At 33.1% G+C, this 72,089-nt stretch overlaps 2 protein-coding genes and 1 pseudogene across 2 annotated transcripts; 2 read left to right on the top strand and 1 right to left on the bottom strand.

Annotated features, from left to right (window-relative positions):
• Positions 1-36,302: 36,302 nt before the first annotated feature.
• On the top strand, positions 36,303-37,171 carry LOC124896805 (annotated as a pseudogene).
• A 4,050-nt stretch (positions 37,172-41,221) lies between these two features.
• LOC107858887 (oxalate--CoA ligase) lies at positions 41,222-45,182 on the top strand. Its single transcript, NM_001324757.1, is given in 4 exon segments — positions 41,222-41,451; positions 41,732-42,779; positions 44,150-44,253; positions 44,683-45,182. Coding segments are annotated over 4 exon segments (1,572 nt in total). The 5' UTR covers positions 41,222-41,250; the 3' UTR covers positions 44,902-45,182.
• Positions 45,183-45,922: 740 nt separating this feature from the next.
• Positions 45,923-49,810, bottom strand: LOC107858888 (tubulin beta-1 chain). The gene is made up of 3 exons (XM_016703692.2): positions 49,070-49,810; positions 48,073-48,342; positions 45,923-46,999 (listed from the first exon to the last, which is right to left on the bottom strand). Exons 1-3 carry the CDS (start codon positions 49,461-49,463, stop codon positions 46,320-46,322), a joined length of 1,344 nt encoding a protein of 447 aa, XP_016559178.1. The 5' UTR covers positions 49,464-49,810; the 3' UTR covers positions 45,923-46,319.
• Positions 49,811-72,089: the final 22,279 nt, after the last annotated feature.

Below are 72,089 nucleotides of genomic sequence, written 5' to 3'. Positions count from 1 at the left end.
CCCCTATCCCTGGGTTCACTCGGTGCTGAATCTTACTCCCAACTGAATGACACTGGAATACTAACTGGTACATGCACCGTTAACTGATAACTAATAAGCCCAGGTCATGGTATTCTGAAAATAACAGTATATACAGATTCTGAGGTAATTATTAACGTATAAACTAATATTGGGATGGAAACTGGATCAAGCTAACTTAATCGGACTCACAACTAACCATATTACTGACTGGATGATATTTCCTATGGTATAACTAAAATCATTCTGTAGATACTGGAAACTGGGTAAACAACTAAATTTCGGGCATTCATAATCCCTAGGACTCGATAACAAAAACAATAAGACATACTAAAGTTTTGGGACATAATAAGTAGTCAATATTCAAAATCCAATCATTAGGGCATTTCATCAAACACTTGGGAAACATGAACTTGAACATGGGAATGTCTTAAACATGGGGGCATAGCATAATTACATAACTAAGATCATGAATTGGGGGATTTACATAAAATTCACTTGGAATAGGACATGTGCCTTTCATCAACACATGTAAGTATCATAGCTTGAACATAAGGATGTCTTAAATATGAGAGAACAATAGAGTTACATCGCAAAATTTATATCTTGGGGATTCATCTTGACACTATTTGAACATGATATGGAAATTTCATCAAACATATGAAAAGCATGAATTTAAAACACGAGAATATTGCTAAACATTATGAAATTAGGATCTATCATAGAATTTACTAGAATAAAGCATGGGAAACCAAAATTCATTGCATGAGGAATTCAAAATCTTGCATGGAATCATACATGGGATGAATTGAATTAAAACACCATGAAAACATGCAATTCAATCTTTCTTGAACATACAAAATACCATAATAATAGCAAATTCAATCTTTAATTAAAAGAAAAGGGTTTTTGGTCTCCATGGGTGAAAGGGGACTAATGGATGAACTCCCACATACCTTAAAATATTAAATCTTGAAGAAGATATAAAATCTTAAAAGCTTTCTTGAATTGAGAATCTTGAAATCTTGATTTTTCTTGAAGAGGATTTGATGGAGTTCTTGGTGTTCTTGAGGGGGCAAGGGTTTTCTTTGGAGAGAAAAGGATGAAAAATGATGTAACTAATGCTTTGAGAACTTTAATTATCTGTTATGGACGAGTTAGGGTGGAGGAAAAGACCTTTTTACCCTTAAAATGAAAAAACAGAAACTGAAAAATAGGTGCGGGAAATGGAGCATGTGTCGCGGGCTAATCGCCTCAGCTTACTTCCCTTCACAAAAATAGTTGTGACTTTTTGCTCGGGTATCAAATTTAGAAAAAAGTAGTATCGTTGAAAAGCTGATTCAATTATCTACAATTTGATGGGTCTTGAGCTGAAAAATTTCACGTATATCAAAAGTTATACACGTTTAAAGTAGACCCTTGTAGAATTGAATAACAAATTTTGGATGAATCAAAGGCTCTAAGCTCAATGTGGATCTAAATGATTTCTATGAATATTTTTAACCTCATGAGCATTTCACACACTAGTATAATGATCATGAAACTTATATTCACATGGAAATCACTTGGATTTTAACTTATATACATAGGAACAACGGTTCAAAGACTAGCCCAAAAATACGGGGTATGATACCATAGCATGTAGATATCAGTAATTTAGTTATCAGTTTTTGGTATCTCAGTTTGTAGATTATATTCAGAATATATTTTATGCTTGGGCACGCATCTTCAGTGTTTACAGATTTCACATATCTTCAGTATTTACAGATTTCACGCATCCTGAGTATTTACAAATTTCACGCATTCTCAGTAATTAAAGATTTCACGCATTTTTAGTACTTACAAATTTCATGCATTCTATTTAGTATTTCATGTTATTTAGTTAGTTAATTACTATTCATGCACATAAAACCATGCATATCAGCCTAGCTCATTTAGCATACCGGTACATTCAAAGTACTGATCGCATACTCTTTTCTTGTGTTATGATGTATCATATAATGGGTTCGAATGCTCAGTTCTCGGATCACGGATAGACTTTCCAGATTATCAGCCGTAGCAGTGGTGAGTCCTCATATTTTGAGGATAAACTATATTTACTTTCATATTTTCAGTTCAGTAGTTAGTTGGAGTTAGTTGGGGTTTGTCCCATCAACTCATATTCAATAAGTTTTAGAGGCTTTCAGACACTTCAGATAGTCAGTCAGTTTATCTTTATTTCATCAATTTTAGATAGTTGTTTTTTTGAGATTCATGATTCAAAAATGCTTTATTATTTAAAACCTTATGGCTTATCAGTTGTTCTTCTACATATGTTATTATATTATTTAGTGCTCATAGTAGGTACCAGCTCATGGGTTAGCTTGTGGTCCCTTGAGACTGTTAGCATTGTGTGGCACCCAGGGTGTACAATCGGGACGTTACAAACTTGGTATCAAAGCCTAAGGTCTTAAAGTTTCCTAGGAAGTTTAAAAAATGTGTTAAGTAGAGTCTTGTGCATGGCTGTGAAGCATGCCACATTTATGGGCAAGAGACTATGGGACATTTTAGAAAAAGTTCTGTTCTTTCAGTGTTCATGTCGTGCAACTGAGCATAATGCTCATGTTAAACTAATGCTCATGTTAAACTCTCTGTCTAATCTATTCTCCCTTCTGTTTATAAAATATGCCTCCCAGAAATACAAATGAAAGAAGAAACGTAAATCAGCCAGCACATCCGCCCGTTCAAGAAGATCCCCTGAATGAGTATGTTTCTCATGCAGAGTTCAGAGTTGTATTAATTACTCTATCTCACTCTGTAGAGGCTCAAAATGCTCAGCCAGCCGCTGTTTTGGCCAATCCAGTGGCCATACTACTGCAGCTAGGATTCGGGACTTTACCCAAATGAATCCTCCTCTATTTTCATGATCCAAATCTAAAGAGGGTCCGCAAGAATTCTTAGACATCATGAAGAAGGTAATTGACATTATGGGGGAAACTTTTAGTGAAAGTGCTGAATTGGCTGCTTACCAATTACAGGATGTGGCTCAGACATGGTTTAAGCAGTGAAATTTAGATAGAGGCACAGATACAGGGCCTATAGAATGGGAAGAGTTTTCTGCAGCCTTTTTAGATAGGTTATTTCCATTGGAGTTGAAAGAAGCCAAGGTTTTAGAGTTTATTAACTTGAGGAAGGGGAACATGAGTATGAAGGAGTATTCCCTCAAGTTTACTCAGTTAGCTAGGTATGCTCCTCATGTGGTAGCTGATAGCAGGTCTAAGATGAGTAAGTTCGTGTCTGGTGTATCTGACAATGTGGTCAAGGAGTGTAGGACTGCAATGTTGATTAAGAATATGGACTTATCTAGGCTTATGGTCCATGTACAACAGATTGAGGAGCAAAAAACTAAGGAGAGTAAGAACAAAAGGGCTAGAATGGGTAGTATTACTTTCAATCAGCCAAGGTCAGAAGGTGGTAACCATCCTCAGTTCCATCAGAAATCTTCAGCCCCATCTCTATTTTCAGTCAGTGCTCCCATGCCCAAATTCAGAAATGACAATCGGGATAGGGCGCCGGGCTCTAAGTCCCTAGGCAGTGTAAATAGTGGTCGTATGAATCCTCTTTGTTAGAAATATGGTTGAAACCATCAGGGTATTTGTAGAGCCGGTAGTGATATTTGTTTTGGGTGTACAAACCAGGCCACAGAGTCAGGGATTGCCCAAAGAGTGGTCAACAGGGTCAGTCCAGTCGTCCCCCAGTTCCAGTCGGTCGCCCAACTCAGTAGGGTGTCGCTTCCAATACTACCAGCGGTCAGCATCCAAACAGATTGTATGCCCTTCAGTTCTGACAAGATCAGAAAAATTCTCTTGTTGTGGTCACTGGTATGTTGCAAGTCTTTCATTGGCATATTTATGCTTTATTAGACCCTGGAGCTTCTCTTTCTTTTATAACCCCGTATATAGCTGTCAACTTCGGAGTCAGTCCCAAAATCTTAGCAAAGCCTTTTTCAGTATCTACCCTAGTAGGTGTTTCTATTATAGCCAGGCAGGTATACAGGAACTGTCCGGTCATAATATCTCAGAAAATCACTTCAGTAGACCTTGTGGAGATAGAGATGATAGATTTTGAAGTCATTCGCGATGTGGAATGGCTCCACTCATGTTATGCTTCAGTAGAACTTAGGGGTCAGCTTGTTTCGTACCTTAGAGCAAGAAATATGATATCTAAGGTATGTATTTATCATCTTGTCTGAGTCAAAGACTCTAATTCTGAGACTCCAAACCTTGAGTCAGTTTCAGTAGTGAGGGAATTACCAGATGTGTTCCCTAAAGACCTTTCCGGAGTTCCTCCTAAAAGGGAAATTAACCTCGAAATAGATCTTCTTCCAGATACTCAGCCTATCTCTATTCCGTAATACAGAATGGCTCCAACCTAACTCAAAGAGTTGAAAGAACGATTGAAGGATCTCCTAGATAAGGGATTCATCAGGCCCAACATCTCCCCGTGGGGTGCACCAGTTCTATTCGTGTGTAAGAAAGATGGTTCTCTTAAAATGTGTATTGACTACCGTCAGTTGAACAAAGTCACAATCAAAACAAATATCCACTTCCCAAAATTGAAGACTTGTTCGACTAACTTCAGGGTGTTAGTTACTTTTCTAAGATAGACCTTAGATCCGGCTATTATCAGCTAAGAGTCAGAGAATGTGACATTCCAAAAATAGCTTTCAGAACCTGATTAGTCACTTCGAGTTTCTAGTCATGTCCTTTGGTCTCACGAATGCCCCAGCAACCTTTATGGACTTGATGAACAGGGTGATCAAACAGTACTTGGACATATTCGTCATAGTATTTATTGATGACCTTCTTGTCTACTCCCGTAATTAAAATGATCATACAGACCACCTCAGAATAGTATTGTAGACTCTTAAATCCCATCAGTTGTTCGCTAAATTTAGTAAATACGAATTTTGGCTAAGATCAGTAGCTTTTCTTGGCCATATTATTTCAGATGATGGCATTAGAGTCGATCCTTAAAAGACCGAGGTAGTGAGAAACTAGCCTAGACCCATCTCTCCATCAGATATCAGGAGTTTCTTGGGTTTGGCTAGATATTACTGGCGGTTTTTTGAAGGGTTTTTGTCTATTGCATCCCCCATGTCCAGATTGATTCAGAAGAAAGTTAAGTTTCAGTGGTCAGATTCTTGTGAGAAGAGTTTTCAGGAGTTGAAGACAACTTACCACAGCCTCAGTTTTGACATTGCCAGATAGTTTAGATGGGTTTGTTGTGTATTGTGATGCTTCCAGAGTTGGTTTGGGATGTGTTTTGATGTAGAAGGGTAAAGTTGTAGCCTATACCTCTAGACAGCTTAAGCCCCATGAAAATAATTACCCTACCCATGATCTTGAGTTAGCAGTTGTTGTGTTTGCCTTAAAATTTTGAGGCATTCTCTGTATGGGATGCATATTGATGTGTTCACAGATCACAAGAGCTTGCAGTATGTGTGCTCGCAGAAGGATTTGAATTTGTATTAGAGGAGATGGTTTGAGTTGCTGAAAGATTATGATATGAGTGTTTTATACCATCTGGGCATGGCTAATGTAGTGGCAGATGCCCTAAATAAATTGTCTATGGGTAGTGTTGCTCATGTTGAGGGTGATAAGAAGAAGTTAGTTAAAGAAATTCATCAGCTTGCCAGGTTAGGTGTTTATTTGGTTGATTCAGCTAAGGGTAGCGTTTGGGTTCAGAATAGTTTGGAATCTTCTTTGGTTGCCGAAGTGAAAGAAAAGCAGGATAGGGATCCTAACCTGGTGAAACTAAAAGAGATCAGAAAGTAGAGGTCTTTTCCCAAGGGGAAGAAGGTGTGTTGCGTTGCCAGGGTAGACTATGTGTGTCGTGTGTTGATGAGTTGAGATAGTGAATTCTTGCAAAAGCACATGGTGTGCATTACTCAATTCATCTAGGGGCCATGAAGATGTACCGTGATCTGTGGGAAATCTATTAGTCTAGTGGGATGATGAGGGATATTGCAGAGTTTATGGCTAAGTGCTCCACTTATCAGTAGTTTAAGATTGAGCATCAGAAGCCTAGTGGGTCTATGCAGGAGTTCAGTATTCCCACTTGGAAGTGGAAGGTAGTGAATATGGATTTTGTTATAGGTTTGCCTCGTACTCGTCAGTAGTATGATTCGATTTGGGTCATTGTAGACAGGATGACCAAATCAGCCCATTTTTTGCCAGTTCATACTTTTTATTCAGCCGAGGACAATACCAAGCTCTATATTAGAGAGTTGGTTAAATTGCACGGTGTTCCATTGTCTATCATCTTATATAGGGGTACTCAGTTCACCTCTCACTTTTGAAAAGCTTTTCAGAAGGGTCTTGGTACCCAAGTTCACCTCAGTAAAGCCTTTTACCCTCAAACAGATGGTCAGGTAGATAGGACCATTCAGACCCTTGAGGATAAGTTGAGAGCGTGTGTCATTGACTTTAAGGTCAGTTTGAATGACCATTTGTCTTTGATTGAATTCGCGTATAATAACAGCTATCATTCCAGTATTCAGATGGCTCCGTTTGAGGCTCTATGTGGAAGGAGATATAAATCTCCGATTGGTTAGTTTGAAGTAGGAGAAACCGCTTTGATAGGGCCTGACTTAGTGTTTAATGCTTTAGAGAAAGTACAATTGATTAAAGAGAGGCTTAAGGCAGCCCAGATCCAACAGAAATCTTATACAGTGTGAGGAGAAAAGATCTTGAGTTTGAGATTAGTGATTTTGTATATTTGAAAATCTATACAATGAAGGGAGTGAAGAGGTTTGGTAAGAAGGGGAAGCTTAGTCCCTGATATGTTGAACCTTTCAGAATTATGAGCCGTTCGAAAAGGTGGCTTATGAGCTTGAGTTACCTACAGACTTAGCATCAGTGCACCCAGTATTCCATATCTCTTTGTTGAAAAAGTGCATAGGTGACCCAGCAATTGTAGTCCCCGTAGAGAGTGTAGATATTTAGAACAACCTTTCTTACAAAGAAATTTCAATCGAAATCCTTGATCAACAAATTTGTAAACTAAGGAACAAAGAAGTTCCCCTAGTATAAGTTCATTGGCAAAAACAGTCCGTTAAGGGAGCCACTTGGGAAGAAGAAGCAGTTATACGAACCAAGTACCCTCATCTTTTCTCCGCAAACTCAGACTAAGCTTAAGGTAACAATCTTTATAGAATTTTGCATTCCCGTGCTCAATTTCAGTTGCATATCATTCTCATGTTAGTCAGGCATTCACAGAACCAGCTCAGTCATGTGCCATGTTTCAGACTCAGCCATGTAGTCATGTTTTCATCATGTATATCCAGCATGTAATCGCAGTTCCTCAGTGTTTTTAGCTTAACCAGTCTCATTCGAGGACGGTTGTTCCCAAGGGGAAGAAATTATAATACCCAAAAATCAAAGACAATTTTAGCGCCATGTTTTAAATCTCATGCATAGTAAATTATGGTTCTTTGATCATTTTATGAGTTAGTTTGATGTATCTAAGGTCTCAAATAACTCCCTGTTGTTAGAAGAATCAAAATATTCCTTACCGATTGAATTTTCAATAAAAATATTGCTTTAGTCAACTTCAAATGAGTATATTTTTCTCTACTCAGAATTTTCCACCTCAAGACCCACCAAATGATAGAAAATTGAATTATATTTCCAACGATACCAATTTTTCCCAAATTCGATACTCGTGTGAGAAGTTATGGTACTTTTAGTGCAGAATAGTAGTCCAACGCGATAAGGCCGCATCACGGTGATGGCCAAATTCACGTTTGTCATTTTCCAGTGTGTCATCATGATAACCACCATGTTGTGCCAATGTGCTATTTCGTGTTCGTTCTTTTCCAGTGAATCATCGCGATAGCGCCGCGTCGTGCCAAGGGACAAATTCGCATTTATTGGGGTATTGTGATGGAGTCGCGTCGCGCCAAGTCCAGTTTGGGATGGTCCCTTTTCCAGTGGCTCCATGCAATTGCACTGCATCGGGCCGGGTGTTAAAATCAGGATTTTGAGTTCAGTTCTGCATTTTTAATTCCCAAGGGCATTTAAGTCCTTTTTCCTCACCCTATTTAGTCCAAATACGGGATTTGAGTCCTAAAGAGCACTAATTGTTCATTATTTTCACAATTTACTTAAATTAAAGTAGCCCTCTTTCAAGAACAAACCCTAGCCTTCAAAATTCAAGATCAAATCTCAAGAATTCACTGTCAATTCTCACAAATTCATCAACCCAGGTATGTTAAGTGTTCATCCATGGGTTCCTTTCACCCATGAAGTCCAAGAATCCAAGTTCTAATTCAAAGTTGTGATCTTTACAAGTTATTATGATTTTAAATTGTGAGTTTAACCATGAATTCCCATGAATTGTAATTCTTTACCATGTTTACATGAAATTGTTGTTGTTATTAAACCCCATGTGTTTTAATGTTGATATTCACCAATTTAAACCATAATTAGTAGTCATGATGATAAAACTATGCTATTTCTATAAGCTTTAAACTATTCTCATGCTTAGCTTAAACTATACATATCAAGTGTTTGAGGGAATGCCTACAAGAATGAATTTTGAATGGTGTTTTCATATTATTTCCCCCAAGTTTTAAGTACTATATTACTATGATTGCTATCGAGTCCTGGGGGTAATGAATACCCAAAAATACAGTTGTTCACTTAGTCTCAGTATCTTCATAATAATTTCAGAATATGCTATGAGCATTATCAGTTTAGTTAGTTATGATAATCAGTTAATTTTAGAACAATTCAGTATTTCGAGTCAGTTCAGTTGGGAGTAGGATTTAGCACCGAGCGAACCTAGAAATGGGGGCTCACCTGCCAGTTAAAGGTGCAACCTTAGTAGCAGTCCCTGCGTTGCAAATCTACGTAGCCAGTGTAGATTGAGATGTTAACCTGCCAGTTGAGGGTTGATCTTATACGGGTACCTTCCAGTTGAGGGTAACCCTTAGTCCTTCGGGTTAGCACTTTAGTGGATCCACACAGCCAAAGTTAGTACCCATGGCAAGGTACTGACACCCTTTCAACTAAGGTCATAGGTTGGACCCCAAATTGCTCGTTTGGGGCATGTCGGTTAGATGATAGCTCCCACAGTATCAATCCAATAATCATCTCAGTAAATCAATTACAGTTGCTTGACCATAGCAAACAGATATCAGTAATTCAGTTATCAGATTTTGGTATCTCAATTTATAGATTATATTCAGAATATGTTTTATGCTTGGTCACGCATCTTCAGTGTTTACATATTTCACGTATCTATAGGGTTTATAGAATTCATACATCCTCAGTGTTACAGTTTTCATGTATTTTTAGTATTTACAGATTTCACACATCTTCAATACTTACAGATTTCATGCATTTATTCAGTATTTCATGCCATTTATTCATTTAGTAACTATTTATGCACATGAAACCATGCATATCAGCCTAGCTCATTTAGCATACCAGTACATTCAAAGTACTGATCGCATACTCTTTTCTTGTGTTATGATGTATCATATAATAGGTTCGAATGCTCAGTTCTAGGATCGCGGATAGACTTTCCAGATTATCAGCCGTAGCAGTGGTGAGTCCTCATATTTTGAGGACAGACTATATTTACTTTTATGTTTTCAGTTCAGTAGTTAGTTGGATTTAGTTGGGGTCTGTACCATCAACTCATATTCAATCAGTTTTAGAGGCCTTCGGACACTTCAGACAGTCAGTCAGCTTATCTTTATTTTATCAATTTCAGACAGTTGTTTTTTTTTTCAGATTCATGATTCAAAAATGCTTTATTATTTAAAACCATATGGCTTATCAGTTGTTCTTCTGCATATGTTATTATATTATTCAGTGCTCACAGCAGGTACCAGCTCATGGGTTAGCTTGTGGCCCCTCGGGACTGTAAGCATCGTATGGCCCCCAGGGTGTACTCTCGGGGCATTACACCTTTTTTGGTTCACTTGAAGGATGATAGCTTTATGCATTTAATTGGATTATTACCTCCTTGTTCAACAATGGAGTTGTAATGTCCAATTAGGTAGAAGGTTAGAGGTCGAGAGACCATGATCGTACGATAAACCCTACAAATCAACAACCAAGATAAGTAATCTAACAAATAAAGTTCAATAGCTTAGTATGATTATTCGTAGAGCCTTAACCCTGGATTCCTATCCATTGATTGTACTAGCACTTTACTTTACTGCATAGTTTACTTTAATTTCAATTTACAATTCTATAACTCTTTTGGTTACTTTTGCATCAATTTAATCTCAATAGTTGAACTAGAATTGAATAGTTGTTTAACACAAGTCTCTGAGGGAATGATATTCGGCTTTATTTAAGGCCACTGTATTACTTGGTGAGATCACGTACACTTGCGTGTGTGCTTGGGCACAACAAATTTTTGGAGTTGTTGCCGGGGACTTGTAAATAGACAACTATCTTATTTTTAATTTTTCTATATTGAGTTTTACATAGCTTAATTTGTTTTAATTTTTTTTTTAGCTTCTTTTTTTATCACACTTCTTGACATGGCAGCCTGGATAGATGATTTTTTAGGGATGATGATTTTTGTCATTTTTGTGGAGGATCACACCAAAAAGCTTTTTGTTCAGATTTTGATACAAGCGTTTGAAGAAAACCTGCTTGTTTCCGAGCTATGCAGCAGGTCACAAGCTGGTGTGTGGTTTGTGGAAATATGTATCACTCTACAGATATGTGTGGTATGACAGTAACTAAAACACAATGCAATATATAAAATTTGTTTGTCATCATTGTAAATGTATGATTTCTTAAATCAATCGTGGGTGCAGTCCATAAATTATAGAGAATGACTTCTATAATATTTGTCATCGACCTCTATAAATTAGGACAATATCTAAATCGGTAACACAATGCAATCAACTGTATTATCTAATAAGACAATGGAATAACTGAACACAATTTTATCAGTAAATAAAAACAAACTTGTTTGTCATCATTGAGTTGCTTTATCCATAAAAATCAAATCATTAAAAACAATAAATCATTAAGAAAATTATTTGTTTCAAGCCGCCAAACTATATGTTATCAACTGTTTGTCTAACGCCACAATCAATATTGAGTTCCTTAACAATACCCATTAATCTACTACATTTTCCTCATCTTTTTTTCTCCTCTTCTTCTACTTCTTCCTTCTCATTTTCTTTATCTTCTGATGATGATGATGATTTCTTCTCTGCTTCTATATTTTTATCCTCCTGTTCAGACACTTCTTCTTCATTAACTGTCTTCTCTTTTTTCTGAACTTCTTCTGATTTCTTTTCACCATCTTCTTCTCTTTTCTCCTCATTTGTTGTTTCTTCTTCAGCTGTCATCTCCTCATCTTTTTTGTCTTCTTCTTTTTTCTTATCTTGTTCATATGTTGCCTTCTCCTCGTCTGCTTCTTCTTCTTTCTTCTTTTCTTTCACTTTTTCATTTGCTGCTGCAAGGTCAGTTACGGGTGCAAGTTCTTCGAGGTATACTTGATGTCGGCTACAAGGGGGACTGTCAACGTGCGCTTCATTGTTTTGAAAGGATTACCAAAACTATTCAAAAAATTAAATAGAAAGAAAAAAAAACAAATTAGTTTACCTTGATCTTGTTGCTTCTTCTTGTTCTTTTTGATTCTCCCCATTCTCTCATCGCTAACAAAAAAAATAATATCCATAATAGTTTTCTCAAGCAAAGCAACACGCTCACGCAGGTCTTCATTATTAGAAGTATCTAGTGCAGTTTTGATTCCACTTGAACCAGCATGATCACAAGCACGTGCTAGACTTAGGACATAATTGTGACCACCCAAATCTTCGTCTTTTTTCGCAACCTCCACTGATGAAGTGAAGACAGTTACTCTTTTTAACTGCGTCTTTAAGACACCGATGGACGTGTCCTTAACTTCATTCGTGTATGGCTTAAATATTTTCATGTAGGTCTGCTCCATCTTATGGACAGTAAGGATAAGGTACGGGTGCACAATCTATAAAAAAATATAAGCTACACGACATTCACTAATTTAATAATATTATTATCATATTATAATAAGTAAAATTTTATCTTTGTGTTGTTTCCTTTGTACTTAAATTGGTTGCGTTGTCGCTCTTCGACATGTGCCATCTAAGTAGATCGGAAATGGCCAAAGGAGAATCTAACAACTTTCTGGTGTACCTTTCAAGATGAGGAAAACATTCATATCCAAACCTGCAATCAATAGAAGCATAAATAAATCTACAGACTCTATGTATTACTACATAAATAGGTAAGAGCCTATAATAAATCGATAAGATGGTAGATAAAAAGTACCAAAAATGCCCCAAAAAAGTCGTATAAAGCGTACGACACATTATTCTTCTTGACAAACACTCCTTTCTGCTTGCTCAAATTAATCTTCTTTTTCAAATAGCTCAATGTCAGCCTAAATGACTTTTTTCCCCGTTGATAACTCTCGAAGAAATCTAAATCAGCCGTCATCTTGATGTGGTCTGAATCCACCTTCTTTGACGGTTCCTTTGCCAGCAGCATCGAGTGCATGAATCAAACTAAAGCGCACTTTAACTTTTGCTTCTTGGTCAACCTTTTACCTTTGATCAGGCTAATCAGCCTTGTAGCAGTAATGCTCTTGTTCTTCGTCGCCTTAAAATGAAAACTTTCACCATTTTGAAAGACTTTGTTCGTTTTTTATTTGCGGGGATATGCTGAACAATTCAGCATCATAATTAGAGAAAATTCCTTTAAGCCGAAACAAGTTGACTTATCAACCAGACGGAATCGAATTTCATGTAATTTTTTATTATTTTTAGTACGTCGCAACAACATATAATGGACCATCTGTCCATTGAATTTAAATAATTCGACAAATGTATCAAGTGTTCAAAATAGGTCTTCTTAAAATCAACACAGAGCTTTTGTTCAACTAGAATCTTTCTAAACTCCCGATAAACCACCATTCTTGCTCTTAAGGAAATCTTTGCTGGAAAAGAACCTAACTCATCCATTCAAGTAGTTAGGTCGTACAACGCAATGGAGATATCTCTTGCACAAATTGGCAAAGATAGGGGCATCCTCCTCCCCGTCTCTACTATCCCTCCTATTCTCATCTTCACCACTATCACTTTCACTTTCTTCTTCGCTTTCTCCTTCACTGTCCTCAACATCGTCACTCCCACATGCATTACTTTCCTCAAATTCCTCAATCTCGGCAATGATTTTTTATTCACTTTCCGACTCAGGTTCTTCAATTATAACTTTTTTCTTCTTCGGAGTTTTGGAAACTTCTTCGTCGTTTCGCTTCCTCCTGCTAGAAGTAGTGGAAGCAGGCCCTTTAACTGCTTTATGAACTTTAACCATTTATGATCTATAAGTAAAAAAAAAGTTGTAATGGTCGATCTATCGACTACTGATCTATTAAAAAAATGAAAAAGTACAACAAAAATAAATCTGTAGTGGTCAATCTATCAGCCACTGATCTATTTAAAAAATGAAAAAATACCTCAGATCAAACATGCAAATCAAGTATCAACTTCTCCAGATATTAGCAGTGCAATTTACAACAACAAAAACACCATTAAAATGGTTCTAATTCAGTTAAAAGATTCAAAATCAATAGACAATATAATACAAAAATTTTAAAAATTTCGAGTCATTATTCAAAGCAAAACACAATTAAATATGTGAAATCAAGAATATTGACTAAAACTCTCAGATTTCGACTAATTCAATGAAGAACAGTGCAATTTTTGTCAAAATCAAAGAATGAATACTCAAAAATGAAATTAAAAAAAAATACTAAAATAGATCTAAAACTGGTCGGAGAAGAAGATTAAACTTACATGAGCAAGAGAAGATGAAAAATATCTACTTTAGGAGGGACAATGGAGCAAACTGTTTCAATTCTCTACAGCTACGAAGAAAAATTGGGAAGAAGAATATTTGAGGAGAGAGAAGTTGTTGAATTTATTAAATGAATTTAAAAAAGATTTGAATATTTAATAAATATAAAAAAGGATCATGTTGTATTTTTACAAATTATATTTTATCTCCAAATTTTAAGAATGTTGAAGAGCCCATAACCCCACAATATTATCCTATTTTTTATTTTTTTCAAATTCTAATCCTAAAAAATAAATGAAAAAGAAATTTAGCTGGTATGACCTACATTAAATTTTAAAAAGCCTTAGCATTCCAAATCTTCTCTCAATACTAGCTCATGTGGCTATAGATTGCTGGCATTTCTCAGACATGTCTCCAACCATATTGCCGTGAAAAACAAATCAACCAATGATTCTCAAAGATTATTTAAGTATTTATTTACTTTTTGCAAATACTACCATTTGGGAACCGAGTTATCATGATTAGCTAGTTTATCTCTGTGCACTGAACTTCTTTATTTTGTTTGTCTTTAATTTAAGTTGTATTTCATTAGCCAGAATATATAAAAATCATGACCATATATTAATGTTGAGAAAGGTCTTGATTATGGGTTATTAAACTTGGTTTCTAAGCATCGTACTTCATGATAATCAGTAAAACTTCGTGCGAAAAAAAATGACCTAAATTATGGCTAGCATTAGTTTAAGATATTTTCATGAAGTGGTAACTAAAAGAGCTTCTAAACGAAAGCTACAAAGAAAACAATAAAGTAATTGAAGTTGCAATTATCTCTACTTTTTAAGGCTAATCTTCTCAATTAACCATTTTTGAGGTCACAGTTTGTATTTTATCCCCAGTTTCAAAAAATTCTGTACAACTAATTCATTTTTTTCTACAACTTCAATCCATTTGCTTGAAGCTCATAATGATCACTTGTGTGACCTTTTTAAATGCTACTCCTAAGATTCGTTTAATATTAGGTTATTTTAGATGGAACCTTTTGCCTTCACTTGATTTAATATTCTTTTGATTGATCACATCGCCGATTCTTATTCTCTACTTTGAGGAAACATGTTCAATATGTTTGGCTTCAATAAAGAGGTCAAAAAGAAAGAAATCCCTATGTGCGATGTCCCACCTTTCCCTTTACTGGGGGCAGGGGAGGGGTGTCTTGTTTGTTTTTCTTTTTTTCTTTATAAAGAAAATAGTGATTCGAATTTTTAACTTATCAATTGATGGTGAGGTGCTTAGTTATTTGAGCAAACCTCACTTGTTGGGGATGGTGTAGAGTCAAGCATAGGAATTGGCCACAAAATAATGCATTAATGACTTGGAAGTTCAAATAACTTTAAGATTTGACATAAGGAAGAAGAAATTAAAAGAAGAGCATACGTAGAGAAAGGGTGGTTACTTAGCTGGAAAACTCACCTTCATTGGCATATTTTACGGAATTATCATTTATAACTTTTCTATTCAATTTACGCCTATTGTATTTGATTTTATCAATAGTCTGTATTCATATAAAATATAAATATAGTATTATTTAACTGTTGTATTCGATTCACATCCACTTGTATTCACTTTTGCTCAGTGATTTGTATTCATAAAAAACATAAATACACTATATACTTAGTCTAGTCAAAAATACTACCATTTTTTTCTTTTTTATTTTTAAAATATTTTTTCTTTTTCGTGTTTTTCCTCGTTTTTCTTCTTTTTTCTATTTTTTCCTTTTTTTATTTTTTTTATTTTTTTTAATTCTCTCTTCTATCTCTACCTTCTATTTTGCTTTCTTCTTTTCTTTTTTGTACTTATTTTCTTTATTTATTTTTTTCTATTTTCTATTTTTTTATTTTTGAAAAATATAACTACTCGAGCACAAGTTATGGATGATAACGTAAATACTAAATTATTTATCGTATTTATGTCACATCCTCATTTATATTTTTGTATTCATTGATATAATTGTATTTGTATTTATTTTTTAAAGTTCGCGCTTGTATTTGTATTTTGTAGTTCCCATTTATATTTGTATTTTATAATTCGCACTCGTATTTGTATTTGTTAATTCGCACCATCATTTATATTTTATATAATTCCCACTTGTATTTTAAATAACTGTTTTTATTTATATTTTATAATTGATTGTATATTATATTGGATTATATTTGTATTGTGTTTGTATATTGAGATTATATTTGTATTTGTATTTGATTTTCGTCGATGCTTTTTTATTTTTAAAGAATTATTTTGTATTTGTATTTGTATTTGTAAGTTGATTGCATATTGTATTTAGCCGTGATTATATACAGTTTATCATTTGCATTTGTATACAAACAAGTAAATGCATTAATTGTATTTTCTTGATTCTAAAATATATAAATATGTAATGCATCATTTGATACAAATATACCATTTTGTATTTGTATGTCAAAATTATCATTCATATTTGTAAATAAATAAATATCACTTGATGCAAATACAATTACAAACAAATGAAATAAATGATTTTACAAATACAAATACAATATGTATTTCTATATATTGAATCGTATTTATTTATAACAATAAATACAACTCGTATCAATAAATATAAAAGAGTATTCGTAGAAAGAAAATCAATTGTTCATTTTCAATAATTAAAAAATACAAATGATAGTTCACACTTGTATCTATATGTTATAGTTCGCATTTGTATTTGTATGTTATAATTCGCACCTGTATTTGTATGTTAGAGTTCGCCTTTCTATTTTATAATTCACACTTGTATTTGTGTTTACTAGTTCGCACAAATGAAAAGAAGGAGAAAAAAGAAAAGGAAAAAAAGAAAGGGGAGGAGAAAAAACGAGAGAAGAGGAAGGGAAAAAAATATATATAAAAAAAAGAGGTAATAGAAAATAGAAAAAAAAAAAAAAAGAAGGAGAAAAAAAAAAAAAAATGAAAAAGAAAAAAAAAAGGAAAAGGAAAAACTGGAAAAGGAAAAAGAAGGAGAGTAATAGAAAAAAAAGAAAATACATGTGAGAGGCTATAAATTGTAATTAGGGATAATTAATAGGTAAGAGGAGACTATAAATTATAATTAACTGAAACTTAAGCTAAATAGGATAATTAAGAGTCAATACTTGCTATGTTATATAGCTATCCCATTTTATAACAGGGTATAAAATATAGTGTGTCACTCATTAGAATATTTTGTTTTAAAATGATCTTCAATTTTTGCATCTTAGTTCTTTAATTTTTGCGTCATCGTCATTTTAAGCAACAACAAAAAAGTAGCCCTTTACGTTGATAAAAGAAATTGGCAAGGCAAAATTCGCAAGGCATGCCGATAGAGGCGTATTCTTATAAAATTTTGTATAAATAACATAAATACCGACCCTTTTGGAAGTAATTATACTTTCTTCCATTTTTAAAATTACTTTACTCTCTCTCCCTATTAATACACATAACATAGCCGACATATACATAACATTCTGTGTATATATTGGGATTTTTGTAATATGTTTAGGGAGTTGGAATTTTTTGTAATATTAGAAATATAAGTTGTGTATTTGTGAAATTTTTATTAAAATTTATGCCTTTGCAAAATAGAAATTACATAATTTATGCCGGACAAGTTTTCAGCATACTAAACTTTTGCCATGTGGTTAGATCATAGTTAAGGATAGGAAAAAGCTTAAATATGTCATCGGACTTTGCGAAAAGTCTCATTTATAGCATTCGATTAAAGTTTGGCTCGTTCATGCTATTATCGTTACAAAAAAGGTTTATTCATGCCATTTTTTTTAACAGCCTAGTTTTGGTGATTTTTGGCAAAATTATTTTGTACACGTGGTCAACAATGATTCGTCCACGTCATTAATTAAATTAGCCAAAAAAATTGAAGAAAAAAGGCTCAAATATACCGTTGAATTGTCAGAAATGGTTTATTTATGTCATCAATTAAAAATTCGGCTCATTCCTGTCATCGTCGTTATAAAGTCAGCTCATCCATACGATTACTTTTTAACGGTGGATTAACAAAAATAGCTTTGCCACGCTGTATTTTATTAGAGGTACACATTATTAATTAAAATAAATCAATATTAATTTCAAAATACCTTAGACCCTTTAAAAAGAACTTATTTATTTAACATAACCCGGCGCACACCCATTAAAGTATTTTTTCTAAAACAATTTTGATCAGAAAAAATAGTGATTAGTGTATCCTTTGGTTGTTTCTTGTGGATTCTAAATTATTATAAATGTTACGCTCAACAGATGCCTCAAAAGTTCTATCCTATAGTAACTTTTCTTTTATCCTACAGTAATTGATTAGTTGTAATTTCAATGACACCAATATATACTTCGAAGTTGCAAGAAAAGAAGTCAATGAACGATTAGGGCAAGCAAGAAAAAGAATGAGGCGCACAAATAGAACTTATCCATTCTCCCATCACGAATTAGGGGAGCATATATTGTTGAAAAATCATTTTCAAATAACGGCTTAAAAGAAGTTCGCTATCCCAATTATTCTGCCATTTATATGGGATAACTTATTCCACCACTATTATATAAATGGTGGGACAAATAATATCGATACTAATTATTGAAATTAATATATATTTATTTTAATTAATAACATGGACTTCTAATAAAAGGCCACGTGACAAAACTATTTTTGAAAATCTGCCGCTAAAAAGTAATCACATGGATGAGCTGATTTTACTACGGCGATTGCACAAATGAATCGAACTTTTAATTGATGGCATAAATGAGTCATTTCTGATAGTTCAATGACATATTTGAGTCTTTTCTCTTATTTTAATTAATGACATGGAATTCTAGTAAAAGATCACGTGGCAAAGCTGTTTTTGAAAATTCACTGTTATTGATGACATGAATGAACTAAATTTTTAATTAATAGCATAAATAAGTCATTTCTGACAGTTTAATGGCATATTTGAACTGTTTTCCAGGATATATTGACCCATAAATGAGGAGTAAAATTTAAAAATCACGCAGAAATAGTGGCTATTCGTGCGAAAATTAGTGTTTGACCTTAAAAGGGGACATAACTTGAACCTGCTTGCTTCCAACCTGGTATATTTTGGGGTCAAACTATTTTATTTTATTTTCAAAACAGGGGGCTTGACAATAATCGGCCCTTATTTGTCGGAAACAAGTTCAGATTGTGCTCATTAATGGAAAAGTGTTATTGGTATTGTGACCACTAAAAACCGAGAGGAGCACAAAGTCATATTGTATTATATAGTTCGCAGTCTTTTTCAATTTGGACCAAACTGTTCAGTATTTGAAGATCATTAGAAATTAATAGGAGTATATATAAGATAGAAAATTCAAAGTTTTCTTGCTTTAAGAAAGTTCAAAGTACTAGCATGAAATATTGGGGCACGGAAAGATATTTGATCTTTAAGGACTGTTAAATAGGCTTCAAATTAAATAGTTTAGTTTCCCGTAACAAACACTATCGGTAGGTTTAAATTCTAGAAGAGAAAGAAATATGGATAAATTACACAAAATTACAAGACTTTATTATTTAAAATTCCATACTTTTTAAACAATGGAAAGTCTTTCATATTTATTTCTAGATTTTTTAATTCTTCTTAAAATCACCTTTAGTTGATTTAGAATTCTTAAACTAATGAAAAATGTTGTCATTAATTTTGATGACTTTTAATAAGAAAATATTTTACTATAAATATTTAGTTAATTTTCACCAGTTAAATATTAGGAAAATAGTGAAAAGACGATTTTGTCTAAAACAAAGACTTTTAATGAAGGACAAAAAGTTCAAACAATATTTCTACGGACCTTCACATTTTTAATATATTATAGATTATAGATATAGATATAATTTAAGGGAATGTGCAGTTACACGTTTATTTCATACTATATAAAATTTATACATGTTTAAGACATGTTATAAAAAGTAGTCCAATGATACTTATTCACCTTGAAAAAACAATAGATAACTTATCATTATCCAATATATGTTACAAAAAATTGAATTTATTTTAATTAATGGGTAATATATAAAATTATCTCTATTATTTATTATTTCTTAAAAAATGTGTCAAGTCAATAATGGATAATGTCTTTCTAAATAAATCTGTATAGATTAATGTATTATATATATAGTTTACATTTATATTTAAAAAAATATAAAAAAGCGTGATTTTAATTACAAACACAATCACGTCTGCCAATATTATAACTTAATTTTTAGTTATTTAATTCCAAAAATATAAAATAATGAAATATGTAAAACATAACTATCTAAGACACTGTAGCATGTGTCATCCAATGTAATGGTATAAATTCCGTCTCTAAATTTAAAAATTAAAAACTAACAACATCACAAGAATATTATTGTATATTATATCAAATATATATTAATGTATATTATATCAAATATTTAATAACAGGAACATGCAATCATTTTTTTCCATTGAAAAATTTCATAATTAAATATTTATATTGTTTAGGACATGCACATTTTTATATTTCATATTTTATTTTGATTTATTTATTTTATATAACTATATGTATATATTAAATTTTGAATTCTCTTAATGAAATTCTTGACTTGGCTGAAGACCTCTAGTATCTAGTTTACGACAAGAAATCCTACCTATTTCACCACATCACTTGATAGATGAGTCTATCATTTTTTTGCTCACCTCTTGACGGGATAAAAGCTAAAGGCATGGACAACAATTATATGGTGGAAATATTCTTTTATGATCATTTAGCCCTTTCTTAAATTTCTTATGTGTAAAAATAAAATCATCTTATAAAGGGAACTATATTGCTTAAACTTTCCAAAATTGATGTTATACTCATGTTAAATCCTCCAAAAATATATTAATCTTGAAAGATCCAACATATGCCTATTAATATTTTTAAAGTATCCGAGCACCGTAGAAAAGGACACAAGCAAGCTAGAACGATTTTGGAGATTGAAAAGAGGATTAAGAAAATAAGTCGATATAAAATAACCTCTTGTTGAGCATTTATTAATGAAATAGGGATTGTAGTTGTTTTGAAGCCAATTTTTGTGGTGAATCTAATTCAATGTAGCCAAAAATAAAAATAAAAAAATGCACATTCATTTAGTTACATCCTTTGCCAGAAAAAAAAAGGAAACTTCATACCTATTGATATGAAGGTGAAATCAGCAACCTTCTATGGTAAAATCTCCACTTATCTTTAGTAGTACAAGCACGGGAATGCAAAAATATGTTTATTGCGGTTTAATATTAAAGCTTAAATATGATTCTTTGTTAATTTTCTTCAGAAAATAGATCGAGTTGATGAAGTACGCCCATAAATACACTGCAACCTAAATCAAAATTACACCAGTAAAAAAAAAAAATACTTTTCGATAAATCTAAACCACATTCATATTAAAAAAAAAAATACCAAATTAAATAATCTTAACAAATCCTAAATCCTCTGCCTAAAAGTTGAAATCGAAATAAATACATGAATAAAATTACAAAATATACTAAGCATAGATATTGAAATAGAGAAGGAAAACAAATTAACCAATCTAAAAAAACCCTAAACCATCTGTCTACTACACGTATATATTGAAAGGAACAGGGAAGAAAAATACGATGCTCTAGCCTACTAAAAATCTGACAAGAGTTTTACACCTAAACAAATTCTATATTTAATGACTTCTACGTGTAAAATTAGTATTCTACAATTAAAATAAAGTCTATATTTAATGACTTCTACGTGTAAAATTAGTATTCGACAATTAAAATCACTTTATTTGAGAAATAGATATATTCTGCAATTAATTATTATTCACTAATTTACTATTAATTAATTACGTTTGACTGCAATTATATTGAGATTTTTAATGGGTATTTAAAAAAAAAAGAAAAGTTTTTTTGGGTTTCTGAATATTCTATTTGGGGTTGTCCTCTTTTGATTAGGAATGATAAGGTTTCTTTAGATGGTGAAAAATAGCTCCTATTTTTGTGAGGAAAGGTTTTACTTTTTGTACTATAATAAATATTTTATATTATTAAAATAATAGGGGATAGGTGAAAATACAATTTTGTATAAAGTAGAGACTTTTAATGATTAAGATTCTTTTTATATATTTTAGGATTCCTTAATTTAATAAAATGATTGAAGAAAAAAAGGTAAAAAGACGATTTTGTTTAAAGGGAAGACTTTTAATGAAGAATAAAAAGAGCAATATATAGGCTTGACATATGCGTTCCAACCTCATGGATCCAATTTTTTTTTACCCTTTTCACGTTTTTTTGTTTTGTTTTTTTGCAAATGTGAGATTTTCTCTCTAGGCTTTTAAGCTTCTATTTGTTGCCTTTAAAAAAAAATAAAAACCTTCAAAATAAGTTCATATTCTTTTGTTATTGATTTAAATTAGGCTTAATAAAATTAAAGATCCTTTGACTTGGTTATGAATAAGTATTAAACAATGTCATTAGTTGGCTAAAAGATAAAACAAAATGGGGATTAAAGAATTCACGAGTTAGAAACTCAAATTTATAATCGCTTTCAGTCTTCTGTCAGGTTCTTAGAGATGTATGCTAGAAATAATATGCATCGCTCGATTTATGTTTTAGAGTCATCATCAAAACTCTAAAATATATTTTTCCTCTCACAATATAATATTAAATAATTGATATTTCAATTTTTTTAATTTTTTTTTAAAAAAATATATATATTTATTTCATAATTTATAAGTATTAGCCTTAGATGAGAAGACGCGTGGCATGGAATGTGATTTTACTTGCCTTGACGTGTGTGGTGTGAAAAGAGAGAAATGGGAGACTTTTTTAAGGGTAGCTTTTATCTATCTAGAAATTATCCTTGTGTGACTTTAAATGGATCTGATTCATAAAAGCAAGATTTATGAAGGTAGATTAAGTTCATTATTCGATATAAATGATAGTAATTTACTCTTTTGTATACACTTATTGTTATCGTCATTCACACGTGCGAAACACGTATACTTGACTAGTATGAATAAAACTCTTTACTCCTCAATTAATGCATGCAATCTGTTATAAATGTATTTACATTATAATGAATGTCTATCAAGATCTAATAATATCTAGTTGATATCTATCAGAATTTAAAGCATCTGTCTTTTAGTCAGAAACTAAGAGTATTTTTCCCTATAAATAGAGGGGTTTTATTCACTGTATTCTTAATAAAGATGATCTCTCATTCCTTAAGAGAAATAAAGAAGTCTCTCTCTTCTCTCTATTTATTCCTGTTGTTCTCTATTTATATTTCATAATACGTTATCAGCACGAGATTCTACTAAATAAGGTGGAATTATAAATCTAAAGGTAATTTCAAGGTTAGTTATTCCTTATGTTATCTGTCTTTTACTACTAACAATATAGTTATTGTTGGATTTGAGAAAAAAAAGATGGGTGAATAAAGGCTAAAAGCAACACTTGATTACGAGGGAATTGAGCATTCTGTGCTTCGTGATTTTCAAAATTTAGCTTGGTTGATACATAATTATGATGTAATGATAATGAAAGGGATATATAATTATCATATTATTCCCTTAGGTAGCAGTAGTGATGCAAGAGTGTGTGTGTAAGTTAGGCAAAACCCATTACTATGGTGATTCATTCCTTTCAGTACTATTATAATTCCTTATAAATCTATTTGGTTAACATTGTTACATAATAATATGGGAGATTGTCAATCATTGGGCAATTAATGATGTGAAAATAAATTTCATGTATTGTATATAGTGGTCATACGTGTGATAATTGATTTGGAACCATTTATATTTTAAATTTATTTCTCAAGAACAATATTATCAAAAGGGATGATAATATGTTGGGTTCAAGTCTCATTGATTTATGCCTAAGATGTCTTTATACGGGTAAGACATTGAGTTTGAATCTTAATGCATCATACTGAGATGATATTATGATGGTTAAGGCAAAATAATGGGTATTTGGTTAAGAGTCATGAAATTCGACCTATTGAATATGTTCAATTCCATGAAGTGAATGTGGTAGCAATATATGATAAGTCTGAAATATGACAACTTACTTCATTCTTGAGGTGTATGTGATAGCAGTGCATAATATGTTTGAAAGAAGACAAGTGATTGAATGCACGAGTATAAGCGTGGAGGGACAATATGATAATATTACCAAAAATGATAATATTTTCATATGCTTATTATGACTATAAGATATGTTAGAGAAAAATTTTCTACATTATACGTATGCCTCGATTGGCTCTTTGCTCCTGAAGTAGTAATATCATGAAAGAAGTTATAAGCTATCATAATTTGACAAGCTTAAGGCACGATTATATTTCATTATTCCTAGGAAATGAGAAGCTTATTAATGCAAAAGTGTAGTTAATTGTGATGATATCACAACTCACCTCCGAAAGAGGAAGAATAACTGAGAAAAGTTATTGTGAAATCTACTTCTGATATCTATTCATGTCATAGTAAATTTGAAATTTACTAAAATGAAAAACACATGTCATGGTAAACTTGGAATTTACTAGTATAAAAATTCATAAGTTGACATGAACGATTGTAACATCTCGAAGATGTGCATATTGAGTATTAGACATCTATTGAAGAACTAAAAGATTCTTCAAGAATCTTCAAGAATTGTTTATGTCGCTTGTTCTCATGATAAGTTGGTTGGACCAACTAATTTTGTGATTGGATTCCTCAAAATCTAAAAAGTATAAAAGGTGAATAAGGGCCCATTCATCTATCACGTGATATCTTGAAAAGATGCATCAATAAGATGATCACATGTACATTCATTGTCAACTTACAGTTTGACATTCATAAAGTTGCTTACTCAATAAAATTGAGTTGAGAGCATAACTTTCAGATTGTGTAATCAAGACAATTCATCTTGATGATGATGATTTGGCATTGAATGCCTTCGATAAATAGCTAAACTATTACTAATGAGAATAAAACTTCATGTGTTGGTCTGAAATCTGATATGTTGCATACAATAGCACTTGTATGTATTAGACCAATAAATTATAATTATTTCTTCCCTCTCGATTGGTTCAAGGTCAGGAACCAACTATTCCATCTAATAGTTTTGATGTGCGGTATACGATTAATGAATATACCATGATGCACAAAGATGGATTCCTCAAAGAAGATGGAGGATGTATGTTAGTTTTCCTAGCATAAGGGGGAGATTATAAGTAGCTATGAAATTTATTAAGAATTATCATCAGATCCTCATTCAAAAAATAATTCAAGTCAAATACCGAAAATATCTCATATTAAGCTGCAAGTGCTCCAATTTTGTGTTCTTAAAGGATAAAGTCTATGCATGCGTGAAGCATGATAGACCAATCGATTCCAAATAAATAATTCTTGAAAAGAATAAGGAGAAAATAATCATGATAAGAAGACAATGTGCTTTTGAAGAGCCTACAACATAACACTTCATGAAATCTTATGAGAGGTTTAGGTACCTGAAAATAATGAAGTAATAAGATTTCAAAATGTTATACCACATTGTGAACCAAAATAAAATGAGAAATTATCGACGATACCTTTGATAAAATATTGGCGCAATATTGTGAAAGATTATGAGGATTTAAATTTTACGTATATTTAAGTATGCTGACGTAGAAATATTTATCAAGTGACCTGAAAGGATGTATTTTGGTAAGTGTACAACTTATTTGATTTGCAGACCACATACTTGAAGATGTCACACTTGACATGTTGGATATTGTTACTTGACAAAAATAAATATGAAAATTCCTAAAGGATTCAGAATGTCTGAAGCATATAAAGTTTCTGGAAAACTTTTTATTATCCTTATAAGAGATAATTTGATGATTTGAGTATCATGGGAACTCTTGGAGTTTTTAAAAGCAATAAAATATTTGTTTAAATGAGAAACATGCAAAATTGAATAAGGATCTATTCCGACCTCAATAAAAGAATAAGGAACTCCTTGGCTATGAAATACCATATCTTAGTGTAATTGATGCACTATGTATCTTACAAATACTATAAGGCCCGATATAGCCCTTTTTAGTTAATTTGTTAGCAAGTTTGCAGTACCGATCTTATTGGTCATGTTGGTGTTGGTTACTTATCTGACCTACATAAAGTTCAGTCTCAAATAGGCTATGTGTTCATATGTGGTGGTACTGCAATATCTTGGAGACATACAAAGCAGTCTATCATAGCCACTTTATCGAATTATGCTGAGATAATAGCTATTCATAAAACAAGTTAAGAATGTGTATGATTGAGGTCCATGATACATCTCATTCAAGAAAAATGTGGTGTGAAATATGACAATTTACCCACAATTTTATACAGATATAATGCAACATACATAGTACATCTTAAGGGAGGATTCATAAAAGGAGATAGAACGAAGCATATTTTGCCAAAACTTTTCTACATACATGAGCTACAAAATAATGGTGATATTAACGTGAAACATATTCATTCAAGTGACAATGTGGCTGATTTATTTACCAAATCTTCTCCAATTGCAACTTTCAAGAAGATGTTGCACAAGATTGGGATGCAAAGGTTCAAGGATGTTCTCATTAGGGGGAGTTGATATGTGTTGTACTCTTTTTCCCTTATGAGGTTTTGTCCCATTGGATTTTTCTTGTAAGGTTTTTAATGAGGCAACATATTTGCGTCTTGTTAAAGATGTGTACTCTTTTTTCTTCACTAGATTTTTTTCACTGAATTTTTTTTGGTAAGGTTTAAACGAGGCACATTATCTATCTAGACATTCAAGGAGGAGTGTTATAAATATATTTACATTATAACGAATGTCTATCAAGATCTAATAAGATCTAGTTGATATCTATCAGGATTTGAAGTATCTGTCATTTAGTCAAAAACTAGAAGTATTTTCCCCTATAAATAGAGGGATTTTATTCATTGTATTCTTAATAAAGATGATCTTGAAATAAAGAAGTCTCCTTATTCTCTATTTATTCTTGTTGTTCTCTATTTATATTTCATAACACAATCTATTTTTTTTAAAGATTTTTTTCAAATATTTCATTCCCTAAAATCTCTCCCAAATTATCATCAATTGATACAACTTTCATCTCCTTTACTTCAACTTTTTCACCAATTTCATTGTCTTTTTTTTTTTTATCTTTTTATCAACTTTTCTTTTATCAATTTTGAATTCTTTTTCAACTTTTAAGTCAATACCCATTAAGGAAAAGAGGAGAAATTGAACAATGTGATAGCGACATATACTTTGTGATAGTGATTCATGTTTTTAATTTATTTATAAATGTTTGATACATTTAACATATGTATGACAAATGTAAATTATTTATTTTGGTGTAAGATTAAACTTTTAATGGTTAGTGAGTAATTTTACGAAATGTATCATTGTGATACATCTGGAACTAGATGTATCATTATGATACATCCAAACCAGATTTATCATTTTCACGATTTGTGCCTAATTTTACTCCCTGTAATAATTGAAAATTAGTTACTTCCTTATTTAACTAACCATTAAATTACAAATGTATCTCAATGCATATGTATCAAGGTTAAAAATATGTATCACAAATTTAAAAATCCGAGATATGATGTAATTTAACAAATTGTTGGAATAAAGTATTATAACGCTTAAACATTCCGTGATTTATGTAAGTTACTCTATACCTACAAAAGTTCCTTTCTCCCACTAATGTGGGAGAACACTTCTTCCATAAAGTGAAGATTTATTATTCACTTTCTCTTCATACTTTTTCCTCTATTGTTCATTCACGTTATATCAACCAAATTCAACAGATATTCAATAAAATTAGTCGAGATGTAAATAAATTAATTCGAACATCATAAAAAATCAGGCGAAAGTAATAGGCTAATAATTTGATGAAGGGTAAACGACCCTTGAGATTGGTTGAAGCCAATTTTAACATGGATGGGCTTTGTAGGTGGATATCATAGCATGCAATGCATGATTGATTTCTTACAATTCTTTCTCTAATGCCAAGTTGCAGCTTGCAGGTGAAAGAGACCAAGTTTGAATTTGGTCTCCCTACCCTTTCTACTTTCCTTGTGGCCTAATTTTTATGATACACGTTTGTTTAGTCCGTTTCAATTGGAATAATATCATCAATATTATATTCATGTTACGTCTTATTTATTTGCGAAAAAATCTACAAAATTATACTCTCTATTTAAAAATAAACAAATACTTATTTTTAAAGAATAATTTTGAAACATAGTAAAAAATTACATCACAAAAATTGAGACGAAAGACTAATTATCTTCCATTCCTGCATGTTTCCTTTTCACTTTGGTCCAAATTGCTTCACAACTCCTACCCTATACGTTACCCCACCCTTGTCTAATCATGTGAGGCAACCTCCCACTTCTAGCCTCTAGGTCCAGTCCATATCTCAAATCATGAAAATACTTATAATCCCTTTGCATCAAATTTGGACGACATTTTCAAACTTTAATTTACAATTTCTTAATATATTTTTTTCTTGCACCTGGTTATTTTTAAACTAATTTAGGTGTATTCGTCTTGCGCGTGTATTTCATTTTATTGAATTCAAACATTACACTAAATATAATATTTGTCTAAATAATAAAGATAAATACAATAATTAAATTCAACATTTTTTGAGGAATTTATTTAATTAAACCTAAACTTAAAAAAAAAAAAAAAAGTCAAAGCCAGGGTATCATATTGATACAATATCTAATTCTGTAGTCAAGAGGTAATCACCATGATTCAATTTAGAAGAATTATGTGATAATTACGAAGAGTATCCAAAATAATTAAGTAGGTAAATAAACAAGGGAAAAAGAATTTGAAAATAATAATATTTTCTAAGCTATGTACGCCAAGTTTATTTCCCAATAAGTAAATAAATTTCTTCAGTAGTTTAATATGCATCTCAATATTTGAAGTATTTGCTTAATAGAGTTCTATTTTAAAAGGATTTTTATATCTTATTTTAGGAGTATTTTTTTAATTGATCAGAAAAATATTAATTGATTCTCCTTCCATATATCTTAGAAGTAACTTTTATTTTAGGAGTCTAGTTAATATAATAAAAATAATTAAATAATAATTAAAGAAATTAGTGAAGAGACAGTTTTGTCTAAAGAAGGGTCTTCACTTCAATTCACTTTTCTAAGCGTTTCACACTTTTAATATATTATAAATTATAGATATAGATTATAGATATAGATATAAATTATAGATTAATTAAAGTACCTTGTTTAGGGTGTTTTATGGAAGAAGAATAAGTCTAACCTAGCACTGGATATTGAAGGTTGGCAAATAAAATTTGTTAATGACTATATGCGCAACGTGGGAGATTTTAATACTCCATTTTAAAATAGTTGCTCCTTTTTCTAAAATATATTCGTTTCAATTTAGTAATTTTGAAATCAAGAAAATTTTACTATGTTCTCCTAATAATTTTTTTTTATTAAATGACTATACAAAATGTGTATATATATTTAAATTTATATTTTTAAAACATAATTAATAAAGTTAATTTAATTAAAAAAAATGGAGGGAGTATAAAAAATCCCCAAACGTGCATCCAAGTTGATCAATGATCTTTCAATACATGTTCGTCTGACTAAGCAACATAACTGGCAATTAAATATTGGTGCAAGGAAGCGTTGAAAGTGGGAGATGAAGAAAAATGATACTACAACCACGTATTAGTTGTATTGATAATAATTTAAAATGGATTTTAATTAAATTGGGTTGAATCATAGATGGGTAGGATTTCTTTTATTGTCGTAATCTTAAGTGGATCATAAATAAAGATCACGTGTTTAATTAAAAATTTAATAAAATAAAGTATATTTGTGGCATTAAAGCCTGAACAATTTGAAGTTTTCAAGTAATGTTAGAGACAGATTTGAACAGTAAGTGTCAGTGAAAGAGCTAAGATCGTTTAGGAACATTTTTTGTTGGTGATCATTATGAATTGAAGCCTGATTATAACGGATAGCATTTGCAAGGCCTATTCTAAGTACGCATCTCTCAACTTGATTTTTTTCTATATCCAAAACTTAAACTCGAGATTTTTGTTAACTTCTTCTTTCATCCTGCTTTCAACTATTGCCATGATTTACATCCAAAAACTAATTAGGAAAAGGGAAAAGAAAACTAGTGCTTTTAGCATTTTTTTTTAAAAGGAAAAAAAAATTAGTACTCCTTCCGTTTCAAAAAGAAGGACTCAGTTTGACTTGGTACAGAGTTTAAAAAAAATAAAAATAAAATTTGAATTTTTTGATCTTAAATTAAAGATATGTCAAATGTATCAAAATATTATTTAATCTTGTGATTTTAAATATGTCACTTGAAAAATTAAAATTTAAAAATTATTAAAAAAAAATAGATCATTCTTTTTTAAACGAAGAAAATAATATTCAAAGATATCTTGGGAGGTTGAGGTAGGAGTAGGGGGGGCAAAAGAAAAGTGGTTAAGATGAAATAATCCAAAATTCGATGTATTCTGGTCAATATAGTTTGTAATAGTTGTCAATGACGTAAGAACAGCCATCACCGCTTTGAATAGTGTAGCGCTCGAGTTATATCTTCCAATTTTAAAGGATGTCATTGAAGGGATAAATATCCATTATCTTCAATTTCTTCTGTTTCAATTCATTACTTCTTTTATTTAAAATAATTAAATTTTTGAGTTATTTTTTAGTGATCAAAATAAGTGAATTATTTTTTTTTTTTAGGAGATATGGTGAAATTCTTTATCAATTTTGTCCTTCCTTTATACTTTTTAAGTTATGAGTTCTAAATGACTTTATTTTAAGATAGTTAAAATTTCAAAAGTAGTTTGATAATCTATATCTATAATCTATAATATATTAAAAATGTAAAGTTTTTTATAAAAGTGATTCAAAATTTTTATCCTTCATTAAAATACTCTGCAATAGATAAAATTATTTTTTTATCTTTTTTAATAATTAATTAATAATTTTTATAATATTTAAAATTAAAAAGTCTAAAATATATGGTAAAAGAAATTATATAGCAAGAGATATTAGGAGAATTAACAATTAAGGAATCTTAAGTTGTATGGTAATTTGAAATCAAATAAAATATCATTTACTTAGTCCTTTAATTTTGGACATTGCACGATTGTCTTTTTAAATCATTAGATTATTATTGAAAATAAATAAGAAAGAATAAATAAAAGAGGAAATTAAGGATAAAGAGATAAGAGAAAGATTTTTTTTTTTTCAATTATGGTAAGAATTGGCTGAATTGCAATGAAAAGATTTTCTTATATTTAATGAATAATGAAGTTTTATATTTTTAATATCAGTTTTTCTAATATATAGTTGAAGATACAAATAGACAAATGTTTCTTATTCAAGTATTACAATTTATTTTTATAATCTAAAAATTTATATGGCATGAACGTTATATATTTTCAGTAAAATTCTCCATCGTATAATTTGTTGTTGCTCATATTATAATTTCATATTAATTATGTATTGGGTATTGACGTTTGGAAGAAAAATATTCTTTCTTCTATTTAAGATAATAATATTAGATAAAAAATATTTTTTGAAGCAAATAAAAGTAATAGTAAGTGGCTACTTATTTTTTTCCTCAAAAGTCCTCATTTTTAAAAAATAAATATTTGGCCAAGGTTTGAAAGAAAATAAATGCTTGGAGAGTACAAAAAATAATTTTTCATCAGCTAAAAATGTAGTTTCTCCTTAAAAGCACTTATTTGAAAAACATTTTTATGAAAATATACTTAAGAATACTTTTTAAAAGTTTGATCAAACACTAATTGTTGTTCAAAAATGTCAAATACAAACTGTTTCTCATCAAAAATACTTTTTAAAAAATACTTTTCATAATAAGTTGATTTTAAAAGTTTGATCACAGACTAAAAAGGATGGATACTTTCTTCTATTCTTTTTTTTTTCTTTTTTTAGTTTGACATAAATAATAATTGATATTGTAGAATTAATAAACGATAGAGAACAACTTTATTCGCTTAATGATAGAACAAATTAGCTCAACACGTTTAACCGACAAGGAAGGAACTTGTGGGATACACAAAATTATATGGTACCTCATAAAATAAAATAAATTTTATTATGGAGTATAAATTATTTATCTCATGTTCCTTTTAATACTCCTTTAATCCTAAATATTTTACTTATTTTCTAAAAATAATTTATACTTATTAATATTATAAAATACTCATAAAAATTTATTTATTTTTATAAAAAATATTCATGATTAACATTATACACGCGTGCAAAGCACGTACACTTGACTAGTATCTAAAAATATAAAAATGAAAAAGTAAAGAACAATTTATATTCTAATTTCTTTTCCTTAATAACGTGGCAAAAAGTCACTTATTTTGGACTAAAGAAAATACTTACTAGTCTTATTTCTTTTTTAAACTGTTAATCAATTAAGAGCAGTGTCAAAATACATCTAAATTATCTAGTTAATAACTCATATGGTCACTCAACTATGAAATTTTATCCCAGAAAGTCAATTAACTTTCATCTTTATTTCTCAGAAAGTCACTCAACTTTGATCTTGTAATACTACGCAAAGTCCTCTTCCAGACTGAGCCTTAGAGCGTATCCAGTAAAGTGGAAATTCGAGTCTAAAAGTTTCAGAAGTGTCTTCCCAAGTATGGAATACCTTGAATCGTGTGGAATTTTCCTAATTTCTACTCTTTGCCATGTAGAGCATTAAATAAACTTTCCATCGATATCAAATTCGCCTAAATCCGACACTTGGGTGAGGAGTTAGAGCCATTTTAGTGAGACAGTGTGTCAACTGACACTTCAGCGCGTCGCGCCAAGGCTCAATTTTAGGGTTGTCAAATTCCAGTGCACTAACGCGATTCTTCCGCGTCGCGGTGCCCTTCCAGTTCACAACCAAGGTGGCAAAAGTGACTTCACCACGTCGCGCCACTGTGCAATTTTCCAATTGTCAAAATTCAGTGAAGGCCCGCGATTGTGGCGCGTCGTGCCAAGACCAAAAATCGGGCTCCAGTCTAGAATTTTCTCAAGGGTATTTTGGTCTTTTTCACTCATTCCCAACCTCTATAAATACCTACTTAAGGGCTTTGAGCCTCATTTTCTCTTCCTTCCACCCAAGAAAACTAGGGTTTCCAAAAATCAAATCCCCCTCTCTTCTTCAACCAAAAATCAAAGGAGAATCAAGTGGAATCAAGAAATCTTCCAAAGGCTTTCAAGAAAAGAGTTTCTCCAAGGTATGTAGATGATGATTCTTGGGTCCCTTTGATCCAAGAAGCTCAAGAACCCTTTTTAAAACTTTAAGTTTTTTTCTTACGAGATTTCATGATTTGTATGAGTTGAAATTGATGTTCCTTGTGATGTTGAGTTTTGATTCATGTTTGTGTACAAGATTTATGAGCTTTGACCTTAGTATGTAAAATTCATGTGATGTGTTCATGGCATTTGGTTGTAGAAATGGTTGAATAAGCGAAGTATATCCCCCATAGGTTTGATAGAGAGCTTAGGTGAAACATAAGGGCCATTGTAGTATGTTGAAGATAAAACCCCAAATTAGGAGTTAGTTTATGCATTTCTAGTGTTTGATAAAATGCTCAAGTGGATGGATTATTCCATGATAGTGGAAAATCCCCAAATAAGTATGAACCCGTGCATGTCTAGTGTTTGTTGAAGGACCTTAGTGAACAAGTAGAGATGTGATGGTAGTAAATTCCCTAATTAGGTGCCCTTTGATATATACTAAGCTTTTAATACATGCCAAGTGATTAGCAAGTAAGTTATGACGTGATAGTATAAAGTTTATCCCAAATCAAGTGATATCCAAACGCATGTCAGGACTGATAGAGGTATGAAATAGTTGGGGTAAAACCTTGTTGAATTAGGTATGGTCTAGTGGCATATTCCCCCTACGTTATTATATGATTATGATTTCAAAATGCTTAAAGTGACCTCTTGACGACTGTGATGATGAATAGACGATTGTGGTCCTTAAATGCTTGAGGTGATGTCTTAATGATTGTAGGTATGAACATATGACATGGTTCCTAAATTACTTGTGAAGATGCTTTAATGATTGTGAAGGGATGCTTTAATGATTGCGATGATGCATGAATGATTGTGATGATACACGAATACTTGTGATGATGAATGAATGATTATGCTTTCCTTTTATGTTATCGAGTCCTGGGGGTATTTATACCCGACAATTTACCTGTTGTCTAGAGCCCATGTCAGTTTCACAATAATTTCAATCGAGCCATGTTCTCAGAACTCAGTGGACTATAGAACTCTGTATCCTCAGACAATTGCATAACTTAAGAAAGCTCGATAATCTCAGTAATCTTTGCAATCTTCGTATCGCTAGTAATCTAGCCTCAGTCCTGTAATCAGCTCAGATCTAATAGTATGCATGTGTTCAAATCTAATCTCGAAAGTGACCAAATAATCTATTCAAGCTCTATATCATTAGTCAGATACCGTGATTCAATACCATTTTTATCAGATATAGAATCAAGTGATCTCAGCGTAACTCAATCAGATCTTTTGAGAAACATGATCTGTATCAGATTCAGTTCAGTTGTGTTCAGTTGAGAATTCAATTCTGAGTCTTTCAGTTGGGAGTAGAAACTAGGAGGGGATGACGGCTCCTCCCGTCAGTGAGAGAGAGGCCGGAGTCATTAGTAGCAATCCCTGACCTCCAGAACTGCGTAGCCAGCGTAGGATACAGGAGTAACTGTCAGAAAAGGCTGTCACCTTTAAAGAGAGAGTATTTGACTACTATATTGCCTTAGGTCGACTGCTTGGTAGGGTCATCCGTCAGAGAGGATTGACCAGAGAGAGGTTTTTACCCGTGGCACGGTATTGACACCCTTTCAGCTGGGGTTATAGGTTGGACCCCACCTGTGGTAGGTCGGGGCATGTCGGTTAAGTAACTACTTCCCACAGTTTCAGTTTCAGTTTCAATATCTTCAGAAATCAGGACTGTCAGACACAATCATCTATCATTATGAGGAACTCAGATAGTTCCATTGATTCATGGTCCATCCCACCAGATAGGCTTGGTCTCATATACAGTTATTTGATATCATATTCAGAGATATGCCACCAAACAGGCTTGATTCACAGTCTCAGATTCTATTGAGTATCCTTGTTGTCAGATTCAGATATAATCATATTTCTTATCATTGATAATAGTTTTTGAATATCATCCGCTAGAAAGGTTGATCTCTAATCCTGTCAGTCGAAAGTAGTAAAGCTCAGAATTCAGTCCTTGATGTAAGTACATCCAAATTCTTAGTTATTAGTATCAGATGAGTCAGTGATTCAGTATCTCAGTATCAGTAGTGAGTTCAGTCTGCAGTAAAGTGGTATCCGAGTTTCAGTACCTAGAGTTGTGATGATTGTGATTATGGTATGTGCATTCATGTATGTGTTCTCGTGCGATATTTTTATGATTATTCAGTTTAGATATTGTGCACTCATGAGCCTCTGCATTTAGCCTTACCCCGTTTACATACTCAGTACATCCCTGTACTGACGCATTTGCACTATGGTGTTTTATTTGGCACCATAGGTTCAGAGGCACAGGATCCAGAGTATCCTCAGCAGTTCATTTCCAGTTAGCAGCAGTAGCAGTGAGTCCTCTTCTTTCGAGGACGAATCTTAGTTTACTATTACTGCATCAGATTTTGTTTATTTTCAGTTGACGGAGTTAGTTGGGGACATGTCTCATCAACTCCACAGTTCAGACAGTTTAGAAGTTTTTCAGACAAATGATAGATGTATTAGTATTCAATTTTCAGTTTTGAGTATGTATAGATGTGTTGAACCTTATGGCCAGTTTCCGCATTTATTTTAGATATTATGCAGTGTACAGGTACAGATATCAGTAAAGGGTTAGCTTGTGATCCTTCGGGTCCATAAGCACCGTGTGACATCTCAAGATGGGATCTCGAGTCGTTACAAACTTTACTTCAAAAGTCACTCAATTATCACATTTTTACTCAAAAAGTCACTCAACCTATTTAATTTTTTTAAAAAAAATAGAATTTGCTTATGTGGAATTTCTATCTAAAACCAAAATTCTAAAAAATAAAAAGTATTCTTTTAATGACCTTTTTATTCTTATGCCCCTCAATTAATATTTCTCCCTCCTCTTTCTCATTTTTCTTTTCCTTTTCGGCTTTTTTCCATAAGTTTTGAGAAATTGACTAAAAAAGCCCCTAATCTTTGCCCAAAATTCCAACTACACACTTATACTTTGCGGGGGTCCTATGACCTCCCTGAACATTTTAAAAATGGATTTATTACCCCTCCCCCCTCGAAAGCTCACACCCAAATGTGTAATGAAAAGTGAGCAACACGCACCTGCCATGTCATGCCACGTAATTTCCACGTAATATTATATTTTTATATAAAAAATTAATTATTATTCTTTAATATATATATATATATATATATTCTCTTTCTCCATTTTTCATTTTTTTGAAACTAAAAAAGAAGTATTATTCAGTGTTAGTTTTTTGTGCTTAAATTTATGTATTTTGGAACAGTGCCATATAAAACCTTGAGACCCACATGCAACTATTCTTCTTTTATATTTCTTGTTCATTTTGCGTTCAGTTTTTGAATTCAATAAGAGATTTTTGGATTTTATTTTCATGGATTGTGTTGAATCCCTGAAGTATTTGAGTTTGAATGCTGATTTGGGATTTAGATTTTTGATGTTTTGGGTTTGGACAATTGTATAAAGTTTTGGGGTTGTTGCTGTTGTTTGGTTTGGGATTGGGGGTTTTGCAATTTAATTGGTATTGTAAGGGTGAAACCATTTTCTTTGTGATTTTTGTGGGAAATCAAGTGAATTGAGAAATGGATCTTGTTCTAAAAATAATTTTGATGGAAAATGTAGTGAAAAGATGAAGTCTTGTAAGACTGGGTTGTTGATGAATTCGAACTTAGAAGAGGAAAAAAATGGTGGTTTATTGGACTTGGATGATGAGAAGGAAGAGTTTGAAGAAAGTGTGATGATGAAGACAAAGTGTTTGATGTTTTGTCATTGAGAAAAATGGTAAAGATAAAAAGGCGGAGAGCAAATGCTGCTTATTTGGAACTTGAAAAGGAGAGAATGACAGCAGCTACAACAGCTGAGGAAACAATGGGGATAATATTGTGGTTACAGAATGAAATTGGTAAAAGTATTGAAAATGTGATTTAGATTCCGATATAAATAGAGATGAGGAAGATAAAGAGATTGGCCATGATAGCCATTGAAGAGTTGTTGAAGCTTTTTATGAGAGAGAGTATTTTGGGGATGGTGATGAAGAAGAAAGAAAATAAAATAAAATTAAAATAATATATATATATATATATATATATATATATATATATATATATATATATATATTATGTACTTTTATATTAAAAAAAATGTAAAAAATACTTTTTTAAGATTTTCGGACTACTCACTCTCGAGAAAGTGAGATACACTCTCTTTGCCACATAAACCTTTAGGGATGTAATAATTTCATTTTTAAAATGTTCGGGAGGGTAATAGGATTCTCGCAAAGTATAAATATGTAGTTGAAATTTGATGTAAAGGTTGGGGGGCTTTTGGCCATTTTCTTCATAAGTTTTTCATAACTTTAACATTTACGGTATAATCTAGAAATTAAGAATTAGAATTATACAAAATAAAATTACTATTATATTTTATCTTTGCATTTTATTTTTCTTGTCTTTGAAAAGGAAAAAACAATAGGAAAAAGGAAGAAAAAATAAAATAAACTAAACTATTGTACACTTTTCTTTTTCTCCTTTTTTAGTACTTTACAAGTTTATTTTATTTATCTTCTTTTGCCCTTTCTTTATTTTAATTTTTTTAAAGACAAAATAAAAATAAAATGCAAATATAAAATGTATGATTTTAATTGTCAGTTCCTAAATTATAATGTGTAGTTTATGAAAAAATTTATGGGAAGAAAGTGAAAAGAAGAAGAAAAATGAGAAAGAGGAAGAAGAGATATTATTTAGGAGAATAAGGATAAAACAGATAATGGATACTTTTTATTTTTTGAAATTTTATTTTTAAATAGAAATTCCACATAAGCAAATTCTATTTTAAAAAAATAATTAAATAGGTTGAGTTATTTTTTGAGTAAAAATATGATAGTTGAATGACTTTTGAAGTAAAAATTCATAGTTGAGTGACTTTGGGGGTAAAAACTAAAGTTGGATGATTTTCTGAGATAAAAATTCATATTTAAGTGACCATTTGAGTTATTAACTCCTAAATTATCCCTTTTTATTTTAATTTCATAATTAAACAATTAGAAGTATAAGTTTTATACCTAAACTATGACTCGTTACTTTGAAAACACATCTCAATCAATATGTGATGATGTGTGTAATATGCTCCCTCTTTTATTTAAAAGACCTTGCCACATGACACTGTATGGGCAAAATATTTTAGCTTGATATTCTGAAATACGTTTTCAACACCTCAAGATGTGTTTTCATTATTTTGAATTTTTGCACTTTTAAATCCATGTTTTCCAAAAAAAAGTCTAATTTTTTTTATTTTCATAAAATAAACCCAAACTATAATTTTAAAAAAATTTATTTGTATTTTTTTATAATTTTAACTTAAAAAAAAAGAGAGAAGTATCTATTACCCCTCTGAACTTGTCGAGTTTTATTCATGGTACACCTGAACTTTGGCTTGTCTTAAGTACCCCCGAACTTGTTCTTTTAGTACGTTGCATGGCCCTTTTTGCTGATGTGGCGAAATGTTTAGGTTTCACACTCTATCACATGCGGAGTATTTTTAAGCCAAATCAACCATTTTAATGGTTAAAAAAATAAAAAAAAAATGTTTTTTCTTTCATTTTTTCAAAAAAGTCAATTATCCCTCTTCTCCCATTACTTCCAATCTAAAAAAAAAATTCATCCATTTATTAATTTTGTAAAACTCATATTTATCACTTAATTAGTTTATGAAATAAAACTTTCATCCGTTTATTAATTTTGTAAAACTCATGTTTATTAATCTAAAAAAAAATTTCATCCATTTATTAATTCAATCTAAAACTCCAGCTTTCATTTTTGTGAAACTCCTTCAATTTTGTAATCTTAAGTATATATATCATATGAGTTATTGTAACTAAAGAAATGTACTAAATATTGAAACAAATATTTTAAAAGATAATAACAAAACAAATACTAAAGAAACTAATACACATACTTATAATAAAGAGAATGTAGTTATATTAATTATCGATTTTTAGTCTTTAACGATTTAATTTTTGAGTTAACTGATAAAAAAATACTCATAAAATTTTAAAAAGTAGTAACTAACATGAAAAGAAACCGAATCTTAGTTGCAACCAAGAAATAATAATTTAGCATAAACTTATTGGGTTGTCGGTTTACCCAATAACCTAGTATAAAAATCAAAATCGAATCAATAACTCAATAATTTTTTTTTATAAAATCATTAAAAAATCGTTAACCCTATAACGATAAATTAATAACATTTTTATAGGTTTGATTTTTGTACGTCCCTAACTTAAATTGTAATTTTTTACTCCGCTAATTATACTAAGAAATGTATTTGTGCATGTGAGTCTCCTCAAAATCCTAATCGAAATACTAATCGAAAACTACAATGACACACTAACCGGAAAAAAATAATTTCATATTTTTAACACACACCAAAAAATATAAATTTTTAAATAATAGCTTACTTGATCGACGAAAATTCAACCATTCACTATTTGGGAGTAGAGGAAAATTGAAAAATATAATTTTTTTTTAGAGAAAGATCGGATAATTAAGGGTAGAAGAGACTTATTTTTTAATATAGGATAAATATAAGAGAGGTGGATGGTATTTATCCATGTGGACAACCACATCAGCGTTTTTTCCTACGTGTTCGCACGTGTATTACACGCTGTGGACTTTCAGCAAAAAGAGGCCACGCGACTTACTAAAAGAACAAGTTCGGGGGGCACTTAGGACTAGTAAAAGTTCAGGTGTACCATGAATAAAACTCGACAAATCCAGAGGGTAATGTATACTTCTCTCTTAAAAAAAATATTATTTTCAAAATATTATGAACAAACATAACTTCAACTCTATTTTTAATTTAAAAAATATTAAAATAAAATAAATATATTTTTAATTTTTACGACTAAAACACATCCTTACAACCATAAAATTTAAAAGAAATTTTGATGTATTACATTATCGACCACACAATTCAAAGTATTTTGTGAAGCAAATTTGTTTTCTTCCCGCACAAAAGTCCAAATAACACCCAAAGCAAAACGATTTGGAGTGATAGGAACTAAAAACAGCCTTCATCCTACTAGATAGCTTCCATGAAGAAAGTGACAAAAAGCAGCCGCGTTAAAAGTGCCACGTAATCTCATACCACAGGATTGAGGAGTGTGTCAGTCCCTCCCCCGAAAAATGGCAAAACCATTGCCACTTGGCATGCCACCTCCCTTAGTCTCACCTACACCCTAACCAAAAAGCTTTTTTCTACTTTTTACCAATAAAATAAAATGTTCAAACCAGATACTTTGGGGGAAAAGATGCACTATTTTCTTTAATTGTTGAGCTATCATTTTTCAAGACATTTAATTTTTTTTTTTCAATTTTATTTTTTTATTTAGTAAGATTTTTGACCATTTTATATAATCTAAAAAAGTAATTTAAGAATAATTAAAAAAATAATAGTGAAAAGTAACTTAATTATATGAAAATATTTAAATTTATTGAGATGAATGTGTGTAATTATAGAAAATGATATATTTTATATAAAAAAAATGATGTAATACATTAAATTATATATTCTATATAATTAATTTAATAATTAATAGATATTGTATATGATTAAATTAATTATTTATAGATGAATGAAAATATACTAAAAAATTTCAAAACTCTAAAATTAAAATGAAAGATATCTAATTAAATACTTTATTAATAACTAAGGTGTTAAATATCAAAAAAAATTAACTTAATTTAAGTGTCTAAATAAAATACCGTATTTAAATAAATTTCAGGGCGCGTGGTTGTGTGCACTAAGCCTTGATATTTCCAACCAACTTCCATTGTTCCCATCACTTGCACCGCCTCCAATCTATATATACCTCACCACCTATTTCCATTTCTCAACACCATTTCAATAATTCTCCTACTACTCTTTAATTTCATTAAAAATTTATTTTCGTGAGTTACTTGTGGTCGAATTTCAATATTCGTGGGTATTGAATCTCTTATTCTTCGCCTATGGAGTGCTTGACGCTAACTGGATTCTTGAAACATGTGGCTGAAAAGTACCCTAGTCATCATGCGATTTCCGTTTCCGGCAGGTTCGATATCACTCATGCACGCCTTCAACAACTCGTTGAACGTGCCGCTTCTCAGATTGTAGCTGCCGGTGTAAAGCCTGGCGATGTCGTCGCTCTCACTTTCCCCAACACAATCGAGGTTCCATTTCTTTTTCCCCTTTGTTTCATACAAAATTAAAAAAGACAGTTCCGTGCATTTAACTGATCAAGAAGGAGGCTGTTTTCGCAACTTGAATCTCGTCACATGTATGTGTTACAGAATCTGAAAGAAAAAAGAAAACAGGATTTTTTTTTTTTTTTTATATTATGTTAATTCGGGAAAAAAGGAGGAGTTTTACGGTAGTTTTGTGATATAATCAGGATTGTATTTTCACACTAGGCGAATTAGTACTAATTGTCTTTTGAATTTTGTTTTACAGTTCGTGATCATGTTTTTAGCTGTAATTCGAGCTCGAGCTACCGCAGCGCCACTGAATTCAGCGTACATGGCAGAAGAATTCGAGTTTTATTTATCTGATTCAGAATCGAAACTCTTATTAACTGCAAAAGAAGGAAACGAAGCAGCTCAAGCTGCTGCCTCCAAGCTAAAAATCCCTCGTATTAGTGTAACTCTCTCTCAACCCGAGTCTGATGTCGCTTTCTCCCCTGCTCCACCCGAATCGGACCTTGAATCGATGTCCAAAATCGTTAACGAACCATCAGATGTTGGACTTTTCCTTCATACATCAGGCACCACTAGCAGGCCAAAAGGTGTTCCTCTGGCTCAGCTGAATTTGTTGTCTTCAGTAAACAATATCAAATCGGTGTACAAACTGAGTGACACGGATTCTACTGTGATTGTGTTGCCGTTGTTTCACGTTCACGGGTTAATTGCGGGGTTACTGAGCTCACTTGGAGCCGGAGCAGCCGTGACACTTCCAGCTGCAGGGAGATTTTCAGCTTCGACTTTTTGGTCAGACATGAAAAAATACAACGCAACATGGTACACAGCTGTGCCTACTATTCACCAAATTCTATTGGATCGTCACCTCAGCAAACCCGAATCGGATTACCCAAAGCTTCGGTTCATTCGGAGCTGTAGTGCAGCACTGGCTCCATCAGTGATGGCGCGGCTAGAAGAAGCATTCGCGGCTCCTGTTTTGGAGGCGTATGCAATGACTGAGGCAACCCATTTGATGGCTTCGAACCCCTTACCCGAGGATGGCCCACATATTCCCGGGTCAGTTGGGAAACCCGTGGGTCAAGAGATGGGCATTTTGAATGAGAATGGGGAGTTACAAGGGCCTAATGCTAAAGGGGAAGTTTGTATAAGGGGTCCAAATGTGACAAAGGGATACAAGAACAATCCAGAGGCAAATAAATCAGCTTTCCAGTTTGGTTGGTTTCACACTGGAGATGTGGGGTATTTGGACTCTGATGGATACTTGCATTTGGTTGGAAGAATCAAGGAGTTGATCAACCGCGGAGGTAACTTGCTGCTTTACGAATATGATTTTATTTTTTTCCGCACATTTCTAATAATATCCGTACTTGTTTGGTATTTTTCATTTTCGGAGTATTAGTCACAATTAGGGGCGGGCTAGAGGAACTTTCTAGTTATGAGTTGGGTGTAGAACTCATAGGTAATGCTTGGTACACTTTCATGATAAAATACCCAACTCTTCCTTTATTTCTCATGAAATGCATGATAACAATCACATGACGGTAGGTTTTTATGGAAACAAAAAAGTAGGTCATGGGAACAATTTTTACTTGGAGATATGCTACATATACCAATGACATATAGAGTCCATTTGGTTTAGCTGATTAAAAGTAGCCGATAAGCATCAAGCGTTCAAAGTTGATTTTGTAAATAAGCAATTACTTAGTTGGATGAACTAGAGAAATAGAATAGAGATATAACTAAAAAATTTGCTTTAGAAATTATTAGAGTAAAACCATAAATTAGGCGTGATCAACTTATGCTTTTTGGCTTATAAGCCCAAGCACTTTTTTGGTGTTTACCAAACATGCAGGTAAAGCAAAAAATATTTATAAACTAGATTGGCCATCTTATAAACTTGATCAAACACTCTCATATGAATTTTATTCTCTCAGTGCAATCCAGCGAGATATAATAAGTTAGTATACTCTATTTTTCAGCTTGTCTTTTAGGCTTGTTATGAAAAGAAGTTAAACAAATTCAGCATGACTGCATTAAGGAATTTATTCATGGTGTACAAAACTCTTTTAAATTCTTTTACTTTTTGCTAATTGGTGGTAGTTAATGGTGGAAACACGCTTTTCTTGGATGCCCTGTTATATGAACCATAAATATACAACATTTCATTATCTTTTTGAAGCCAAGTTGGTGGTCCCAATATGCATATCTGAATCAAACTTGGCTTGATATTCATGGGTGAGACGTAGCTTACTAGAATTTTCTGTCCATTGCTTTGGTCCTAAGACTGGCCCAGGCCACTATTAGGTTCTTGATTTTGTCTGCTAATATGGTCGTAAAAATGTATTAACAAAGAAGACTCATTAGGCATTCTATGATGTGACAACCCAAAAAGCAAGTTCATAAAATGTTGAAAGCATAAGCTTTGTACGATAACGTACCCAGTATAATCTCAATACTCAAAACTGGAGTTTGGGGAGGGTAGGATGTACGAACCATGTTTGCAAAAAAAATATGACAGAAGAGGTTCGATAAGAGGGGCTTTCTTGATTGTACTGTTGATGGCATCCAAATTTTTCTATTCTTATATTGATCAACATGTCATAATCAATGAGCACCAATGCACTATTACTCGTCACCTGTTATTGATTACCATTTTCCCATCTTATAATTTCAGGGGAGAAAATATCACCTATTGAATTGGATGCAGTCCTAGTTTCTCATCCAGAAATTGCTCAGGCTGTTGCTTTTGGAGTCCCTGACGACAAGTATGGTGAAGAGGTAAGATTAGAAAACCTCCAATGTTTGTGGAAAATGGTCCCACTTAATTCCATTAATGAGAAGTGGGTGTCCACATTTGTTTGTTTCAATCCCAGTTGATTACACGTAAAGAATGATTTGGACATGTAAATATTCGTCTGTTAGATGTCTGCTTCAATCCCCGTCGATTACACGTAAAGAATGATTTGGACGTGTAAATATTAACTTTGTATTTTTAGTACATGTATAGGGGTTCAGTCTCGAATTACTCGGTTAAACCCACTATAGGGGTTCAGTCTCGAATTACTCGCTTAAACCCACTAACCCATTGTTGGATCTGTGACTGCTTTTGCGATGTTTATAGATTGTCCAGCGTTTCATAGAGAGTTCATTTTGTGCTATTCTGATGATTGTATGGCTGACTAAATGAGATGTTTTCATTTTTGACAGATAAACTGTGCAGTTATTCCAAGAGAAGGGTCAAACATCGATGAAGCAGAGGTGCTGAGATTTTGCAAGAAGAATTTGGCAGCCTTTAAGGTCCCAAAGAAGGTCTTCATGACTGATTCTCTTCCAAAAACTGCATCAGGAAAAATTCAACGCCGACTCGTTGCAGAGCACTTCCTTGCACAGATTTCAACTGCTAAAGTCCCCAAGTTTGGAGCATAGAAAAATTGTTGGCTATCTACGATTCCTTCTCCTATTAACAATAATAAAAATGTGCTTTTCGATATTACTTACGTACCATACTACTTGGTCAAGAAATCGGGACACGAGAATATATCAGTGCCTCTAGATTTTCAGTAATGGCGCAAGTATATTCTCTTATAGTCTTTTCAGGGTAGATATTTTGTATTTCTCTACTTAGTATTGCAAAGGTTCTTTTATTTGTAAGTTGTGAATGCCTTGGACAAATGAATGAAAGTGCAGTTTGTAAGGCCCTTATTTAATTAGTTCAGTTTTCTAATGCGATACAGATTTGATTTTGTGTTAGTACATGTTAATTATACTCCGTATGAAATATGTCATCTTCTTCCAAATCATTTTGCTTCTTACCAGCAGTGATCACTAGGGTGAATATTCTTTCTGCAAATCTCTTGTAATTCCCTTTAAATTGAGTGGATTTGGTAATAAACGAATCCATATCTACTAAGTGAAGAACACACGAGAAGAGGTTGAGTCAAAGTACTTGGTTTTCTACTTCCAGGTTTACTATGGTTCAGTTGGCCAACAGAAAATATGAAAAACAAGCAATTGTCGTTAACAAGACTATGAGCAACAACATAAAGAACGTCCTCTCATTCCGAAGAAAGATAATCCAGTATAAAGGGATATTTTAGTCCGTTAAACTAGCGACGAACTCTTGAGGAACACAATCTGCAGTTATTGTCGAATATCTTATTTCAACAAAACGGAGTGCAACTTGTGCCAGTTAGTTTGTCTTTCATAGTCAAGACCCGATGAGTCGAAACCAAAATACTATGAGAAAATACCATATTGCTTTCAAAATGAGGTATGCCCCTCTTGTCACAAAATATTTGCTACTCAGAGTGCAAGAGTAGATTTCACAATTAATAGGAATACTGGGGCAAACATCAGCAGAATAATGCCAAAGAAATATCAACTTTTTCACCCAAATACTCGTACAAACCAATGTTTCAGACCCTAACAAGAAATCTGGAAATGTTACTGCACACAATAAAATAACTATTAAGTAATAAAACTCACTGACGTCGTAATTGTACAAAGATCTCTAAAAAAAAAAAAAACTGCCAGCAGGGCTTGACAATATCTTAATCACACCAAAACATAATCATCTCGAGCCTTTGTACAAGGTAACATTTCCGTTGGGATAATAGTTTTTGAAATGAGCCACAATTCCTAGACACAAACTATCGGTACTAATAGAATTCAAAGAGCTAGATCAGTGATAGATATGGGAAGCAACACCAACTATAACTACATGGGATTGAGGAATTGTTCCACCACAATGCAAGCACAACAAAAATCCAAACCCTAAACAAGATTCAACAGAATGAACACTGGGAAGATTGCATAACACAAAAATTCTCCACGAGCTGAACTATTTAAGCTTCTTGACCTTCTTCCTCCTCGTCTTCATAGTCATAGCCTTCGTCCTCAGCTGATGCATCTTGATATTGTTGGTACTCAGAAACTAGATCATTCATGTTGCTTTCAGCCTCTGTGAACTCCATCTCATCCATACCTTCTCCGGTATACCAGTGCAAGAAAGCCTTTCTTCGAAACATTGCTGTAAACTGCTCACTAACCCTACGGAACATCTCTTGAATTGAGGTGGAATTGCCAATAAAAGTTGAGGCCATCTTCAGTCCAGTTGGAGGGATGTCACAGACAGTAGATTTCACATTGTTAGGAATCCACTCCACAAAATAGGAAGAATTCTTGTTCTGCACATTAATCATTTGCTCATCAACTTCCTTGGTGCTCATTTTTCCCCGGAACATTGCTGAAGCAGTCAGATAACGACCATGACGAGGATCAGCAGCACACATCATGTTCTTTGCATCCCACATCTGCTGAGTGAGCTCGGGAACAGTCAGGGCCCTGTATTGCTGTGACCCACGAGAAGTGAGTGGAGCAAATCCAACCATGAAGAAATGCAATCGCGGGAATGGGATGAGATTGACAGCAAGCTTGCGGAGATCAGAATTGAGCTGACCAGGGAACCGGAGGCAGCAAGTCACACCACTCATGGTGGCAGAAATCAAATGATTAAGGTCTCCAACTGAGGCAAACATCACAGTCAGTACATTAATCTATAGACTACAACTAGTCACATAATACTATCATACAAAAAGGCAAATCCAACAAAATTTCAAGACCGAGACAGGAAGTATCTGCCAGTAAGAACCACCAAAGACAAAAGACGAGTACCAAGATTCAGTGTACATACTACTATAAGGGGTCGTTTGGTGTGAGGTGTGAGGGATAAATAGTCCCGGGATAAAATGGACTACTTTATCCCATGTTTGGTGTGAGATATTAGTTAGTACTGAGATTATTTATCCCACCATAGTGATGGGATAAGTTATCCCATACACATTGTGAGATAACTCTTTCCCGACCAAATGACCCCTAAGTCTATAATCATATAGAATGAAATATTGTTTCAGTTGTATAGAGAAATCTTCCACACTATGCTGAGCAGATGAATGAGTTCAGCAGTTAAATGGACATAATTACTATCACAAATTTCTTCTTTTTCCTTTATTGGTGTAAACTATCCGTAAGTGCCACATCACATAACAACAGCTCCAGATAAACAGCATTAAGTACGCCAGATAATTCTCCAATAAACTTTAGGGTTGATTTATGCAGACACTCCTCAAGCTATAAACCCAAATATCAGATCCTAACCACTTCATTTTACTCCAAGTCTCCACTCATCAAGAACTAAATAAACCTGCCCATCGTGATCCCATCCACCCCCAGATTTTCCCCTGAATGACCATATAAAATTAAGAAAATGTCACAAAAGATGGAAGCAATGTTCTAATCACAAGCAGGAATATCAACTGAATTACCACTCCACATCTTTTTCTGGGTAAGGTTTTATTTAATAGCCATTCCAATCTAACATACTGATGAACGAGAAGCTCAGGAACAAGTATGATGTACCCAGACATGAAAAGAAAAAAAGAAACAAGACAATCATGTCCTCATTCCAAGCTGTCAGTTTAAATGTAAACAGTAGATCATATAATAACTGATGGTAGAGCCTGAAATACAAGAAACAAAATAACACATTCGTAAAGTTTGCATCAGAAAAACTATTGCTGATCAACAAAGAGAACTTACAGCTTGGAGTAGTAAGTTTGAGAGTTCGGAAACAAATGTCATAAAGAGCTTCATTGTCCAAGACCATGCACTCATCTGCATTCTCAACAAGCTGGTGAACAGAGAGAGTCGCATTATAGGGTTCAACAACAGTATCGGAAACTTTTGGGGAAGGGAACACAGAGAAAGTAAGCATCATTCTGTCAGGGTACTCTTCCCTGATCTTAGATATGAGGAGAGTTCCCATTCCCGATCCAGTTCCACCTCCCAAAGAGTGACAGACCTGAAAACCTGAAATAAAAAATAGAGACCACATTTATAGGCTCTACGAAACAACCAATTGACTTGGATGCAATGCCATTTGCAGCCAGCACATAATCAACAAAATAATAGCAAGCTCAACCTTCATTTCTCTCTAAGAGATTTTAAAGAAATTGATTCAAACAGGGAGTGAGCGTATTAGTCTCTAAACATCTAAATTTAAAAGTGCACTATTGTTACGAGATAAACATGATTTTCCTGCTAAGTTGGCCATACATGCAACACATACATACACAGCCCCATCACCATCCGAGTAACCAAATGTTACAAAATAATTTTGTTATAGAACAAAAAAATACTCCCTTTGTTCACTTTTACTTGTCACATTTCGCTTCTCGAGAGTCAATTTGACTAATCTTTGGAGCTAATTTGAATTAGATTAGTTCAATATTTCAATTTAGATGTTACAAAAACTATAGCAGAAGTACTACCAGTTGCAATACTTTTCATATTATATGATGAAAAATACAAATAGATCTAAAAATATCAGACAAAATTAATGAAGTTTGACTCTCGAAAAGGAAACATGACAAGTAAAAGTGAACCGAGGGACTAAGTTTAGAAACTAAACACAATGACGCCAAAATGACGAGCCAGAGCAAACAAATGCATACATATACTGAAGTCTAATTTAACACACTAAACTCAACAGGAAATAGAAGGAATAATATAACATGAAACAGCAACATCCAAATACCTTGTAAGCAATCACTATTCTCAGCTTCCTTCCTAACAACATCTAGAACCGAGTCAATAAGTTCCGCTCCTTCAGTATAATGTCCTTTCGCCCAATTATTACCAGCACCAGATTGCCCGAAAACAAAGTTATCCGGCCTGAATATCTGACCATAAGGACCTGATCTAACACTGTCCATAGTCCCAGGCTCCAAATCCATAAGAACGGCGCGTGGAACGAACCTTCCACAACTTGCTTCGTTGTAGTAAACATTCACGCGCTCTAATTGAAGGTCATTGTCTCCTTTGTACCTTCCGGTGGAATCAATGCCGTGCTCGGCGCAGACCACTTCCCAGAACTTTGCTCCGATTTGGTTGCCGCATTGGCCTCCCTGAATGTGCAAAATCTCACGCATTTTTTGCTTTTTTATTTTCGCGAGAAATTGAATGACTGGGAGACACTGTGGAAGAGAGAATTTGGGTTTAGGAAATGGTGGAAAGAGGAGATGGGGTTTATATATTGGCGAGGTGGTGGGAAAACGGAGCTTGCTCGCCGTTACAACCTCACGGACGGACACCTTTGTTCTCTTTTTTTCTTTGTAAAAGGGAGTTTGTATTTTGAAAATTTCATTAGTAATTCCGTTTTGTTAATGATATCAAGATTTGATGTATTTATTTTCTAATATGAAATTGGGAGCAAATTTGGATTTCTTTCCTTGTAAATCATCTCAAGAGAAGAAATAAGAATAACTCTCTTTATTTTTTGTACTTTTCTTCTTGTTCTTTCTTGATTTATAACACATAATCAGCACGAAACTCTACCATCTCAAATTTGAAGGCTAACGCTAAGGTATTATTTTTTTATTTCTTCCTTTTTTCATATGGCTAACAATCTTACGAAGTGTAAGTTCGTTGTCCTTCAAAGTTCGGGCAAGAACTATATTTCATGGGTATTGGATGCTGAAATCCACCTAAATACTATGGGTCTTAGATATGCCATAGAGAATAAAAATACAGCATCTAGCCAAAATCGTGCTAAAGCTATGATTTTCTTGCGTCATCATCTTGATGAAGTTCTGAAAATTAAGTACCTTACTACTAAGGATCCACTCGTATTGTGGAATAGCCTAAAAAAAAGGTTTGACTACTTAAATATGGTCATCCTCCCGAAAGAACGATATGAGTGGATGCATGTAAGATTTCAAGACTACAAGTCTGTTCATGAATACAATTCTGCTATGTTCAGAATTTCTTCTCAATTAAAACTTTGTGGAGAGACGGTCAATGATAATGATATGATGAAAAATACACTCTCCACTTTTCATGCCTCGAATGTGCTATTACAACAACAATATCGAGAAAAAGGTTTCAATAAGTATACTGAACTGAGTTCTCATCTTCTCGTGGCTGAACAAAATAATGATTTGTTGATGAAAAATCAGGAGAACCGACCAACTAGATCTGCACCATTTCCTGAGGTGAATGATGTGCACGCTTACCATGCTAGGCGTGGAAAAGGTCACGACCCTGGTCGTGGACGTGGTCGTGATGACCAAGAAAGAAACCGTATTCCGGGTGTTAATCATTCATCAAACAAAAAGAGAAAAGATAAGAAACGTGAAACAGTTACTTGTTTACGATGTGGCGAAAAAGGACATTATTCACGTGATTGTCGTACTCTCAAGCATTTGGTTGATCTTTATCAAGAATCACTAAAGAAGAAAGAGAGAAATCCCGAGACTAACTTTCTCTCTGAAAATAATGTTGACATCACATGTATGGATGTAGTAGACTTTTTTGAGCACCCTGAAGAAAAGATTGATCACTTGATTGGTGATGGTTCCATAAACATGGAAGAATAAATATTTTTTGATTTTATTTTATTTTTATTGATAAGTGTTAGTGAATAAAAGATCATGTAAAAGTAGTTGTTTACATGAGTACTACTTTATCTTTTAAATAGTATTAATTATTTTGATATTGTCCATTTTTTTAAATTCTCGTAACAAACAAGACACATGATTGCAAAGATTATGAATGAACTTGCGTAAATTAAATATATGCCCGCAAATTTTTATTAAGTGCCTGTTAATCATTGCATTCATAGTATTGTGCTTTACTGCTTATTTGTGATAAACTGCCAATTGGTGTTAAGAAGTACACTACTTATTATATAGACTTAAACTGTATACAAACATAACATGGTATGATAATTAATTGCGAGGACATTATAATTATGCTGGTTATTTAAGGTTATGTTAATTTTTGTTATACATGCATATTATCTAAAGCAACAATGTGTTATAACTATTACTGTACATACTATCAATAATCATTATTAAGTTGGATGTTGGCGATTGAGATGTTCAATACATATTCCCCAAATTAGTCATTAATGCTTCATTAAAATATATCTTACACCACATAATTTTTCTTATATATCAACTGAACGTGCTTACGAAATAAAGTATTAAGAGGACAAGGTGCTTGAAAATTGTGAGATTTTAAGTTGGACATACTTTATTTAATTGCTTAGTAAAGGGTAATTAACAATTCCTTATAGTATAAACTTTCACTTTGTACAAAGATTTAATATATATTTTATTTGGTGTATGTCATTTTATTTGAAGATATGGATAGTTTTCAAGAAGATATTTGTTTGATTGATTCTGGCATTACACATACGATATTCAAAGACAAGAAATATTTCTGTCATCTAACATGGACAAGATTAATGTTACTACAATTTCTGGTAGTGCTAATTTGATTGAAGGCTTCGAAAAAGCCATTATAATCTTGCCCAAGAAAACTAAACTCATCATAAATAATGCTATGTTTTCTCCCAAGTCTCAGAGAAATTTGATGAGTTTGAAAGATATCCGTGAAAATGGTTATCATATTAAGACTATTGATGAGATGAACCTTGAATATCTTGGTATCACCAAGAATGTCTCTGGGTAGACATGTGTTATTGAAAAATTTCCTGCTTTATCTTCTGGCCTGTATTGGACAAAGATTTGTGCAATTGAGGCACATTCTATAGTAAACCAAAAGTTTACTGATTCCAATACTTACGTACTTTGGCATGATCGTTTGGGACATCCAGGATCAATAATGATGAGACGAATCATAGAAAATTCAAATGGGCATCCATTAAAGAACTTGAAGGTTCTTTCGAATATTGAATTTTCATGCAATGCTTGTTATCAACGCAAGCTGATTGTGAGGCCATCGCCAATAAAAGTTGGGATTGAGTCCCCCGCGTTCTTGAAACTCATACATAGGTATATTTGTGGGCCCATTCACCCACCTAGTGGGTCATTTAGATACTTTATGGTCCTAATAGATGTTTCATCTAGATGGTCTCATGCGTGCCTTTTGTCATCTCGCAACTTAGCATTTGCAAAATTGTTGGCACAAATAATACGATTACGGGCACAGTTTTTCGATAATCAAATTAAGTCCATTCGCCTTGATAATGCTGCAAAATCTTCATCCCAAATATTTAATGACTATTGCTTATCAATTGGGATAAGAGTGAAACATCTTGTACCCCATGTTCACACTCAAAATGGCCTTGCTGAGTCATTAATTAAACGTCTGCAGCTGATAGCAAGACCATTGCTTATGAAAACTAAGTTGCCCACTTCTGTTTGGGGTCATGCAATTTTGCATGCTGCAACATTTGTTCGTCTTAGACTGATAAATTATCATATATTTTCTCTGTTGCAATTGATTTTGCGTCAAGAGCCTAATATATCTCATTTGAGAATTTTTGGGTGCGGTGTTTATGCGCCTATAGCACCACCAAATCGCACCAAGATGGGGCCCCAAAGAAGGTTAGTAATTTATGTTGGGTTTGAATCACCCTCTATTATTCGCTATCTTGAACCATTAACGGGAGATATGTTCATTGTTCGATTTGCAAATTATCGGTTTGATGAGATAGTTTTCTCAAAATTAGGGGAGAAGATAGTGACATCAAAAGAGAAATTTTGTGGAAAAATCCATCACTATCTTATCTTGATCCACGTGCTTCTATTTGTGAGCAAGAAGTACAAAGGATTATTCATCTGCAGAGAATTACAAATCAAATGTCGGACGCATTTACAGATTTGAAAAGGATCATTAAATCACATATTCCTGCAGAGAATGTCCCAATTCGAATTGATGTCTCTAAAGAACCATCCACTAATGTCATAGCTAATGAATTTAAAGCACGCTTGAAGCGTGACAGACCATTAGGTTCTAAGGATCGAAATCCTAGAAAAAGAAAAAAAATGGTCAAGATGACACTACAAAAGATCCTCATATGGAAGCTCAATATTTGAGCAATGTTGATATCCCTGAAGGGATCAATGAGCCTGAGACTCAAGAAAATGAGGAACTATCTATAAATTCAAGTGATGTTGAAACTAATTTGAATCGATTTGAAATAGTGGTGGATCATGTCTTTGCATATAATGTTGCAACAAAAATCATGCAAGATAGTGAGGATCTTGAACCTCGATCTGCCACAAAATGTCGACAAAGAAATGACTGACCAAAATGATAAGAAGCAATTCAAACTGAATTGAATTTACTTGCCAAACGTGAAGTTTTTGGACCTGTAACTCAAACACCTCATGGTGTTAAGCCTGTTGGCTATAAATGAGTCTTTGTGCAAAAAAGAAATGAGAAAAATGAAATACAAAGGTATAAAACACGCCTTGTTGCACAAGGATTTTCACAACGGCCTGGTTTCGATTATGATGAGACATATTCACAAGTTATGGACGCAATAACATTGCGTTATCTTATTAGTTTCACTATCCATGAGAGACTTGAAATGCATTTGATGGATGTGGTAACAACCTATCTATATGGATCACTTGATAATGAGACATACATGAAAATTCTCGAAGGATTTAAAATGCCGAAAGCATATAGTTCAAAGCCTCGAGAAATGTATTCCATTAGATTGCAAAGATCATTGTATGGTTTGAAGCAATTTGGATGCATGTGGTATAACCTTCTTAGTGAATATTTATCTAAAGAAGGTTATACGAATAATAAAATTTGCCCATGTGTTTTCATAAAGAAAACAATGTCGGAGTTTGTTATACTTGCTGTCTATGTCAATGACATAAACCTAATTGGAACGCCAATAGAGCTTCAAAAGGCAATTGATTACCTAAAGAAAGAATTTGAGATGAAAGATCCCAGAAAGACAAAGTTATGCCTTGGTTTGCAAATTGAGCATTTGGCAAACGATATCTTTGTCCATCAATCTTCCTACATAGAAAAGGTGTTAAAACGATTCTATATGGATGAAGCATATCCATTAAGTACTCCGATGGTTGTTTGATCACTTGATGTGAATAAGGATCCATTCCGACCTGAAGAAAAGAATGAAGAACTCCCTGGTCCTGAAATACCACATCTTAGTGCAATTGGTGCACTAATGTATCTTGCAAATATTACAAGGCTTGATATTGCCTTTTCAGTAAATTTACTAGCAAGGTATAGTTCTTCTCCTACTAGGAGACATTGGAATGGGATCAAACACATATTACGGTATCTAAAGGGGACAATTGATATGGGCTTATTTTATTCTAAAGATTGCAATTCCGATCTTGTTGGTTATGTTGATGCTGGGTACTTATCCGACCCACATAAAACTCGGTCTCAAACAGTCTATGTATTCATATGTGGGGGTACTTCCATATTTTGGATATCAACAAAGCAGTCTATCGTAGCCACTTCATCGAATCACGTTGAGATTATAGCTATTCATGAAGCAAGCCGATAGCGTGTGTGGTTGAGGTCCATAGTATATCTCATTCGAGAAAAATATGGCTTGAAATATGACAAAGTACCCACAATTTTATATGAGGATAATGCAACATGTATAGCACAACTGAAAGGTGGATTCATAAACGGAGATAAAATGAAGCACATTTTGCCAAAGCTTTTCTATACACATGATCTCCAAAAGAATGGTGATATTGACGTACAACAAATTCGTTCAAGTGATAATGTGGCTGATTTATTCACCAAGTCTCTTCCAACTGCAACTTTCAAGAAGATGGTGCACAAGATTGGAATGCAGAGATTCAAGGATGTTCTTATTAGGGGGAGTTAATACGCACTATACTTTTTTTCCCTTACGAGGTTTTGTCCCACTGGTTTTCCTTGTAAGGTTTTTAATGAGGCAGCATATATGCGTATTGTTATACATTCAAGGGGGAGTGTTATGATAAATATCAATTATAGTGAATGTCTATCAAGATCTATTTGATGTCTATCAGGATTTGATGTATTTGTCTTTTAGTATGAAACTAGGGGCAAATTCCCCCTATAAATAGAAGGGCTTCCTTCATTGTAAATCATCTCCCAAGAGAAGAAATAAGAATTACTCTCTTTATTCTCTCTACTCTTCTTCTTGTTCTTTCTTGTTTTATAACAACAACAACAACAAATCCAGTATATCCCCACATAGTGGGGTCTGGGGAGGGTAGAGTGTACGCAGTCCATACCACTACCTCGTTGAGGCTATTTTCGATAAACCCTCGGCTCAAGATAAAAGGCAGTATACAAAAACATCAAAAGCATAGAACATGATAAAATAATATAGATACGACATCCACAAAAAAGTACATTGCCAAACAAAGGACACCACAATTCTCCTACCTACTGACTACAACTCAACCACACCCTTAGCCCTCTACCCTAATATTTTTCCTCCATATCTTCCTATCCAGGGTCATGTCCTCAGTCAGCTGTAACTGTGCCATGTCATGTCTAATCACTCCTCTCTAGTATTTCTTCAATATACCCCTACCTCGCTTAAAACCTTCCAAGGCCAACCTCTCACACCTACGAACTGGGGCATCCGTGCCCCTCGTCATCACATGACCAAACCATCTCAACCTCACTTTCCGCATTTTATTCTCCACTGAAACCACTCCCACCTTCTCTCAAATAATTTCATTCCTAACCTTGTCCATCCTTGTGAATCCACACATCCAACGCAACATTCTCATTTCAGCCACCTTCAACTTTTGGACATGAGAATTCATAATCGGACAACACTCCGCTCCATACAACATTGCAGGGGGCACCTTATTATCGTATAAAATTCTCGAAGCGAGCCTCCATTTCATCCAACCTTCCCCAATACGGTGAGAGACATCCTCATCTACCTCTCTATTTCCCTGAATCGTAGACCCAAGATACTTAAAACTATCCCTCTTGCAAACCGCCTGAGAATCCAACTTTACTACCACCTCCTTCTCATGTCTCGAGTCATTAAACTTGCATTCCAAGTACTCTGTCTTGGTCCTACTCAATCGAAAACTTTTAGACTCCAGGGTTTCTCTCCAAATCTCCAGCTTATCATTAACCCCTGTCGTGATTCATTATTCAAAACTATATCATCCGCGAAAAGTATACACCAGGCACCTTGCCTTGTATATTCTGCGTTGGCACATCCATCATCAAAGCGAATAAAAATAGACTAAGAGTTGATCCCTGGTGCAACCCTATCAAGACTTGGAAATGCTCAGAATCTCCTCCCACTGTCCTTACCTGATTCTTCGCCCCCTCATACATGTCCTTAATCGCTCTAATGTACGCCACCGGAACCCCCTTCGCCTTCAAATATTTCCAAAGAACCTCCCTAGGGACCTTATCATACTCCTTTTGTAGGTCTATAAACACTATGTGAAGATCTCTCTTCCTCTCTCTATACTGCTCTACCAGTCTCCGCACAAGGTGAATTGCCTCAGTCGTGGAGTGACCAGACATAAAACCAAATTGGTTCTTCGAAATCGACACAATCTTCCTCAACCTCCGCTCCACCACCCTCTCCCAAATCTTTATCGTGCGACTCAATAACTTAATACCCCGGTAGTTGTTGCAACTCTGAATGTCACCCTTGTTGCAAATCTTCATCTTGTTTTATAACACGTTTGAGTTTATTTTTCTCATTTTACTTGTCGAAATTTAAGAAAATAACTTAAATTTTGAATTCTGTAATATTAAATAAAAAATATTTATAATGTATCAAAATAATATCAATCGTATTGTAAATAATTTATTTTGTAGATGTTCACATACTATACTACACATACTATTGTAGCATGTAAAGTAGTTATTTCTTTTGTGGATATCATTCACATACTACACTTGTTACACATACTATTGCCTATAAAAGGCATTTCATACTATATTGTAAATACACACTAAAATGAAAAATAAAATCATATTCTTAAATCTATACATCTATCTCTCCTCCCTTTTCATTTTAATTTATTATAGTGTATTTATTCTCAACACGTTATCAATATAAAATTCCTTATAAGGTACGCATTTATTATGTAATTATTTATTTTCAGATTCTAAACATACACACATACACAAAAAAAAAAAATTGCTAAAGAAAATCAACTTTTGATAATAATCTGTTAGCAATATATGATTCTATTTAAACTTATTTGAGATGGTTATTTTATTTGAAAATATCATTATATATAACTTATTAATCTTTTTATGATAGTTTCACTATGTCAAATTTATCAAACTTGAGTTTGTGGCACTGGATATTACCGAAAAAAATATTTATCATATGTCCTTGATGCTGAAATTCACCTTCACGCTAGAGGTATTGAGGATACTATTAAACAAGAAAATAACACATCTAGTCAAGATAAGGCAAAAGCTATGATTTTTCTTCGTTATCACCTCCACGAAGGATTAAAAACTGAATATTTAACTGTGAAAGATCCACTCGAATTATGGACCAACTAGAAGGACGGATACCACCACCTAAAATTGACGGTATTATCGAAAGCTAAATATGACTGGATACACCTTCGATTTCAAGATTTTAAAATCATGGTTGAGTATAATTCTGTTATTCATAAAGTAAGTTTAATATTAAGATTATGTGGAAAAACCATCACTGATGAGGATTTTTCATGCTTCTAATATATTGCTACAACAACAATATCGTGAAAGCAGATTTAAGAAATATTCTGAATTAATTACATTCCTACTTGTGGAAGAGCAGAATAATACTTTGTTAATGAAAAATCATGAAACTTGTCCATTGGATTTGCTCCATTTCCTGAAGCGAATGTTGTAGCAACGCATGATCAGCCTGAAATAAGGCAAAATTATTATCACGATCGTGGTCGAGGCATGATCGTGGATGTGGGTGAGGACGAAATAATTATCGTCATAATGATAGAAATAAACAAGAGAATAATAAAAGTTCTCAAAATAATCCTTTAAAGGGTAAAGTTAATATTTGTCATCGATCTGGTAAGAAAGGACATTTGACACGTGCTTGTCGTACACCTGATCATTTTGTCAAACTTTATCAAGCTTCCCTTAAAAGAAAAGTAAATGATGTGGAAGCGCACTTGACCTTTTGAGGTGGTGATGATGAAGTAGCTCCATCAAATACATATAATGATAATGAGGCAAACCTTGCTTACAAAGATGATAGCTTTAAAGGACTCTCAGATATTACGCATTTGAGAGCTGAAGATTTCTATGAGGATATTGATTGAAAAATTGATCACCTTATTGTAGAATAAATTATAAAGGAAGTTATTGCTTTCTTTTATTCGCAATTATGTTTTTCTGTTTTATTAAAGTACTGTGTATTTCTAATTTCTTAATTTCTAATGCAATTTCTTATGTTAGTTTTTCAAATTTCATATAGTATGTTATTTTTGAAGAGTTTGAAAATTCCCCAATCAACAGTTGGATTCAAAATCAGTTACGATGATATATGTTTTATAGATAGTGCTACCACACATACTATTTTAAAAAATAAGAAATATTTCTCTTATTTGGTGATGGAAGAAGCCAATGTTAATACTATACTTTGTAGTACAAGATTAATTGAAGGCTCCAAAAAAGCTAACTTATTACTTTTTGGAGGAACAGATTTGATTATTGATGAAACATTATATTGTAGTAAGTCTCAAAGAAATTTATTAAGTTTCAAAAACATTTGCCAAAATGGCTATCATATTGGGACTACAAATAATGGAAAGATTGAATATCTTTATATTACTACAATAATGTCGGGTAATAAATATATACTTGAAAAATTACCCGCTCTTTCTTTTGGCTTATACTACGCAAGTATTAGCACTGTTGAAACACATGCCATAACAAATCAAAAGTTTACTAATTCAAATAATTTTATGATTTGGCATGCCCGGTTGAGCCATCCCGATTCTAATATGATGCGCAAAATAATTGAGAATTCATATGACCATTCATTGAAGAACCAGAAGACTCTTCAATTTAAAGAATTCTTTTGTGTTGTATGTTCTCAAGGCAAATTGATTACTAGACCATCAACAATTAAAGTGGGAATTTAATCCCCTGCATTTCTGAAACGTATACAGGGTGATATATGTGGGCCCATTCACCCTCCATGTGGACCATTTAAGTATTATATGATTTTAATAGACGCACTTACAAGATGATCACATGTGTATTTATTATCAACTCGTAATTTGACATTTGCGAGATTACTTGCTCAAACAATAAAGCTAAGAACTCAATTTCCAGATTATACAATAAAGACAATTCATCTTAATAATGCGGGTGAATTACATCCCAGACTTTTAATGATTATTGTGTATCAACTGGAATAAAAATTAAACATCCGATTGCACACATTCATACTCAAAATGGTCTAGCAGAATCATTGATTAAACTCCTCCAATTAATTACTAGACCTATGCTTATGAGAACAAAACTTTTCATTTTGATATGGGGTCATGCTATTTTGCATGCAGTAGCTTTTGTGCGGATAAAGCCCACAAGTTATCATAAAATCTCTCCATTACAATTGATTTTTGGTCAAGAGACAAATATTTTCGGTCTAAGAAATTTTAGATGTGCGGTATATGTTCCAATTACTCCACCACAACGCACAAAAATAGGTCCTCAAAGAAGGTTGGGGATATATGTTGGGTATGAATCTCCTTCTATTATAAAATATTTGGAACCTATGACTGAAGATTTATTTACGACAAGATTTGCTGATTGTCATTTTGATGAAATAATATATCCAACATTAGGGGAAAAAATAAGTAGTTGAAAAAGAAAATAAACAGGAAAGCATTATCATTATCTCACTTAGATCCTCGTACAAATAAATGTGAATTAAAAGTTCAAAAGATAATTCATTTGCCAAACATTGCAAATCAACTGCCAGATGCATTCATTGACCTATCAAGAGTTACAAAATTTCACATTCCAGCTGCTAATGCTCTCATTCGAGTTGATGTCCCGATAGGACAATTGACTCCTGCAAATAAGTCTAAACCACACTTAAAATGTGGTAGACCACTCGATTTCAAAGATAAAAATCTTCAAAAAAGAAGAGGAACAAATGATCAAAATAATCATAATATGGAGAAAGCTACTCAAGAAGAGCAGCAAGACAATAATTGATAAAACCTCAGAAGAGGATCAGGTACCTAACAATAATGAAAATAAAGAGATCTAGTCAGTTATGGCTCATTAAGAAAAATATTGAATCAAAATGATATAATTGTTGATAATATTTTTGCTTATAATATTGCAAATGAAATAATGCAACAAGATGAGGATCTTAAATCAATAATCTATCGCAGAATGTAGACAGAGAAATAATTGGCCAAAATAAAAAGATGCAATCAAAATCAAATTGACTTTGCTTGAAAAACACAAAGTTTTTAAACCTATAGTCCAAAGACCTAAAGGTATAAAGCCATAGGGTACAAATGAGTTTTTGTGAGAAAAATGAAGTTGTAAGACATAAAGCACGACTGGTGGCACAGGAATTTTTGCAAAGACCTATTAGATGGAGACATATTCTCCGGTGGTGGATGCAATTACCTTCAGGTATCTTATTAATTTGAAAGTTCGTGAAAAACTTGATATGCATCTGATGGACTTCGTCACAACCTATTTATATGGCTCATTAGACGGTGATATTTATATGAAAATTTATGAAGAGTTCAAAATGCTTGATGCGTATAAAAATTCTCGAGAAAATTGTTCAATCAAGCTTCAGAAATTCTTATACGGATTAAAATAATCAGAACGCATGTGGTATAATCGCCTTATCAAATACCTATTAAAAGAAGGGTATAAAGTTGACCCAATCTGTCCTTGTGTCTTTATTAGAAGGTCTTGATCTAAATTTGTCATAATAGCTGTATATGTTGATGACTTGAATATCATTAGAACTCCTGAAGAGCTTCCAAAGACAGTAGAATGTTTGAAAAAGGAATTTGAAATGAAAGACCTCAGAAAGACCAAATTTTATCTTTGTCTACAAATTGAGCACATTACAAATGGAATCTTTGTCCATCAATCCACATATACTGAAAATATTTTAAAGAGATTTTATATGGATAAAGTACATTCATTAAGTACCCCGATGGTTGTAAGATCACTTGATATTAATAAAGATCCATTTCGAGCTTATGAAAATGATGAAGAACTTGTTGGTGCTGAAATACCATATCTTAGTGCAATTGGGGCATTAATGTATCTTGCTAGTAATTCACGACTAGATATATCTTTTGTTGTAAATTTATTAGCAAGATTTAGTTCTTTCCCAACATGGAGACATTGAAATGGCATTAAGCATATACTTAGATATCTCCGAGGAACTATTGATATGGGACTATTTTACTCAAATAAGTACTATTCACAATTAATTGGTTATGCAGATGTGAGATATTTGTCCGACCCACATAAAGGTTGATCCCAGACAGGTTATTTATTTACATGTGGAGGTACAACTATATCATGACGTTCAACAAAATAAATTATGATTGCTACATCTTCAAATCATGTAGAGATAATAGTCATTCATGAAGCAAGTCGAGAATGCATCTGGTTGAGATCAATAACTCAACACATTCAGGAAACATATGAACTTATTTTAAAAAAGAATATTCCAAAAATATTGTATGAAGACAACGCCGCTTACATAGCTCAATTAAGAGGAGGATACATCAAAGGAAACAGAACAAAACACATTTCACCAAAATTATTCTTTGCTCATGATCTTCAAAAGAAGGGTGAAATAAATATTCAACAAGTTCGTTCAAGCGATAATCTCGCAGATATGTTTATTAAACCATTGCCAACATCAACCTTTGAGAAGTTGAGATACAAGATTGGGATGTGTCGTCTCCTAGATATTAAGTGATGTTTTTATCAGGGGGAGTAAATACGTTTTGCGCTCTTTTTTCCTTAACCAAGGTTTTATCCCACTGAATTTTCCTGGTAAGGTTTTTAATAAGGCAGCAAACAACGCGTATTACAAATATCTATGTATTTTCTTTAGAATTTTTTTACATGAACATCCAAGAGAGAGTATTGTAAATAAGTTATTTTGTGGATGTTCACACACTATACTACACATACTTCACATACTACACATACTATTGTAGCATGTAAAGAAGTTATTTCTTTTGTGGATATCATTCGCATACTACACTTTTTACACATACTATTGCCTATAAAAGATATTTCATACTACATCGTAAATACACATCAAAAAATAAAATAAAATCATATTCTTATATCTATACATCTATCTCTCATCCCTTTTCATTTTAGTTTATTATAGTGTATTTATTCTCAACAAATATTCATATTTTAAACACATCAAGTGGAAAATGAAAGCAAAAAATTGTCTAAAAAACAAAAACAAAGTAACTCTTTCTATTTAAGATTGTTTAGTTTTATTAACGAGGGTGTTATGTGCCGTATCGATGCACCGATAATTGAAATGAAGGCTCGCGTCGGAAGTATTATGTGATAAGAATGTGTCTCCTAAAGCTTAAATGAAAGTTCTATAGAGTAGCAGTCTGACCAGCTATATTTTATGGAGTGAAGTATTGGCTAGTTAAGAAATCACACATCCAAAAGTTGAAGGTGATGAAAGTGAGAATGTTAAGACGTATGTGCGGACTTACTAGGAGGAATAAGGTTAGAAATGAGATTCTTCAAGAGAAGGTGAGTGTGTCTTTGGTGGAAAACAAGATACGAAAAGTGAGATTAAGATGATTTTGGACATATGATGTGGTGGTGCACGGATGTCTTAGTACAAAAGTGTAAGAGACCTGTTATGAATGGTTTCAGACGGGGTAGAGATAAGCCGAAGAAATATTAGAGATAAGTGATTAAGAATGACATAGAGCATTTACATCTTACAGAAGATATGATCTTTGATATGATAGGTAAGGAAGATGCATATTAATAGGCTAGAGGGTTAGTCGACAAGAGTGTGTCCTTACTAGCAGGAAAAAGTGTTTTGTTTGTTGATATACATGTGGTTATAGTGTTATGCATGTTTCTTATAGTTTCTTACTCGGAATGTTATGGGCATGTTTGCGATTTCGGATAGATAGTTCATAGTATTACTGTGTGAATATCTTTTTCTTTTATTATTTAGTGGCGTGTTATCCTATTTTGTTGTTTGTTTTTATGCTTTCTGTTTGATATATTGCTATTCGTCATGAGCCAAGGGTCTATCGAAAATAGCTTTTCTACTTCATCTGAGGTAGTGATATGAACTGCGTACACTTTACCCTCTCTGGATCCCACTTTGTGAAAATATACTAAATATGTTGTAGTAGTACTGTATTAATTTGTTATGGAGCTAAATCTCATATGATAAATTAAAATTAAATAATTATCAAAAAGTCAAGAAGATTCTTTTTAAATGGACTTTAAAAAGTAATTTGTTACTGAGCCAAATCCCATATGAAAAATTAAAATTAAATAATTATCAAAAATTCAAGAAGATCCTTTTTAAATGGACTTTAAAAAGTAAGACAAATAAATCCAAGCAAATGATATAATTTTTAGAAAGATATAAATAAAATTAGACAAGAAATTGAAAGGAAATGATTATAAAATTGGTGGAAAAGAAATGGATGTTATTATAATCACGCAGGTTTGACGTTCGTTATGGACACGCACTTTTATCACGTGGGAAAGTGGAAGATTTAGTTGTGCGTGCACGTGAAGCGTCGGCAAGGATGCGTGTGACTAGAGCAGAAGTCCTGTGAAAAAACAGCTGGAAGAATTTTCAGTACAAACTATTTTTGTTTGGTTCAATAATTGCTGAGAGAAAAAGATACACCACCCAACTAATGGAATGTATTAACCGGTACTAATCTATATGATCTTTAAGAAATATATATAAAAAAAAATAACAAGGACAGATTTACAGTGTTTTGACCTGCTTACGCTCGCATCCATTGTATTTAACTGGGACAGTAGATATAATTAAAGGATTTTTCAAGGAAAATATTTATTTGCACATTGTAATTTAACCTAATTAAATAATTAATTTTAAAAATTATCAAATTAAAGTTAAAAATGTATATCACTTAACCATGATTAAGTATTAAAAAGTATATATGAAACACATGTGTTTAACATTTATTAGTTAATCGAAAATGAACTCTTGAGTATACAGAGCTTTAATAATAATTGGTAAATATAATGTTATTTCACCTTCATTAAATTTCAACTACACGATCATGTAATCAACCCTTATCGTATATGAGCTAATAAGTCCAACAGGGTACTTAATTATTTGAACTGTGACAAGGGTTGGCGACAGCTCTCTCTCCATCTCATAGATGTCGGTTGTATCTGGAATAAGGGAAATTATTCACGATTTTGAAATTAATTTTAGAATAAATTTGTCTTATGTTTGTTTAGAATAAAATGCATGAGATAATTCATTGTGAGATTAGTTATTTCAAAATTATAGTGTCGTACTGTTATTTTTATCTCAAGACCTTGAGAGTTGAATAACTAATCTCGAGATAACTTATTTCCAACCAAATGGGTCCCTCAGAGGTATCGACAATATGATTTTCCATTTATATGGTCTGATGTTCAATCATCAATACAATGGCATTAGATTCACTACAATCATGGTTTATGTGCTATATTGTGGATTTTGTTATGATAAAATGTTGTCGTGCATCTTCACGTGTTGACAAAGTAAAGTAAAATTCCAATTTGGTTCTAGAAGATCGTTGGAACTGAATTTATGATGGCCCAGACTGTAAGGTGGAAGTGTGTGTGTGTGGGGTGGGGTCGGGGGTGCGGGGATGCCATTTTTATAGACTGAAAAATGGAACATCCCAAACGTGGTTTACACTCAAAACAAGTGCAAAAAGAAAATCTGTACTTTTCAGAGAGAGATCCATAAATATTAGCAGTACTTAATTGTTGTTGTGGTGCCTGTCATCAGTAAAAGAGAGAGGGTGAGATGTCATGGAGAGATCAAGTGAGACCAGATGTATTAATCATTATACTTTGCCATGAAGCAACATTTCGCCCCGACTTGATCTTCTTATATGTGTCGGCATACTATCTCTTAGGTCATGTTGAAACTTGACAGTACACAGGGATGTTTATGGGATGATTTGGTTGAATATATTTATACTAAATAATAATCAAATCAATAAGATATCAACGAGCTAGTTATTGATTCAGTGGATACCTACATTGCTCATTTAAAAATGTCAGTTATTGTGTGTGAAATTCTTCAAAAATAGTGTAGTTTTGGAGAATTCAATGCAGGTGCAACATTAAAGATGATAAGTTATCAGTTAAATTAGTGACACCTCCACAAATGGATTTATATAAAGTTGTTGTGATGTGACTTGAAAGTCATAGGTTCAAGTCTTAGAAACAGTTTCTGATAGAAATGTAAGATAAGATTGTGTACAATAGATCTTTGAGATTGGGTCCTTCCCTGTGACTCTGTGCATAACGAAAGTTTTAGTGCACCGAGCTGCACTTGTAATTACTAAGTGTTGGCATAATATACCACAAATTACAATAAATTATTACAGTTGAAAATAAAATGAACAAAAGTGAAGAAAATAAAATAATCTTCTTCTTGGCTGAGACACAGATACCTTGCTCTTTTTAAGGAGATTCAAGTCCACTGTGGCATAATTTATACCGACCCAACAGTACATCTCTTGAATTGTCTCCTCCAAGATACAATAGCCCATCTACAATGTACAACTCAAACAACTCCAGATTAGTTGAAGAGTTCGAAGTTCCACTATAAGAACACCTTCATTCAACATATTATTACTCTCTTTATCATAGTGAATATAGTTGTAGATTTAAAATATTTTCTTTGTCTCAACTCTCTCTTTCACTTATATAGTTACTCTCTTTTATATAGTGAATATAGTTGAAGACTCAAGACATTTTCTTTGTCTCAACTCTCTCTTTCGCTACTATATTTACTCTTGTCATTTTTTTCTTCTTATTCCACAACAAAGGATGAAACACCACTATTTATAGGTGAGGAATTCACCTTGTATTAAATAGGAAGAATATGATGTAGTAAAGTGGGTATATGAATAATGTTACAAGAATTACAAGAGTAATGAAATAGACTAATGATAGATGTTACAAGAACTAAATGTCACATTCTACCTTAAAATACTGAGTGAAATAAAATATTAGCGGTTATAAGAGTTACACAAAGTAAATACACACTTTTATTCTCAATAATATACCACTAATGTACATTGGAGAAGTACTTTAATATAATTTAAATATTAAAATGTACTAACATTTTCCCATTCATTTTAATATTCAAATAAGACAATTCACCAATTTAGTTGAAGGGAGACTATTATGCATAATGAAGGTGTGCTCTACATTGAACCTCCACTTAGTAAAACAGTAAACTTTACTCCAGAGTCAGTAGTGGTCTTAGACTTGAACTATGACTGTTTAAGGAAAATAAAGTGTCACTGCTTACATACAACAATCAAGGTGTTGACATAAACTTTAATATCCAGCATATTACGGTCATGTGCTATCCCGATTTTTCATGAGCGCTTTTTAGAATAGGCCCCATTCTCATAGGAAACGACCTATTTCCACACTCACAAAGGTGAAATATGTCAAGGCTGGTCCTGTAATATCGATACCCCACTTATACGAGATACTGAATTTCATTAAGAGTTCTTAAACTCAACCTTCACAAATCATTACAGGAACAAGATGCACTCACATTATAAAAAGTATTAAACATTAGTGCATCTCACACAAAGTTATCAAATGATTTGTTCTTCCCATTGAACCTGGTTATAGGATCTCTAGTCCCCGGATTGGGTTTCCTCATATATGACTCATGGTTTTTCATAAGGCTTCCTTCCCCCCTCTCAACGCGTTTCAGACCTTTTATCTTGCCAAGGCCTTGCTTAGTTCATCTGCAAGATAGTCACATAATTTGACATACTCAATGTTAGTGGTACCACTTGTCAAATATAATATCACAATATTACTTTATTCTCACGGGTTTGAATTTACTGTTGTAATAACAACTTCAAACTTTATCAATACTATTGGTGCTATCGCAATAACTCAAAACTAGAGAAATTTATTTCTCAAAATAAAGTCATTGGTTAATTCATTTTTTCGCTAGTTGAACCTAAAATAATTAGTTCAACCTCCTCGCTAGAGTTAGAAAATAATTTTTTTTTCTCATTTTGATACAAGAACAACCAAGAACACACAAAACAAACACTCAAAACAGTCTACAAATTCAAGAGAATCGAGGACCCTTTGAGTGGCCCCTCTCGGATTCAAGAACAACAACAAGAACACAAAGTATTGTGGTGTTTAACATCCAATTTTCAGCGATCCACAAACTATATTATCAACACAATATGAGAACAATAATATTACATCAACAAGACACTCACGGGTTACACTAACAACAACAACAAATCTTAAACTTACAATAACAATACAAGATAGATAGTTAGACCAAATGAAGGGACAATCTTAAGAACCCAAGAATTGTGTGACTCTTGGACCCTTAACACTACCCACGACACAAACCTAACTCTAACATTGACACAAGAGGGACGTTACCTCCTCTAAACACCAACGTATTAAGCCAACAATGCAACATAAGTGATATCCACACTTGGGCAGCCCTAGTTACGGATTGGTGGCTTTTCTAAGCCCTACAACTAAGGGGTATTACACTTCTCGCACTAGAGAGAGAGTTTGTCTTACACTAATAAACAACTAAGTCCTAAAAAGCCTATCTTGTTCTATTTATATTACACAACAAAAGAAGACAAATGACTACACTATCCTTAATGAGAGGGGCGACCATGGAGTGCATTTTGGGCAAAGTGAAGTGACCAAAATGCCCTCAATGAAGATGGCCCTAAAACTGTGAGCTATTAAGTGTCCAAAATCGTGAATCCTCAAGTCTTCAATGCTCCAAGCCTTGATGAATGGTATGCTCAATGGTAGGCTCAAAATAGGTCTTCCTTGCATATTCTTGTGCCCTCGGGGTGACCATGTCTTGAGCCTTTAAGTGATAGTCTCCAATCATATTTTCAAAAATTAGGGTGGCTATTTGACATGTATCATCCTCCCCTTCTTGAAAAGGATTCGACCTCGAATCCAAACCTTGCAAAAACGAAGAAAAGACAAACAAACACCACATCCCCATAACACGAGGGTTAGAGTTAGTATAATAAACAACATCAACATTCCAAGGAGGTACACACTTGAGATATAGCCATACATCCTTGACTTTAATCATGAGGGGCTTAGCAAAAATATTACAAAGGGGTGGCACCCTAATTGAAAGTAAATTCCACGCAACACATATAACAATATCACTAAAACAAGTGGACCGACCAACAACTATCCGTCCTTCACATCCTAAGAAGTTACCGGGGTTAAATAGAAGACGTAACCAAGGACTTAGGTCTCGGCCACTCTTATTCTCCCCTAGGGTGCCATCCTCAAGATTAAGCAAGCCCTCCTTATCACCATAGAGGGTTGAGAAAGGTGTTCCACAAGCTAATTTCAAATAAAATGTTCTCATGAATGCACTTACTACTAGTTTCAAAATCTCCACTAGGAATATGCCCAACATAAGAAACACTTAAATAAGAAGTAGATGGAATTTCTAAGCACACATATCCTTCTCTTTCAAATGAGCAATCCTCACTTAGACACAAATCACCACGGGCAGCCAAGGGATCACAAGTAAAACCATCTTTACCAAGACAATCACAATTTGGGTTTCCTAAACAATCAAGCACATCAAGGTCTTTTCCACCCGATTGATCATTGTCCACATTCTCACTAGTTGTTGGCAACTTATATACCAACGTAAACTCACCTTGTTTTTCACAAGGGTCAACTAGTGTGTGAATACTCTCTCCACTTGGTAATGGAACCTTAGTCAAGTTATAAGTGCTAGCACTAGATGGACACAAATCATTCTCACACGGAGAATCAATTTCGTCATCTAAAGGATCAACTAGTGCTTGCGTACCTACAATAAGAGTTTGGTCCTCATGCGACCTAACAATACCAAGAGTATCACAAAAGGGAGACTTAAGCACCTCTACCCTAGGCAAAGCCTCAACTACACCTAATTGGCTCCTATTAGGCATAACACAACAGGGAATAATATTTTTACCTCGTAGCTCACATGAGCTATGACCTTTCTATTGAAGTGTGTCCTGGCCGCCCACTTGCACCGTTTGACCTACCATATGATCCAACCTTTCATTTTCCATAGCTAGGTCTCAGGACATAGTGTTAAGGTAGGCCAAAATGACATTGGTGGCATTGTTATCCATGGATTAAGAGGTTGAAGCCGCGGGTTCCCTTGCAATTGTTCCTAAAAAAAAAAAAGCGTACAAAGCAAAACACAAGTTATTTTGAAACAACCTCACCACACTTGCACACACTTGATCGTCTCACATTTGGATTCACAAGTGTTGCAAGTCGGCATGTAGTTCATGATGAGTCGAGGGCTGAGTCTACTCCTTGGTCGGAAAGGATTCCTTATTAGAAGACTCAAGGAAAGTAATGTTCGAACTTGAACCAAGAAGTAATACGATTTTAAAAATGACAAAAGCACAAAAGAAACGTAGACACGAACAATGGATTCAAAAGACTAATTGACAATCTAGTAGGAATTTACTAGTGTTTTAATTCGTTCTAGGATCAACTAATGAAACCAAGAATCAATAATTAGAAACTAGAAAATCCAAATTTGAGCTTAATATTGATGGTGAATAGTAATTAGAGTGACGTGGAAGCATGCAATTGGTCTCGGTCCCACACAACTTTTGTCACAAATTTAAATTTTTAATCCTCACACAATTTGGAATGGAAAACAATTGGTTTTGGCGGAAAAGTAAAAGTCGTGTAGTCTTTTTCAACTTTTCAAACTCAAAAAGGTGAGATTTGACTTTACTAATCCCACAAGATAAGGTCCCTTAATTTAAGGAAAAGTGGTTGTGAAGTAGGAAGGGATGTGTGCAAGTCTTCTCACAAACAACTTTAACATTTTTGTCTTACAACTTTTTGGATCTATTTACACTTTATGAGGGTTAAGATATGAGAATAGGTGAAGAACAATATGAACACAACAATATTTTTTTTAATAACTACAACAACATCACCATATGGCCAACTCAAGTTCACATCAACAATGTAACCATTTTTACGCTCAACTTTAGTTCTAGTCACCTTTGTGTTAGTGAGAAAGAAGAAAACACAAGAAACACACTAGACAAACAAAATTTCTACTAGATCTAGTCACAAACTCTTGGCCAAAACAACAACAACAATGTCTACACCTCTCATCCAAGAACACAAACACAAAAACATTTCTCTTTTTTTTTTTAACAAGCAAGCCCAAGATTTGATCTTGTGAGAACAAAATCAAGCCATGGTTTGATACCAAATAATACAAGAACAACTAAGAACACACAAAACTAACACCCAAAACAGTCCATAAGTTAAAGAGAATTGAGGATCCTTTGAGTGACCCCTCTCGGATTCAAGAACAATAACAAGAACACAAAGTATTGTGGTGTTTAACACCTAATTTCCAGCGATATACAAACAATATTATCAACACAATATGAGAACAACAATATTACATCAACAAGAAACTCATGGGTTACACTAACAACAAAAAGAAATCCAAAACTTACAACAACAATACAAGATAGATAGTTAGACCAAATGAAGGAACAATCTTAAGAACCCAAGAGTTTTGAGACTCTTAGACCCTTAACACTACCCGCGATACAAACCTAACTCTAACGTTGACACAAGAGGGACGTTACCTCCTCTAAACACCAACGTATCAAGCCAACGATGCAACATAAGTAATATCCATACTTGGGCAGCCCTAGTTACGGATTGGTGGCTTTTCCAAGCCCTACAACTAAGGGGTGTTACACTCCCCACACTAGAGAGAGAGTTTATCTTACATCAATAAAGTCCTAAAAATCTCATCTTGTTCTATTTGTATTACTTTACAAAAGAAGATAAATGACAACACTACCCTTAATGAGAGAGGTGACCATGGAGTGCATTTTGGGCAAAGTGAAGTGACCAAAATGCCCTGAATGAAGATGGACCAAAAACTGTGCGCTATTAAGTGTCCAAAATCATGAATCCTCAAGTCTTCAATACTCCAAGCAATCTTCCACTCACAGCCTTGATGAATGGTATGCTCAATGGTAGGCTCAAAATAGGTCTTCCTTGTATATTCTTGTGCCCTCGGGGTGACCATGTATTAAGCCTTTAAGTGATGGTTGTTTTGCGGAGAAATTTTGACTTTTGAAAGAGTCGCCACTTAATTTTGAAAAGGAATTAAGAAACCTTTTTATTTTACTTCAAACGATTCAAAACAGAAAAATCATTTTAAGTTAGAGATTCTAGATAAGTGGTTCCTATTACCGTTTTAGGAAGGTATTAGGCACCTAAAACGTCCGCTAACTTGCGGTTATCTAGATTGTTTGAAAACGTCTTTTGGCTAACTTCAAAAAGATTAATTTGTTGAAAAGTAGTTGATTAAGAAAGTTTTTGCAAAATTAGTCTTTAGTGACTTAGTTACGGATTCAACTAGGTTAGCAAGAAACATGTAAACAAGTAAACAAAAAGAAAAGGGGAGAAAAGCTAGGAAG

This window comes from Capsicum annuum, chromosome 3 (assembly GCF_002878395.1).
Source record: "Capsicum annuum cultivar UCD-10X-F1 chromosome 3, UCD10Xv1.1, whole genome shotgun sequence".
Lineage (NCBI taxonomy): Eukaryota > Viridiplantae > Streptophyta > Magnoliopsida > Solanales > Solanaceae > Capsicum > Capsicum annuum.
The sequence above is the reverse complement of the archived record's forward strand: the minus strand, read 5'-3'. Positions and strand labels throughout refer to the sequence as shown.

Coding starts and splice junctions, on each gene's coding strand:
- LOC107858888 (XM_016703692.2), bottom strand. CDS start 49,463: ATGCGTGAGATTTTGCACATTCAGGGAGGCCAATGCGGCAACCAAATC. Junction 48,343..49,069: donor GAATAGTGATTGCTTACAAG/GTATTTGGATGT, acceptor TTTTTATTTCAG/GTTTTCAGGTCTGTCACTCT. Junction 47,000..48,072: donor CAAACTTACTACTCCAAGCT/GTAAGTTCTCTT, acceptor TGTTTGCCTCAG/TTGGAGACCTTAATCATTTG.